This window comes from Rhipicephalus microplus, chromosome 8, assembly GCF_043290135.1.
Source record: "Rhipicephalus microplus isolate Deutch F79 chromosome 8, USDA_Rmic, whole genome shotgun sequence".
Classification (NCBI taxonomy): Eukaryota; Metazoa; Arthropoda; class Arachnida; order Ixodida; family Ixodidae; genus Rhipicephalus; species Rhipicephalus microplus.
This window is the reverse complement of record NC_134707.1, coordinates 77,315,955-77,388,043: the sequence shown is the minus strand read 5'-3', so window position 1 is coordinate 77,388,043 and position 72,089 is coordinate 77,315,955. Positions and strand designations below refer to the sequence as shown.

General features: G+C 46.6%; 1 protein-coding gene across 1 annotated transcript; it reads left to right on the top strand.

Annotated features, from left to right (window-relative positions):
- The first annotated feature begins 30,463 nt into the window (after positions 1–30,463).
- Positions 30,464–65,428, top strand: LOC142768288 (uncharacterized). The gene is made up of 13 exons (XM_075870247.1): positions 30,464–30,501; positions 31,425–31,749; positions 32,235–32,441; positions 32,500–32,664; positions 34,620–34,806; positions 36,113–36,249; positions 37,016–37,136; positions 37,549–37,713; positions 42,447–42,593; positions 51,488–51,609; positions 52,705–52,955; positions 55,314–55,551; positions 65,324–65,428. The coding sequence occupies exons 1-13, from the start codon at positions 30,464–30,466 to the stop codon at positions 65,426–65,428; spliced, it is 2,208 nt and encodes a 735-aa protein (XP_075726362.1).
- Positions 65,429–72,089: the final 6,661 nt, after the last annotated feature.

Here is a 72,089-nt window from a genome sequence, read left to right as displayed (position 1 = left end):
TTAGAAAAGACAGAGAATTTTATTGCTTCTTGGATGGATGCTCTTCTAAAAAATATAAGCAGACACGAGGTGTACCTCAGGGCTCAGTATTATCTCCGGTGTTATTCAACATATTACTAAGTTCCATTCCAACTCATCAGGATATCCAAATTTACGTATATGCAGATGATATTGCTTTCTTCGAAACAAACAGTGATCTGCACTGATTGTATCAGGCATTACAGAATTACATGAACATGCTAAAAGGATGGCTTGAAAATATCCATATGTCATTGAATGTCAAAAAAAGTGCGCTTCTGCCATTCTCTTTTAAGGATCATGTCAACATTTCCCTGATGTATCGTACCGAGCTCATTCCCGAGGTCGATTTCCTGAAATACCTAGGCATCGTATATAATAGGACGCTAAATTGGAAAAGCCATATAGAGAAGGTTGGCTGTAAAGCGTCACGTGCCTAGGGGTGGTTACGCAAATTGGGAAACAGAAAAATAGGATTGCGTAGGAGCACATTGATAATGATTTACAAGATGTATTTGTGGCCTATTATAGAATTCGGGTGTGTATTATTTTCAGGCAGCGCGGCTTACAAGATGAGACAATTATTATTATTAGAAAGAGAAGCTTTGCGCTTGTGTCTTGGACTCCCCAAGTTTGTGGCAAATAATGTTTTGTATGTGGAAGCGCGCCTTCCACCTTTGTTAACTCGGTTTAGAATACTTACAGTTCAAACTTTCTTAAAAATATACAATTCGCGTGTGCGACAAGCTTCATACGTTTTTATTCAAGAACTAACCACATTCTTTGGAACACAATGCTCTAGACTACACTCCCCTCAGATTAGGTTTGTCCAAGCGTTGCTAGAGCCTCTCAATGTAAATATTTATCAGATTTGCATAACGAAGACACCTAATTCCAAACTTGAAATTAAATTTGATGATATGTTCCCCTCTAATGCGAAACAACTGCCCCTTCAGTATTTAAATATTCGGTTAAAAGATTACTCGACTCATCTGTCCATAGACAACATTATTGCGACGGATGCATCCGCTTTGAACGAAAAGGCTGGAATAGGCATCTTCTGTACTTTTCTCGACTGGTCTTTCTCAGTTCGATTACCAGATTACACGCCTATATTCATCGCTGAATTATTTGCTATAATTCTAGCGCTTCGTAAACTTCCTGCAAGCGAATCAGAAGCGGTCATACTTACCGATTCTCTCTCAGTATGCACTGCACTATATACAGCAAAAAATTTGACATTATTCAGTATAATTAGAAGTTTATTACCAGAAAACCCGAAAAAATTTCACTTGCTATGGATACCTGGCCACTGCGGGATTTATCCAAATGAGATGGCAGACTCGTTAGCCAAAGCATATTAAGCGGACCACTCTTACCTATTTTACCTGATTTCGCCTACGTAATAGCACTCAGATATAGAAAGGCTTGTTTGCACAAAAAAATAGAAAAATTAACATTGGATAAAGTTAGAGACTTCGTACATCTAAGATAATGCTGGAACAAACAGTGGTGTGTATCTCGGCAGTTAGAAATTACAATCACCAGATTACGATGCAGAATTTCGCATCTGAATCACTATATACCTACATAAAGCTGGACTAACAGCATCTCCGTTGTGTCTCTTTTGCAAGGAATCGGAATCAATAGATCATTTCTTTTTATCCTGTCAACGTTATGTTTATCAAAGGAAAAGATACCTGGTCGAACCAATTGAGAAGCTAGGTTCAGAAATAAACGTGGAACTAATTTTATCCTTCGGAGAGATTACATTAGGTTATAGCCATAGGAAGGTTTTCTCTGCTGTGTGCGAGTACATAAGGGCAACAAAGAGATTACCCTGTTAGCCTATTGTTATTATTTACGGCTACGAGACTACCTGAGTGCCTGACTTAGCACACTTGATGATCCTGCCGCCCGGTTCTTGGCCAATCCCCCTTTGTGGGCGAGTGCCAGCCAAGCTGAAGGTTCATCATCATCATCATCATCAGTGGTCGCGAGTTGGTCGCTGTCGTTCCAATCCCTGGAGAGATTGGCCCACGCGCTCGAATCCCGTGAGCAAGGACACTGGGACTCTGGCGAAGCAGGACACGTAACGCTTGCCCGTGCTCAACCTTCTGGGGTGTTCTTGGCTGAGGATTGAGTGGTTTTAACTTTCTGTCTTAGAGTCCGATTCTATAGTTTATCTGTTTCTGAGTCGAACCACCCCGCAGGGGCGCCTGTGAAAGCAGGCGTTTGGTGTGTAGCGACACCACGGACCCGAGCTAACGGGGGAGTTTCTACTCCCTCCCACGCCTAGCCATGCGTGGCTTTGCCGTGTCCGGGGAAAAGGGGATCCTGGGGGTTGAGCCGACCCTGGGTGATTGGACCTTTAAGGCCCCCTGGCAGAGGCAACACACCTCTTTGGCCCCGGCTTCACGTAGACGGCACCCCTGGGCTGACCCACCCAGGGGAAATCGGCAGTCGCCTTTTCCTATCTCTCTCTCCCTACATCTTCGTCTTTATCCCTTACTGTTTATCTGTCCTGTCTTCTACTCTCTTCCATTTACTTCCAAACTTCCTGGCGGCTAGGGTTAACCCTGTGCAAATAGCCTACCTTGGTCTAGGCGCATTGGGTTATAGTGGCGTTGCACGGCTGGCGTCTGCAGGTTTCAGCATCCGCAAACTTGTAGCGTCCCCTCGTTGGGCTCCGTGGTGGGTGGCCGCCAACGCTGCTGAACAAAAATAAGACAGGCATGCACAGAGCATTCCTCTTACTATCTGATCGTACCGGCTTAAAGCGGGTACGCACCGATGATATAAACTTTTTTAACCAGCCCAAAGAAACATATCCTCACTATCATGTTATCCACTGTGAAAAACTGAAAAGCAAGCCAGAACCGTCTCTCCTTTCCTGGTTTCTAGGTGTCTTACCGAAACTCTTGGCAGAGGATACAAGGTAACCAAAATGGCTAGTGGAGACCTTCTCCTCGAAATCCGTGACAAAGAACAATTTGAAAAGCTAGACCGTCTTTCAGATTTCGGTGGCATACCAATAACCATAACACCACATAGATCGATGAACACAACTCGCGGAGTGGTATCTGACATGGACTTTCTTGACTTGAGTGAGACTGAACTTTTGGAGGGGTGGAAGAGCCAAAATGTCACTAATGTGCAGAGAATCATTATTAGAAGAGATAATAAGGAAACACCGATGAAACACCTAATACTCACATTTGCATCCAGTAAACTACCGGAATCTATTCAAACAGGGTACACAAAGACATCTATCAGGCCGTACATACCAAACCCTCGTCGTTGCTTCCAATGCCAGAGGTATGGCCATGGCTCTAAAACCTGTCGTGGTCGCCAGACTTGTGCGCAATGCAGAGTCCTAGGCCACGTGTCTGAGAACTGCAAACAACCGCCACACTTTGTAAACTGCGAAGGAAACCATGCCGCATACTCACGCTCCTGCACATACTGGAAAAAAGAAAAAGAAATAATTACGTTGAAGGTGAAGGAGAACATTACATTTAAGGAAGCACGGCGAAGAGTCGCTCCATTCTATGGAGCTACATACGCTGATGCGGCGCGTCAGGGGGCACCGCCGCACCAGCCCTCGCCACTCCTTCGGCCCGCACATACCGAGCCGGAGGTTGTGGCACCTGCCCCCAAGGCGGTTGTAGCTCAGGCTACACCGCCTACTCCCAAACAGAGACCGGAGACTCCAGAGTCCTCAGGTCTCAAGGCCTCACCTCACCAGGCGAGGCCCGAAATTCGAACTAGCAGCCCGCACGTGCGGGCATCCAGTGCCTCCGAGGAGGCAATGGATACGTCGGTACCCGTGGTGCCGAAAGAGCGGCGTGGCTCCTTGGAGCGCGTCAAGAAAACAAAAAAGCCGATAACAGGGCCTGGTGACGGCCCTGTTAAGTGAACTCAAACTACCTGTCTAAACAGCCACTCGCTTTTCGTACACACAGCACTATTTTACATTCACCATGAACACTCAAATTATACAATGGAACGTCAGGGGCCTTCTCAGAAACTTTGACGACGTCCAAGAGCTCTTACACGAACACTCTCCAAAAGTGCTGTGTGTACAAGAAACACACCTTAACTCAAAACACACAAACTTTCTTCGTAAATACGTTATTTTCCGAAAGGACCGTGTTGATGCTATGACATCATCCGGAGGTGTTGCCATCATAGTGAATCAAGGAATTGCATGCACACACTTACAACTCCAAACATCCCTTGAGGCAGTGGCTGTTCGAGCAGTTCTTTTTGACAAACTGATCACAATCTGCACTATCTACATCCCTCCTAGCTATCAGCTGCAAAAACGTGATTTACACTCTTTAATTGATGAACTTCCGGAGCCCTATGTTCTCCTTGGAGACTTTAATGCGCATAGCAGGCTATGGGGTGACTCTCGGTATGACGCGCGAGGTCGACTGATTGAACAGTTCCTTCTCTCCTCGAGCGCGTGTCTCCTAAATCGAAAAGAACCAACCTATTATAATCTCGCCAATAACACCTACTCCTCCATAGACCTAAGCATAGTATCTCCATCTCTCGTGCCTCTACTCCAGTGGAAAGTCGTCAGTAATCTGTACGGAAGTGACCACTTCCCCATAGTTTTGAGCACAAATACAGTAACTGAGTGTCCATCACGTGTTCCCAAGTGGCTCATAAACAGGGCCGACTGGAAACACTTTTATACCATCGCTCGTCTAGGTTGGAATGACATAAGTACTTTGAACATTGATGTTGCTGTCAACTACTTCAGAGCATTTTTGATTGATGCTGCAACAAAATGCATCCCACAAACAAATGGACACCCTGAAAAACGGCGTGTGCCATGGTGGAACTCTGTATGCCGAAACGCGCGCAAACAGCAAAACAGAGCTTGGAGGCTGCTTCGGAACTCACCGACAGCCGAAAATCTTGACACCTTCAAGGTTGGTCGCTGTCGTTCCAAAGTCTCAAGGCAGGAGAACGCGTCGGCAGGCCAGAAGAAAAAGCTGGCAGAAGTTTTTGTCAGGGATCAATTCATACACACAGGAAGCTAAAGTATGAAACATGGTCGGTAGGATAGCAGGAAAACAAGTACACACACTTCCACTCGTAAACACTCAGGGTGATACCTTGGAAGATCAGGCAAACTTCCTCGGTGCACACTTCGAACAGGCGTCCAGCTCATCCCACTATACTGATTCTTTCCAAAAATACAGAACAAGAATAGAAAAGCAGAAACTCGAACACAACTGCACTAGATACGAGGCATATAATCAACCGTTCAGTCTAGCTGAGCTGCGAATGTCTCTAAACTCCTGCAGTACTTCTGCCCCAGGTTCTGACCGTGTCGTTTATGAAATGTTAAAAAACCTACCGATCGAAACACGAAAAACCTTACTTTGTTTGTACAATGCTATCTGGTTTTCTGGCACTATCCCTAACTCCTGGAAAGAAGCTATTATAATTCCCATTTTGAAAGAGGGCAAGGACCCTTTTTTACCTTCGAGTTATAGGCCTATTGCACTCACAAGCTGCTTGTGAAAAATCTTCGAAAAAATGATAAACTGCAGACTTGTACATTTTCTTGAAACAAACAATTTGCTCGACTCATTTCAATGCGGGTTTCGAGAAAGTAGATCCACCACAGACCACCTTGTTCGTATCGAGGCACAGATCAGGGACGCCTTCGTCCATAAAATATTTTCTCTCTGTATTCCTCGATATCGAAAAGGCTTATGATACTACATGGCGTTTCGGAATTCTAAGAGACCTGTCCCACCTTGGCGTGCGCGGAAGAATGTTCCACATAATCGAAAGTTACCTGTCAAACCGGACATTCCGTGTTCGAGTGGGCACGGCTCTTTCCCAAACATTCGTCCAGGAAACAGGCGTGCCACAAGGTGGTGTACTTAGCTGCACACTTTTTCTCATCAAGGTGAATTCCTTGCACTTGTCCATCCCTCGCAATATGTTTTATTGTACATATGTCGACGACGTTCAGCTTGGCTTTAGATCTTGCAACCTGGTAATGTGTGAGCGACAGGTTCAGTTAGGTTTACACAAGGTCTCCAAATGGGCAGAGGAAAACGGATTCCGACTGAACCCACTAAAGAGCACGTGTGTCTTGTTCTCCCGAAAGAGAGGCATGCACTCAGAACCTAACATTGAATGGAACGGTCAACGTCTGTCTGTCAATCTGGAGCATAAATTCTTAGGATTAATCTTGGACAACAAGTTGACCTTCGTACCGCACATCAAGTATCTAAAAACAAAATGTTTAAAAGCCATGAATGTTTTAAAAGTGTTGTCACGTACTACGTGGGGTAGTGACAGGCAATGTCTCATGAATCTGTATCGAAGCCTCATTCGCACCCGCTTAGATTATGGGGCCATTGTTTATCAGTCTGCAACACAAAGTGCTTTGAAGATGCTGGACCCCGTGCACCATTTAGGCATCCGCCTTTCTACGGGTGCTTTTCGCACCAGCCCCGTAGAAAGCCTTTATGTTGAGTCAAATGAGTGGTCGCTTCATCTGCAGAGAACTTACATGTCCTTTGTTTATTTCCTTAAGGTGAAAGCAGATAAAAAGCACCCCTAGGGCATACTCCACTATTATTGATTTGTCGAGCTCCATTCTGTTTCAAAACAGGCCTTCGATGAGGCAGCCCTTCTCAGTTCGCCTAAAAAGTCTAGCTGAGGAAACTGGAGTCTCACTTGAACATAATTTAATGGCTCCTGTAGCATATCTGCCACCGTGGCAATGGCAGACTATAGACTGTGATGTGTCCTTTCTTGAAGTTACAAAACATGCGCCTATTGCCCATATCCGAACATACTTCCTGGAACTTCAACACAAATACACACGTCCTGAGTTCTTTACAGATGCTTCCAAGTCTAACTCCTCTGTGTCCTACGCTGCTGTCGGCCCATCCTTTTCGGATGCTGGCCCTGTACATCCAGGCACAAGTATCTTCACAGCGGAAGCCTACGCGATACTTGTGGCGGCTAAACACACCAAGCAATTACAAATACAAAAAGCAGTAATTTATACAGACTCCCTCAGTGTAGTAACGGCCCTGCACACTCTTAAAAAACACGAAAACCCAGTCCTTGTCTCACTTTACTCCATTTTATGCACACTATACACACTCAAACAACAGTGTTGTAGTGTGCTGGGTGCCAGGGCACCGTGAGATTCAAGGCAACGTGAGGGCGGATCAGCTCGCTGCATCCGTCCATGAGAGCACCGCCATTACATCCATATCAATCCCGGCCGTTGATCTTAAGCCGTCTCTCAAACGAAACCTCAGAGTATACTGGCAGAGCAAGTGGGATACACACACACAAAACAAACTACACGTTATTAAGCCACACCTTGGTCATTGGCTGCCCGTATCGAAATCGCGTCATACAGAGGTAATACTAACGAGACTCAGGATAGGACACACATACACGACACACACACACCTTTTGTCCGGTGGCGATCCACCATTGTGTGACAGATGTGGTGAAGTATTGACAGTCCTTCACATTTTAATTGAGTGCAAACAATTGGACACTGTAAGAAAACAACACTTTCCATTACCCTACCGACAACATATACCTTTACACCCTGCAATGTTCGTCGGTAGGGAACCGCTTTTTAGTCAGAAATCATTGTTAGCTTTTTTTGAAGAAATTCATAGTTTTCACATCATATACCCGGGCATCCCGTAGCATGACCTCTCCAGAGAGGTTTTTGCTGCGGTGGTTACACAAGAAAGCACTTGCCTCACGGCCCTTGGACGCAAGGGTATGAACGAGTGAGGCACTTGTGCTAATGCCATACATATCCACCATCGTCTTTTATTATCACCAACTTTTGTCATTTATTCACACCGCACACACCTTTCACGACATGGTCATGATTTTATTACTTATATGTTTTTACCCGCCTTACCGTGAGGAATTTTATGGCCCTTATACAGCCGCTTATCACAATCATTGTCCATGTTTTTAGTAAGATGAACTGGCGCTCTTTGGCCGTGAAACGGCCCTTGCGCCATAAAACATCAAACATCATCATAATCATCTGAGTCTAACCATATCTCTAGTGCTCATGTGGACTACTTCTCCTGGCCAGGCGCGATCTGCCTGGTCAGCGTCCCTGCCGTCTAATGAATTACCGCTAGACTCCTTTTTCCGCAGTGGTATTGACAGCATTCCCGTAGCACTGGTACCTACAAATGGAGGCTTCATCAGACTTACAAACCCTCAGGTGGTTCAAAAGGAACTTAAGACAACCTCAAACCATTTCCAGACCATCACAGATGTGCGCCCATTTGGGCGAGGAGGTATCGTGTGTAGGTCGCCGGATCAGACCTGCGTGCAGGATCTTCTCAAATGCACCTCCTTTGCTACTACCCTGGTGAGTGCTTTTATTCCACCTTACCTTGCATGTACCAAAGGTCTTGTACGGGGAGTCGACTCCAAGCTGAGTCCAGCTGAGACCCTAGACAGGCTCTCTGGAGCAGGCGTAATTTCAAATTACTGGTGTAATCGCCTAGTCGACAACCAGAGGGTACCAACCGAATCTGTTCTCGCGACATTTGTGGGCACAAAATGCCCGTCAGAAATAAAATTATGGCCACTGATCTTCAGAGTAGAACCCCTCGCTTCTCGTCCGATTCAGTGCAAGAACTGCTGGAGATTTGGCCACAGTGCGGGAGGATGTAAATCTAACGTTCATTGTAGCACCTGCGGAGAGAGTCATCCTTCAAGCAATTGTACTGCAACAGTGGAAAAGTGTTGTCTCTGTGGGGGCAGTCACTGCGCCGACAACTCTGACTGTTCCGCTCGTTCCCGGGAGGCTCAAGTCCTAGAAGTTAGTGACCGCCGCCGCTGTTCTCGAAGGGAAGCCATTGACATAGTTAGAGACAGGGCTTTTGGATACTCTGGTATTACAGCGCGCTGCACTTCCAGTATGGACTCAATTCTATCGCAGGCTATTGAAACTGCTGTGGAAAAGGCAGTGAGTAAGGCAATGGATAAACTCATATCTAACCTTTCCGACTGTTTAGTGCAAATTCTTTCAAGCCAGATTGGACAAACAGTACAGACTAGTACAGAACCTGCATTATTACACATTACCAGCGACGCCGCACAGCTACGCAGTGTAGTGATGGACGAACTTTCTGCATCTGCAGGCAAGGATAAGCAGCCAGGAACACAGGTGCACTTGGACCGACATTCGCCTCGGCCGAGCACAAGTACTGATACAGATATGGAACTCAATATACGAACTAATAAACGTACCAGATCCCCTATCTTCACTGATCTCAAGTCCAAATCTAAGCGCAATGAATCGGCTATTTCGCGTGAAGATGCTAACAAAGGCGCGACATGCGCCTCTGCGGTGCGCTCAACACCATAGGTCAGTTGAGGGTACTACAGTGGAACTGCCGTTCTATATTCTCAGCCTCAACCGACTTACATTACTTTTGCAATAATTTTAATCTTGATATTATAATTCTCCAAGAAACTTGGCTTACACCAGATAAAAATTTCCATCTTGCAGGTTTTCGTTCTTTTGGATTAGATCGCCCATCACGTGGTGGTGGTTTAATGATCCTTGTATCAGGTAAATTATGCCATATGGCGAAAATTTCTTTCAGAATGTTGGACTTAGATTGTGAAATATTAGCATTAGACTTGTGTCTCCCCGGATATCACCCTTTTTCAATTGTAAATTGTTACTTCCCCTCCGGTGTGCAAAGTACGCGTTATCTTGACAGCGTTTTGGTAGCATGTAGAAAGAAAATTGTACTCACAGGAGACTTTAATTCACATCATTTGTCTTGGGGTATAAGGACCGATTCTTGTGGTAGGCGACTATGGGAATGGACTATTGATCACAACCTCTCCTGTCTGAATAAAGGTCATGTAACATTTGTCCGAGTTCAAACTAGCTCAGTATTGGATTTAACGTTTTGCTCCAATGCAATCAAGGTTTTGTCATGGGCTGTTCTGGATTCGGCAACTAACAGCAACCATCTTCCATTAGTTTTTGACATTAATTGTCCAACAATAACTTTAGATCAGCCAAAACTTACATACATCAACCATAGAAAATTTCAAAACTGCCTCCGTTCTGCCATTTCCAAGCTTGGAAATGCCAGTACTAAGGAGATTGCATCTACGATTGGTTTAATGCTGGAGGGATCTAGAAAAAAATCCGAATTTTCTATTCCATCCAATAAACGATCCTCCTCTCCGCTTAAAAAAAACTTCTTCTTAATCAGAGCCCAACAAACTGGAAAAACTATCAATTCCTTGCTGGCGTATTTAAGCATACAGTGAACCGCGCGAAAGAAGAATACGACAGTAGACATTTTAATTATCTTTCTAAATAAAAAAATAAGCGTGCTTTGTTCGCTTATCTTCGGACAAGAAAAGTACTATTAGCACCTTTAACGTTGCAGTCATGTGTCTGGACGCCGGTAGAAATGAACACCTCTCTAAAAGACATAGCGCATGGTTTAGAACGCCGCTTCACTGCGATTTTTTTGGCTATTCAGTCCGTTCTGGTAAACTTGCGTGAATTTCCAGAAGTTTCTTTAGCTGAATTGAATCAGACAGTATTATTCTTACCGAGGACGGCTCCTGGAACAGATGGGATTACGAACTCTATGTTGAAATGTTTACTCCAGGAATCGCCTAATCTTTTGCTAGAACTAGTGAATTATTCTTTAGGAAATGCATGGATACCGCCAGGATGGAAACTTGCCAAAATTGTATTGTTGCTAAAAAATGAAAATGCTGCATACACGTTGGATAACATAAGGCCGATCGCACTGACATCAAACTTAGTGAAATTCGTTGAGAGAATCATCAATATACGAATTAATGATCTTATTACCGTGAGGTCAATTCTAAGTCCCTGTCAAATTGGGTTCAGGGCTGGTTGTTCAATTTGGGATGCCCACGTTGACTTAGAAAGTAGGCTTCAATTAGCTCAGCTACATAAAAAATATGCTGCTTTAGTTACCTCAGACATCGCTAAAGCATATGATACCGTGGAGCACTGTATTTTGATAGATCGATTACAATACCTTGATTTTCCACCATACATAGTAGTGTGGGTTCACAATTTCCTCGCAGACAGGAAATTTTATTGTTTTAAAGATGGGTTTTCATCATCTACTCATACCCAAACAAGGGGAGTACCGCAAGGCTCGGTGCTTTTCCCGGTGCTATTTAATTTACTAATGATCACCATTCCACGTAAACAGGATATAACAACTTATGTTTATGCAGACGATATCGCATTTTTTGCAATGGCAGATAACATTAAGACCTTATACGAACGGCTGCAGACTTACCTTATTATATTGGAGAGCTGGCTCGATGGCAACAGCTTTTTACTTAATCCGAGTAAATGTGCCCTCCTTGTTTTCCCGCAGCAATACCTTGTGGACATCTCTCTGTCTTACCATCATGAGGATATACCACAGGTGGAATCTGTTAAATACCTTGGAGTAATTTATCACACATTGCTTAACTGGCGACCTCATATCAAATATATCGCCGGAAAAGGTGTGCGGGCTATTGGCATATTACCTAGGCTAAGCAACTACCGCACAGGTATGAGAAGAGACACATTAATTATCATATATCGCATGTATGTTCGTCCCATTTTGAAATTTGGTTGTGTACTTTTCTCTGGAGTTCCAGCTTACAAGTTTCGGCCTCTAATTCTTCTGGAAAGAGAAGCTTTGCGCTTATGCCTTGGCCTTTCCAAAACAGTTGCCAACAATGTGTTGTATCTCGAATCGAGGGTCCCTCCGCTTTCTTGTAGAATTCGCCTTCTGACTGTTCAGACATTCTTAAGAATTTATGAATCACCATTACGACATTCAGAAACAGCTTTTATTTCCACCCCGGAATCATTTTTTGCTGCTAGATGGCCGCGATTTCACACGCCACAAATTATATTTGTGCAAAATTTACTGGAGCCTCTAAACGTACGTATATGCGACATCATGCCGAGTTGTTATAATTCAGCCTCGGTGGAAATACAATTCGACGACATTTTTCCTAATAATGCCAAATTACTTCCCCATAATATTTTGGATGGTTTACTACAAGATCACCTGCGCCGTATTACAACGAACGTTATTATTGCTACAGACGCATCGCAATACGACGAAACGTCAGTGGTTGGTATTTTCAGCCGGATTGTAAATTGGATTTATTCCCTTCGACTACCCGATTTCATACCCGTTTTCGTGGCTGAGTTTCTGGCAGTAGTGCTCGCCTTACGCAAATTAGATACAGTGATTCCATCACCTGTCATAATAACAGATTCCCTATCTCTCTGTGCAGCACTTTCTGTTGGTGCTGATAATCACGTAACAAGGGCGTTCCGTGCACTAGTACCTGTGCATTTGAGAAAAGTACGATTAGTTTGGGTGCCTGGACATAAAGATTTGTTTTTGAATGAAATAGCCGATTCCTTAGCTAAGTCGTCAATCAGCGAACCAATTCTACCGCTCTGTCCATCAAACGCTTATGTGACTGCTGCTCAATTCCGCAGACGTACGCTTATGCAAGTCTTTAAAGGTTCAGCACTAACAAACTCTACAGAATATCGCCATTTATTATATCTCTGGCGAAGAAACTTTTGCCGCACTCGAAAACAAGAAGTAGCTTTCACAAGGCTGCGTTGCCGGGTACCAAATCTAAATTTCTATAAACACAGGTCCGCTCAGGCACCTTCGCCACTGTGCGCATGCTGTGATGAACTGGAAACAATAGACCATTTCTTTTTGACCTGCAGGCGGTTCAACACATTACGAAAAACCCTATTAGAAATACCTTTGCGTGGTATTGGTATAGAATTATCTCGGCCTGTCATTTTGTCATTTGGAGCTTCCATTTCTGGTTTCTCTAATGTGACAGTATGCACGGCCGTCCGGGACTATATTGATGAAACTAATAGGTTGACTAATTAAGCAGTTTCATTATCTTAACATGTCCACATATTATATACGTATAAAATCAGATTATTGCTCTATTCTAAGAATAAATTTGCTTATGTAAATATTTGTATGCATTACATTAAGCACCACACTTGCCTATAGGCTATCGGTAATCTTTCTGTTATACCTCCATCATTCTAAATATGAACAGTAAATTTGAAAGCCACTCGATTCTTGGCCAATCCCCCTCAGTGGGTATGCGCCACTAACAATAGGAGAACAACAACAACAACAACCAATCCCTGGCACATCTGCTTTTTGCGGCCCTAAGCCCGCCAACCAGTGGAAGCCAGCTAGCTGCCTTCTAGCGACGACTGATCACACATGTGTGGGTGAGTGCTTATCTGTATACCGCTCACTGCTTTGGATTTTTGCCGTAGCTGCAGCTCTTAATGAACGCCACACTAACTTACTGAGGAGCAGCGCATAAATTAGGCCTAGAGAGTGTTCTATTTCGTGATACGGCCAGTCGAAGGTGTAGAAGAACGAAAGCATTGCGATGGAAGTTTGGGCTTCATCTGCAGCACTTCTATAATCGGTGCAATAGTAAAATGTCAATTACGAGTGAGTGAAGTCGCAGTCACAAGACTACGTTGTAAGACTCCCTATAAAAAGATTATTTACACAGAGGTTGTGTAACTGCTTACCCCCCCCCCCCTTTCCAACTTTTCTTTTTCGTTTTACAGCGAAAGCTGTTATAAGATCAGAACATGGTTCATGTGCGAGCCGTAGTTGTGCGATGCCACCACCGGTGTGATGCACGTGATAAACTCGGTAAACAAAAAGTTGGCAGATCTCACGTACTATGGAAATCGATGATATGCGAAGCACGCATGAAGAAGGTTGATATGGCACTTTAAAGTCAGCACAACGTTACGAGGCGGACGAATAAATTATGCCGTACATGAATTACATGTCGTGATTATCATGTTTGCATGGGTCATTTACATTCGGCCTCTATTCACGTCACGTGATGCCAAATTTAGTATCACGTGACGTGTATGCGGAGCTAGCAAAATGGCCATGAGCAGGCTATGAGCGTAGCATGTAGTCATGTTTCAAATCACACGCATATCATGATTATCATGTTTGGACGTGTCATTTACCTTCGTCGTCTATTCACGCCACCTGATTCCAAATTTAGTATATGTGGATCTTGCGAAAAGGCTGCGATCGCGCTATGAGCATAGCATGTAGTCATGTTTTACATGACTTGCATATCAGGATTATCAAGTTTCAACGGGTCATTTACCTTCGTCGTCCATTACGTCATATAATACCGAATTTCGTATATGCGGAGCTAGCGAAACATCCGTGAGCACGCTATGAGTGTAAGATTTCGTCATGTTTCATGTGACACGCATGTCATGATTATCATGTTTGCACTTGTCATTTACCTTCGTCATATATGCACGTCCTTTAATACCAAATTTGGCATATGTGAAGCTAGCGAAACAACCGCGAGTGCACTATGAACGTGGCGTGTAGTCATGACTAGTCATAACATGAAAATCCTGACATGCATATTATGAGTTTCGCGTTAGGGTCTGTCACTTATGTTCGTCATGCAGTCCTGTCATACCATACCAGTTTTGCAAAATGTCATGTGAACGAAACCACCGCAAAAGCAGCTAGACCGTGAAATGTAAAACATCACATTCATAACATGTCATGATTTTCATGTTTAGAATAGACAAATATGTACCTCATCTATCTATCTATCTATCTATCTATCTATCTATCTATCTATCTATCTATCTATCTATCTATCTATCTATCTATCTATCTATCTATCTATCTATCTATCTATCTATCTATCTATCTATCTATCTATCTATCTATCTATCTATCTATCTATCTATCTATCTATCTATCTATCTATCTATCTATCTATCTATCTATCTATCTATCTATCTATCTATCTATCTATCTATCTATCTATCTATCTATCTATCTATCTGTCTATCTATCTATCTATCTATCTATCTATCTATCTATCTATCTATCTATCTATCTATCTACGAGTTTTAACGCTCCTGGCCGTTCCGATAGTGGTATTGATAACAGATTTGGTGTGGCCCAACATGACAATATTACGAGCATAAGTGATTAGTCATAACATGAAAACTTTTCCAGTTTTTGAAACGGCAAAGGAACAACGAGGTGTCACATAATGCGAATCACTCAACGAGTGGGTCGTCAATTGCTGCAACCATTTGCAAAAGCTTGATCTTGTTCGCCTATTAACTGTGGCACATACTCACTGTGTGGGATTGTGGGGATTACAAAAACAGGCATAATTCTTCATCGTAGTCAACCACAGCGTGCTCTCTTCAATCTAATTGTTTTTTGGCGAATACCCAGAGGGCGTGTGAGCCATGTATTAAGGCCATAATCATCATCCTCATCTCTGGCCACCGCTTGCTGACGCGAAAGACGACGACAACGACCACATTTTCGAAGCGCTCGCGCTCGCGAGGAACAATCACTTTTTCGCTCAGTGCTCGCGAGTTGGTCGCTGTCGTTCCATTCCCTGGCACATCTGCTTCTTGCTGCCCTAACCCCGTGAACCTGTGGAAGCTAGCTCCATTTCAGAGACGACTGATCGCACACGACTGGGTGAGTGCTTATCTGTGTACCACTCACTGCTTTGGATTTTTGACCTAGCTGGACCTTTTAATGAATGCCCCACTAAATTACTGAGAAGCAGCGCATGTATTATGCTTAAGAGCATTCTATTTCGTGATGCATGCGGTCAATTGAAGGTGTAGAAAAACGAAAGCATCGTGATAGAAGTTTGGGCTTCATCTCGAGCACTCCAATAATTAGTGGAACAGTAAAATGTCAATTACGAGCTAGTGAAGTCGCACTCACAAGACTACGTTGTCAGACTTGGTTGGTTGGTAACATATTTATTTGTAGTTCGGCGGAGCTTTCGTCAACCGGGGTTTCCCGCGTGGGGACGTCAAGACGTGGCCTGCTGGAAGGCCCAGAGTTGGTCGCTGAGGCTGGGGCTGCACAGGGCAGCGGTCTACCACGGCGGAAGGGCTCCAGATTTCGCTCCTTGCGGATTTTCGGCACAATCCGAGAGCATGTGATTTAATGAGGCAACCTCAATATGGCATACTTTGCATATATTTGCAAGTTATATGTCGGGGTATAGTTTGTAAAACAGTGAGGTGTTGGGATAGGTATGTGTCTGTAGCTTTCATAGGGCCGCCGCCTCCATCGTGCTCAGCTTCTCGCTGGTTGGAGGAACGGTTCGGCAGGCCAGTTAGGTAGAAGGCCTTCGTAATTTCGTTATAGGTCATCAAACGGTCTTCGGTGTTTTCCCATAGAAGATGATCGCCGGCGCGGTTGAGTTCGCGCGCCTTAACGTGTGCCCTTTCGTTCACGTTGCGGCGTGTCTCCGATACCTCTCCCACGTGAGCCGGGAACTACAGGAGTCTGGTTCGAAGCTCTACCTCCTGATGGAATTTACTACTGGGCAGGACTTTGGCCGCTCCTTGCGAAATCCATCCTTTGGCGAAGTGTTAGACCACTTGTCTCGAGTCGCAGAGGACAGCATGTCAGATTCGTGATTCCCTATCTAAATTTTTATTTACAGAGAGCTTGTCTTGCTTTTACACAGAGCTGGTCCAGAGTTTCGAATGTATGAGTGTGCTAACGCCTCGGATAAGAATCTTGAAACCTGTCAAGCTGCTCGGGAATCGTGGAGGTTAAAGTTCTTTTTTTCTCTCGCAATGACTGAGGATATCGTGATACGTGGTCATGATTCCATTGCGATCTTGTATGGCTTACGAGTCACGAACGTATTCTGTATTTTAGCCCCGTGGGTTCCTCACCAACGTCCACGCGTTGCACATCGGCAGTGTTTTCATCCGCATTCCGGCAAGTTAGCTTTCCCTCGACGCGTGGTCATTATGTTTGGACAGGAGGTTGGATCTTCGTCCATTGCCAAGACTTTGTCGTTACTGCGCTGGAGTCCAAGTCTCGCTTTGGCGTCGAGCATGTGTGCAGCCTCGATGAAGAAGTCTCTCTCGGCGAAGTTACGGACTGCCGTCTTGGTGACGCTGGCGACTACCGTGTGCTGGGTTCCGCCTTAAAGTATCACCAGAGTTAGGCCGCGCTCACACTGAGCATTCCGGCCGCCGAAAGTGCTTCGAATCCGGTTCGGCGGCGGCGAGATCCGCCGAAATTGCCCTCTCCGCGCCGATCGCTCTCGGACCGATTTTTGCGGCGTCTGCTGCCGAATCGGTCACCACGGACCAATAGGAGCGCTAGCCAAGGAATTTTGAAAAATGGCGGCCAAGCCCTACTCACTTGTTATGCTGCAGTGCACGTAACTGAATCTTGAAACCAACGGGAGTTTAACCTACTCTGTGCCTACTTCGCCTCCGTATTTCGTGAAATAGGTGACCGAGCTTGCTGTTGGCGTGACCGAGCTTGTTGCGGTCTTGCAGAGCAAAACAAACGCACCAACGCCGCGGGCGTCGGTGGTTTTTCTGCTTTTCGTGCATTACAAGACAGCCACTTGCCAGCAAAGTAAGCAGTACTGTCTTTTCCTGCTTCTTGCGTACGAGAATCATCGAAGTATGCACCACTGGATAGCGTAGTAGCGTTTGCGAGCCGCGACAACAACCGGGTGACAGCGCATCCATCCCGCGTTGGCCCCGTAGTAGATGGCATATTCGGCGGCGCGGGGCGCGTCCAGTGCGAACGACGCTGTGTTTCGGCGGCAGGGGAATTTCGGTCGCTGTAGAAAGCGGATGTTTCAGTGTGAAGTAGGCTTTATAGCTATGTATTTCGCCGATTCACTCGATCGCAAATCCCGTGCCTATAGGATTCGCTATTTCGTGTCGGTCACCGCCGTGGTGAACGCGGGCGCCGACTGTCAATGTTGTCGTTGCCGTCGCTCCCGCTGGTTATGCTATTTTTCTCGGTCAGGCCGAGGGTACCTGGCATTGCCAATGGAGAGGACATCTTCCTCCTGCTTTGCATCTACGCTTTTAAGCCTAAAATGACTGAAGTGGCCGCTATTTCGCAAAGCAGCTGGGTGCCTCTGCTTGAGCATAGAGAGTGGATCACTACGTGACAGATTGCCTTTGTGCCCACAGTGAGCCTTGACAAGAAATACCGTTGCAGGTTGGCCCAAAATGCCTCGGGCATCGCCCAACGTCGGTGAACTGCCGGGCGGTATGCCGCCCACGCGTAGGCCACCTTTGCTGCCTACGCCCACGTTGCCGAAAACTACGCAACGCGAGCAACCGGCGAACAGCAAGGAGCTATCGGTGAGGATTCTGTGCCTGGATTCCGGCCAGGGTCCGCCGTCGGCGCTCCAGCTGCGACGGCTGCTGGGCTGCTCCGTAGTGGTGGACCACGTGGCTCCAGCAGATCGGTGCAAGGTTGCTGTATACGAGAACCCGGTTTCCGAGGTGCATGTCAACTTACAGCCTGAACGGCTGCCAAAGGACGCATTCATGCAGATCGTTGTCAAATGGTGAGCACAGATCAGATGCATATGGCAAATTTAGGATTACCTTCTTATTTGCGATTGATGCTAATATTTTTCGTCGCAATGTTTATGGTATAGTTATGCATATGGTCACATGTGAAGTCGGCGCTCAGGCTTGCTAGAATATTTCTTGGAGGAAGGTCAGGACTTTTCTATGGATAATTCGAAATGGTTAGAATGTTTGCGGAACGAATATCCAAGTCTTTAATATCTAATAACAAAAAAAAAACTGGATATCGAACGGATTAAAAAATGTATGCATTCGGGTCTGGTTGGACGCGTTCTATTGCGCTGTGGTTACATTCAAGCTCGCAAGTCCATTTCGCACGCGTTTTCCTTCTAGGAGTACTCATACTGACAACCGGGGAAAGAGTACGTATCATTGCAGGCGTTTCGGAAGAGAAACTTTAGTCAGGTTAGAGGAGAACTTCATATACTTGCTCAAGCGCAAGGTTCACTGGGAAAACGAGCAAAAATACACAGTAGCGTGCAAACGTACTACGCTCGTCTGTGCGTGTTTTACACAGTGACGCACTCGCCGAAATCAAGTGTAGTGAGCGTCCAACTACAAGCCATTTCATGAAACTCTTGAATACAACAGCACAAGAGACATTGAAAGAGTGATGCTGGGCATGAGTGAAAAATCTTGTCGAGACGATTTGCATGCAATTGTGAACACGTCACATGTGATTGCAAACAGCGTTTTACACGTTCCCCCACAAGCAGAACGCAAGCGCGTTCCCCATTCCGTCTCAATTTTGGAACGGGTTCCCGTTACAAGTTTCTGCAAAGCGGAAAGGAACGCGTCACAGTTACATCTCGAAATTGCGCCACCACAAGTTCGCGTCGCCCACACAATCGCCCGCACGAAGCGTGAATGGGTCCACTCGGCGAAATTCTCGCCTCTTCTTGGTACCGTTCGAGGTCTTTCTGGCACAGCGTATAGCGGTGTAGCCTTCCATGTGGGGCTGGTATTGTTCACGACACTCCTCGGAGTAAATTTTTCGTCACGCGCTGCCTCGATCACGCTTTTGCCCCGCCGCGGTGGTCTAGTGGCTAAGGTACTCGGCTGCTGACCCGCAGGTCGCGAGATCAAATCCCGGCTAGGGCGGCTGCGTTTCCAATGGAGGGGGAACTGTTGTAGGCCCGTGTGCTCAGATTTGGGTGCACGTTAAAGAACCCCAGGTGGCCGAAATTTCCGGAGCCCTCCACTACGGCGTCTCTCATCATAATATGGTGGGTTTGGGACGTTAAGCCCCACATATGATCGATCGAGCTTGCAAACACGGCTGCTTCTGCACTCCCTGGCTGCCTCTGACAAAAAAAAAAAAGGCTGCCTACCCATAGTGCATAGTGTCACCGCCGTTCATGCAAGCTCTCTATGCTCACAGAAAAAAAAAAAGCCACCCGCGTCTTCTTACGGGGGGAACTGGAGTAGATACGTCGCCTAGTGGGGGGGGGGGGGGGGGTATATCACGTGAATGGTGTGTAATTGGGTATGGTTTGGGAATGCCTAATGGTTATTTCAGATGTATTACCACGCACTTTGCGGCGAAGTGGCAACACAGAGGAATGCAGTGTGTGTATTGAGGGCCAACTTCAAAAATAATTTTTAATAAACCAAAAGATGATTTGATGAGACTCATCTTCATTACTTAGTGATAAAGTTGTCTGCTAAAAGCCGCATTATGAAGACCGAATAAGAACAAAAATTTGGTCAAATACGGGTGAAATCGCGTATTTATTTGTTATTTCACTTTCTTTTTTTTTCGCAGGAAGATTTGAAGTTTGTTTCAACCCTTTGAACAATCTGTTACAAAAATGCACTTTCCTGAAAACCACACTAATGTATGAGATTACTTAAAGAAAATATTTTTGCTGTTTATGTAAATGCAGAGCTGAAAGCTAAGCAGAATAATTTAAGAATGGCTAAGTAGCGCAACTATACAAAACCTCTGCACTACCTCAAGCGTCGTTCTGAAGCTGAATGCGCAAAAATATATTTTATATACACTTTCTATTACGCACATTTAGCAAATGCGAGTTTACATTGAGGTGGCACCATGGCCTTGAAAAACCTGCGATGAGCGAGTGCCATGCTGAGGACACTTCGCATGAAATGACCCAAATTTGTTATTGTTATTATTATTATTATTATTATTATTGGTGGACTTATGAGTGAATTAAATCCTCCTCCCTAAGATGTCCGGGCTTCAGTGCAGCGTTTGAAGTATTTGCATAAAGTTACCTGCCGGTGGTTTGAAGCAGTGGAACAAAATATATTGCCCAAGAAATGTGCCCGATGCCGACCTCTCTCGTCGCCCCAGCGTGAGGTTCGTATTGTTACAGGGTCAGTGACTTCCGTACAAAATGCATTTACAGAGGAAAAAAAAACCACAGGCAAGAATCACAATGGCTGATTGGCACACTCGCGCGCTTTTCAGCTGATTGTGTCCTTCCTCTTCCTTTACTTCATCTCCGTAACAGGACGCCCGGGCGTTGGAGTGCCGTCTCGGCGTGAGTTCGGAGAAGTGCGACGGAAGTAGGGTTTCATGCGCGAAACATGGACAATGTCAGCAAGTGACGAACTTGGTGACGTATTGGAGTTCGACGGCGCTATCTCGTAGTTGACGTCGCTAACTTGACGTAAGACTAAATAAATAGGGTACTGCGTATCGGGACAAATGTTTTTCGGAGAGACCTTCATGGTGACACGGTGACCAGAGGAGAACGCGGTCACCTGGGCGCCTCTCAGATGATTGTGTCCGTCCTCTTCCTTTACTTCATTTCCGTAACAAGATTGAGACTTGCAGTTGACCAGCATCAGATTCATTGCGCCATAAGCGGGATGTTTTGTATTATATGTGGTTGCACTTATGTCGTTCTGCTGTTGCTGCCGTAATGTCCTAGCGTCGAAAGGGAATGCTGATGCCTTGAAAGCTTCTCGCACACTCGTGCATCAACTGCAGAGACGCTCCTATACTTGTTGTGTCAAATATACGCGTACATGAATGCTCAAGACAGTTACTTGTGCGAAAGAAAAGGACTGCCACGCCTATATGCAATGTTGCATTAACCATGTTTTCATTCAACCAGTGCTGAAACCTCGTAGTTAGTAGCTATCAGGCTAATTACTAGAAGTACAAATGTCCATGCAGAAATAAACGGTTGTCTTCTAATGAAAGAAATGCATTGCCTAGTGAACGCATGCGAGTGATGCATGTTGTTACCCGCAGGTGTGATTGGGAATTAGTTCAGCATGTCCTCGGCAGTGGCGTGGGTCGCAGCTGTCGTCCTCCCGAATGGTGGTTCGAATCAGATGAGCTAGAAGAAAGATGCAGCCCGTACGACGCCCTGGTTGCCATGGAGCATAAAGACGTACCGGTGGAAGCTTTCGCGCTGGGCTGCCTCTTGGGCTATAATACTTTTGTAGCTCATTTCGACAGTGCACGAACAGTTCTCCCGGGCGCCAAGACCTCTTCATCCAAAAAATTTAAATTTGGACCAGCTGTATTAACAAAGTCCTGCAAGGGGAAGAAACTTCAGCTATTCCCGAGGTCTGGGTGCGGGTTCTCTGATGGAGATCCACCCACTCCTTGCTGCAGAATGTCACGTGAAGCAGAGAGGTCAAAGAGAGAGTCGGCACTTGAGGAGAAATCACCTGCAAACGTGACTACCGAAGAACCGTGTTCTTCCGCACCTCCTGCGCAGCCAACAAAAAAGGAATCCACTGAGGGGTTGCCGGTCCCCAAGCCCACAGTTCGCGAATCTCAAGTGCAACAACCCGACTCTTGGGCAACCCAAGCGGACACGACCGCTGTGCGTTTCGAACCCTCGTCTCTTCTTCGGGAAGTTCCATCCTCGCAAGCTTCCACGTCTCCACCGCAGCCCAGCAATGGGACGGGACAACGAAGGCCATCCGCTTGGCAGGGCTGGCGGACTCCGGTGGTGGTTCCCGTCCGGGAGCCACCACCTGAACCGTTTAGACCGGGCCCTCAGCCTGCCGTTATTCAGCTTCCGACGCCGAAGAAAGAGCCCAAGGGTGAATGGACCGCACTGATGACGCCCAGAGAGACGGCCGAGGATAGCAGCGGCAGCACTTCGAGTGCAGCGTCAGACCCAGCCGCACTTTCTCCTGGCTTCTAGCAGTCGCCTTCTAGCAGCGGATCAGAGCCGCCGTCTGATGCCTCACCGCCTCAAAACACTTCGGGCACTCATTTATTTCCGCCACACAAGTCGTCGACGTCTGCTCGTCCAAGTGAAGGTTTCAATGTAAACAAAACCTAAGCGAATGACGCACTCATTAAGGAGGCAGAGTACGTTGCCTTGCTCTTGGAATCTGTATGTCGAGCAGTGTCCCCTGTGTAAAGCAATCGCTTTCACACTAATATTATTTATAATACCCCACGCAGTGGGTAGCAGCGAAATCCACCAGTATAACCTCATTTAGTGGATATAACCTCCTTAACCGAGTACTAATAAATAATAATCAACGACAGTCGACTATTAAACGGACGGTGAACTGCCCACAACATCACTTGAGTGGACTCCACTGATGAATAGATTGTACGTCGCGTTGACTCGAAGCAACTCTGTTTTTTTTCCCTTGAGGTGGATTTCTATTTTTATTTCGTCATTCAAAGTCACGAAAATGATCTGTGGCACCTCTTGTGGCAAACCATGAACGACTCGATGTACGAGACCTCGTGACCTCTGTACGCAGTCAACGACATTGTTTTGTTAGTATTGAAATATTGCTGCTTTTATTATATTAAAAGATGCTGACCGCTGGCTGCTGACAAGCAGGTCGCGGGATCGAATCCCGGCAGCAGCTGGCTGCATTTCCGATGGAGGTTGAAAAGTTATTGGCCCATGTGCTCAGTTTTAGGTGCACGTTAAAGAACCCCAGGAGGTCAATATTTCCGGAGCCCTCCACTACGGCGTATCTCACAATAAAAATAAGAATGTACATAAAATGTACATATAGGCCTGCGTTATAGTATGCATAGAAGTGACGCTGTCGTCACGTGACGTAATGATGTCATGCTCATCAGCGCGTCTTGAGCGAAATTTAAGCGTGCTCATGCAAGCGTGCACGCACTTTCTCGGTCGCTAAGGTTTTGGAGCGACGTAGTTTTTCTACGTACACTTCATCTCAGAAATGCGTGCACTGCTACTCAGCTCGGCCGTTCATGTGCGTAGTTGGCTTTCCTGAGTTGGCTTGGCTCGTGTATCGAACGAGCAATGAAGCCTGGACAGACCATTTATGAGAAGGCAGAGGCATCGTCGGGCACCGATGCACCCAGAGCTAATATAGGGAAGGTGCATGATGCCTCATCATCTCATTTTAAAACCTTGTTATTGGAAATATATGTAAGGTTAAAATACAAAAAGTTAAGCATAGTTACAGGATCTCCGATGAAAGCATAACGACGACAGCGTCTACAAATTGCGAGAAAGGCTGGCGACAACGCTATTAATTCTCGGCGTTGATGAAGGGACGATGCATGTGTGTTTAGGGCCTTTCAGGCAGAAAAATACTGCTTTTAAAATGAGTACGTGCTTTTGCTATTAACTACCTCAACTTCAAACACTACAACTAGTGAGCTTTTTGTCGTACTGTAAAAAAATGGGTCGAAAAAAAAATCTTTCTTCTATGGACACCCGACTTCTTTCATGGACCAGTCGGTCATGTAGGGAGTCATTACGCATTGTAGCCAATATATGTGCTCTCAATGTTCATGTGCTTACAATGCTGGTCACCCAAATGAAAGTTCACTTCGAGCACTGTATTAGTGCTCTTAACCTGTACTTTGTGGACAAGCAGGGCTCCATCTACACTCTGTACCGACTGGAGGTACGATACTCTACCATCTGTCGTATCGTCCTTTGCAAGAAGTCGTCGACGGCTACCACGGCATATCTGCACCTTTTACACCCGCCACTGCTCTACAAATTGTGCGCCGGCAAGGACGCCCCAAGCCACTGTCACCGCGAGGGCAACTACATACCAAAGGTCAGTGTTAGGGACGAAGTGCACTCTTCCGGAGAGTACATTCGACAACGAAAGTTTGCAAACCACTCGAGCGCGTGGCCAATAGCCTCTTCGCGACATTTGGCTACGTAAGCGGCGTGACCGACAGCAGCGCTACGCTGGAGACGTATTTATCATTTAGTCCCCGACTGTTTTCTCTCGGGGAAAATAGTCGCATAACTTACCAGTCGTCATTCTCACAACATGACATGTACCCAACAGCACACTGTTCGACGTCCTCTGCTTCGATTCAGCTGTCGCCTCGCCATGAAGTTCTAGTGGCTAAGGTACTCGGCTGCTGACCCGCAGGTCGTGAGATCAAATCCCGGTGGCGGTGGCTGCATTTACGATGGTGGTGGAAACGTTGTAGGCCCGTGTGCCCAGATTTGGGTGCTCGTTAAAGAACGCCAGGTGGTAAAAATTCCGGAGCCCTCCACTGTGGCGTCTGTCATGATCATATATGGTTTTGGGACGTTAAACCCCACACGTAAGTTGATTCAGCTGTCAAGAAGCATGGTCAAATCACATAGGTCGCGAAACTCAAAACAAAAAGTGTCGAAAATGTATTGCCGGAGGCATCAACGCCCACCATCGATTGAAGCGCGACTATAGGTGAGGAGGGGCCACGTAACCGAAATTGAAAATTAATTGATTTTTGGAATTGTGGTAGTTGTGAAAGCTAACTATGATTTTTATTTTACGGCTTATATGATACCTGTATAATTGATTGCATCAATTTTTGGCCGAGTGTCATACCAAAGGGGGCGTATCCGGGCAATATGCAATCAGATTGGTGCATTGCCGGGTCAGTGAGGCATCGCCCAGTTTTGGATGGCGATTTCGTGCGTGCCTTGCATAGATTATTTGCCCATGTGCCGGGAACTGGCGTGACACTTTTGCACTGAATTAGCTCATAGAATGTGTAGATAGCCGCTCCTGTGACTGTAGACTGCCATAGCGAACGCGCGGCAGGCATGCCTGTACCTTTGGTGACTGTGAATGCGACAAGCTAAGCAACGAGACCGTGTGATTTACGGTTGCCAAGACGATATTCTCAAGGTTGCTGTCTCGATGCAGGGGTTTTCAACGATTGGGCAACGTGAGTTTTGGATCTTTTGTTCCATGGTGGTCGTGATCTGTTGTGTCCTAATTTCAATTGCGAAGTTTTCGGTGTATGTTGCAAGTACACCATTCTAATAAAAAAAAATCCTCCCCAATACTTTATGTTAATCTTCTTTTTCTCTCGCGCACGCTATTATTGAGCCATAGGCGCAATGAAGTCGCGTAATTATAACGGCAGGTAAGATATCAGCAATTGAAAAATTAACTTTCGATTTCGTGCCTAGTAGGGCAAATGCACGACATTGCTAGCACTTCCTGTTTTGACGTCATATTTTATTTTTTGTTAGCTGTTAGTGGTCCTCTCTATACGTAGATGGCGATGGTGGCAACGACCTGATAACGACTGGATAGATGGGCTTCTATGGAAGCTACGCTACCACTTTACATATACCTTGGTAGCAGTGCGACGGTCATGCCGCAGCTATGGGCTTCGCGTGAGAACAACTAACTGATAATGTTCGTTGTTCTCACGAAATCGACACATCAACAAAATTGACACATCAGTGAACGAAATTGACACATCAGTGAACAAAATGAAGACCTTTATCAGCCGTTGCTTCGCGGTCATTGGTAGATGGCGCAGACAGACAGTTTGGCATAGAGTTGGAGCATATACAGTATTTGGCGTGTGCTCGCGTGGTCCAGGAAGTTTGTGTTTGATTGTACATATAAGTTACATAAAGCATTCGCTTTGATGCGCCTTCATATCTCTTTTGATAGAACGTCTTCCTAAAGTGAAATACGGATGACACGATATCGCAATGAGATTTACAATGTGTGTAGAATTGTGTGTACGTTGTGCGATTGCTCGCAATAAGCGCGTTGATCCCGGCCGTGAGAACACATAAAATGCAGCATTTCTATATAATGTACTTTATCAGTGCTGTTTGTACTATATATATATATATATATATATATATATATATATATATATATATATATATATATATATATATATAGATAACGTTTCATTGCAATCTTAGTTTTAGCTACGCAAGTTGGTTGATGCGCATCCGGCATGGATTACATGATGTGAGGCTAATACTGGTCATGCCGACTAAATAACTGGCTAACCAGGAAAGCACAGTCATATTATTTGACGTATGGTAAGCTGGAACTGCTAAGCGGACTATGCTAACGCCGTTGACAGTGTTAGATGACGGATAGAGACCACTGCTGGGGTCTCAGTCTGCCGTCATAAACTGACATCTATAAATAAATCAATCAACTTTCATTTATCACTGATAGTAATCGGGGTAACGAAAAAAAAAAACCGAAACAGGGCGGCTTCAGAAATATCCAGCGCTGTAAAAGCAGCGAAATGAGCCCCAGTTCAAGGTGTATGATTTTACCTGAAATAAACCTTATCATACCTGAACTTACTTTGAAATATAGCGAAAAGTAAGATAGACGTGAAAGTATATGCTCTTTGTCCATCATTGTACACTGTAACATACACTTATGGGGCTGATAAAACATTCAAATTGCTGGACACCCTGCGTGTACAGCTGTTGATTCCTAATGCGCTGTGCTTGCCTATTTTTTCCTTTTAATTGGAAGATTTAAGGCAGCTTCGACGCAGCGCTGCCGAGTCTGATGGTAGTGCCCAGCCATATTTCTCCGGCTTTCCTCCTCTCTCGTTTTGTCCTTTCCAGTTTTTTCTCATTTCTATATATTCCTTCCTCTCTCTTTATCTATGTCTTTGTTTCTTGTTATTTATATTTTGTTCATATTTTCTCTTTCTTTGTTTCTCTATTTCGCGTTTGCTGCCTCTTCTATTGTTATCCCTGGTCTTGCCTGCGTTACGCCAAGTGCATTTTTCTTTAAGCGCGCTTAGTATGCGACAAAAAGGAGCGCCATGCCAAGCGGCGGCAGCATACTGCAACACAGGACAGCATGTGACAGCTGGGCCCTCCAAAATCACTTGTAATATTTAAGTGCACTAGGAATGTGGCGTCTCCATGCAGGAGTTTATTCGCAATGCTTCTGGTTGTTGATTCTTAATAGGCGCATCCCGTATCACAATTTTTCGGACTGGTTATCATTCAAAGCTTAGTTTGCACTGCACTGTCTGCGCCTTGCGTTGTTGTCTCGTCCTCCGAACTATACTTCACAAGTCTCCGGCTTGATAGCAATGTCCTTATTGCACAGTTTGACCTGTCCGACACCACGCCATGGGACCGGGCGGTCGAATTTGGAGAAGGCACGTTCAAGTGCGTTTCCGACGTGCTGGGGAAGAGCCGCGTCCTACGGCTGGCTCTCGAAGGACCCCGCCACTTCTTCTACGCGGCCGTCTGGGAGCTGCACGCTCTCGACTTGAAGGCGGTGCCCAGGCCCAGCGTGCCGGACTACGGGATCACCTACGCTCTGCTCAGCGTCTGGTCAGAAAGCTTCCAGGTGTGCATAAGAGTGATCACGGACCTAACGTGAGCGCACCCTGTCGACGCTACTGTAGAGCAGTAGATGAATCTACCAATGCAGCGCCATGGTGTGATCCAAGATAAGCGGGCCAAGTGCTCATTATTGTATTTGTCCTAACGCTGCCCTACATAACTCACTACGAAACCCTAACCAAACCAGCCCATCTTTCCGCTATTCTGCAGTGCAAAGCTAATCTTCATTTTCGTGCATATACGTATAGTAGTTGTGTGTCCACGGCCCGCAGTTTGTCGTGATGATTGTTATTCGTACGAATCCCGTTTTTTTTGTGAGCATATAAAGGGGGATCAGTTTATTGCGTGTACACTACGTCAATGCCTAGGGACGATGCGTGCCGCTTTATTGAACGGCATTCAACTCTATAGAACAACCTGCACAACCTGTGCGAAATCGAAACTTTATTATTAAGATCGGGGCGAGTACGCTGGTTCGCGCGCACGCATTTGTTTCGATGCTGCAAATGTCAGCCCCGTTCTCCAATTACCGCAAAAGTAACCCTTCCTTCTCCACAGGTTGCAGACGAGCTCGCGCTGGATCCCGACGGTGCCCGAGAAGTCCAGCGCAAGTTGACACAGCGCGCTCAGGAATGTCCCCGTGCGTTGGAAGAAGTGCTTTTCGAGTTATACTTCTCCATTAGCCGGCGAAAGGTAAGCGGCTACGTTTTGCTCATTAGAAGCAGTCACAGTAAGGTGATAAATTGTACAACTTGGCGATGTTCAAGGCTTTCTCACGGTAGAAGCTGCAAAAAAACACAAAAAACATGCCCAAATGGATATCCTGCTGGACGCTGCATGCACTGCATTCCATCGACTTTGACTCTCAACCGATTATTTGCTCTGTTATTTTGTGCTTGTATACTTCGCCTACGCAACCTCCATGTTTACAAGGCGTGATATACAAAGGCTTCGAGGCTGGGCACAGCTTGTGTTACTATAGGTTTAACCGTGGTTTCAGAAATCTGTGATGCTACCCGGAAGCGCGCACTACACCCAAATTATACAGGCCATGGGTTGCCCATGATTCAGCGTACGTAAAAATAGGTGACCCGCCATCGCACACCGACAGGCATTCGGCAGTTCGCGATGTTCCCAGCCCCGACCATGATTTCGTTCGTTCGAGCCACAGCTGAGAGAAGACGTTCGCGACGCGTGAACGCGCTATACGGAAGTGGCTCTTTTTTTGTATTTCGTGGGCTTTCTTTTGCAGCTTGGAAAAATAGCATACGTGAGACTGCCTTTATGACGAATCATGTAATGTGGGTTTCTGAGCACGCTCTGAAACTTCGCAAATCACATTTGTCGCTATAGTCAGTATTTAGAAAATAAATGAACTAATTGTAACTAAGAAATTGGAAAATTCTGCTGTGCGCAAGGTGGCTGTCCGCAATGTTCAGCCGATTCGCAAGAATGGAAACACAAAAAAACCCTTGCCTTACACAAGCAATAATTACATAATGTAGGTAAATGAGCCGACTAGTTCGAGTAGAAAGTTCGTTCTCCTTAACACTGCTGTTGACACACTGTCCTGTTGAGTGAATGTAAACTCGGCAGCATCGGAGTGTAATTTCAAACGCTGCACCAGCCAAAAAAAGCCACCTATTATAAACGTGGTTCTTTGTGCACTTGGAAAAACAAAACGCCTAAACATGATTCTAAATTTTCGGTAATGTACCGTCGATCAGCTGCACTATCAGCTGGCTTAGCATTGCGATGCTAGTTACAGAGTTACAGCACAAATAGAATACAAAGCGTTGAACTGGGGATCATTAACATAAGTGTTCTCGATATATTCGACGAATTATGAACCTGCAAATGGGGTGCTTTGAGCGAGGAAATGTTTCATGTGAACTCAATCTGAAGCGTGTTCAGTAGACGCTGTCAACGCAGACGTCTTTTGGCTAAAACGCTTACGGTATTGAATTACCCGCCGCTGAGATCTAGTGGTCTTTGTACTTGATTGCTGACGCAAAGAATCCGGTACAACATTTCAGTGGAGGTGGTGTGCTCCAGGCCTGTGTTCCTAATTTTAAGACAGTGATTTGGGTGCATGTCACAGGGGTCCTGCGAACATTCTCGAAGCTTGAAGTAGCCATGAAACGGATTGAATAAGTGAGCTCATTGTCTGACGAATTCAGTGGAGTTTGAATATTGGCGGCACGCTGGAATGGCATTCTCTCTTCTGTAGTCCCGACGAAAGCACTGGAAGCTGAGCAGGGAGGGACGGCACGGGGAAAGAAAAACGCCACACGTACCTCGTGACCCTTTTGAGCCCCTTTTCTTTTTTTTTTCGAGTGCATGGCTTTTTCCGGCAATCATGTGTGCATTCGTGAACAAGGCGTGGTCTCCCGCAGCGTGAGCCGTAACGACCGAGCGCGCCATGTTGAAATCCGCTAATGGCTGACACAATGACTGACGTGTGATGTTGAGCTTGTTCCGTCATTTCTCGCGAAAAGAGAAAGCAATTTTTAGCCGACTTTGAGATTTTATTGTGAATTTCAGGCCACGTGCTGGGCTATATTTGGCTCACCTGACTCGGTTGTTTCCCGCTGAGCGGTTGTCACGCGCGATCGCCGACACCAGCGTAGCTCTCACTGATTCTTTTTCATTCCTCCTTATCCTATTCCCTTGTGAGGCATACTGCCGAGGTGCCGCACTTAACTGCAGACAGTTGTGGGGCTCGCTTTTCTATTTCCTCTTGTAATAAAACCACTTTACCGCCACGTGTTTTCAAGGACCTTGACATCCGATCGGCCCCACCCTTGTGGTCTAGTGGCTAAGGTACTCGGCTGCTGACCCGCAGGTCGCGGGTTCTAATTTTCGATGAAGGCGAAATTTTCGCAGGCCCGCGTGCTCAGATTTGGGTGCACGTTAAAGAACGCCAGGTGGTCGAAATTTCCGGAGCCCTTCACTATGGCGTCTCTTATAGTCACACGGTGGTTTTGGGACGTTAAACCCCACATATTATATCGATTTCCGACCGGCAGCGTTTTCCGAGCACGCTCAAAAAGTGTTTTGGGGCCCTTCCAAAGAACCACAGGTGGTCGAAATTTCTGGAGCCCTCCGCTATAGCGTTTGCTACACCAACAAATATTATTATATGAAAGTATTGTAAATCTGAGAACCTTCAGGGGAATTTTTATTTTCTGACATTTTTTTAGTTGTTTGGGGCTTATAAATGTATAAAATAAGCAACCATTACCTTGTGAGGATGGGATAGTCTGTAAAGAAGGCTAAAAAACGGAAGGCTCTTGTGCTTTTTTCCTTCCGGTTTCCAGAAAGCCAACCGTTCACCACCTTGCGCAGGTGTTCGAGTTCAGAAGCGAACTGGATAGCCTGTACACCCGATACCTGAGTCACCGGCGGTGCCAGGACGGCTTCACTGGCTCGGTGATTGCCCAGGAGTTCCCCGACAACATGGTGAAAGTGCGCAAGGTGATTCTGACGCCCAGACGCGTGTACTTGCCTCCGCAGCTGGTCTGCAAGAGCCGGCAGCTGCAGCACTTCGACACCGAGTTCGCGCTGCGTGTTGTGGTGCGTGACGACGACTGCAAGCTCGTGTCTTTCTCGCTCGGGGTGTGCAAGGACGACTTTGTAAACGTGGTACGTGTCCTAGAAGTAATGCACACACCACGCTGCGCCTTTCCTCAGAACCTGTGAGATCTCAAGGGGGGGAATTTCGTTCATAATTCGTCGTTTGCCGAAAGCGTTGCCTCGTGATGGGCGTTCTCCTTCGAATGCGCCATTTATCATTCACTGCAGTACACCAATAATTGATAATAGCTAAGCCACCTGAATTACTTTAACTTGATGATCCGAATTGTAAGCGTAGAAAGTTCACAACCAATCGAGACTCGCGAAAAATCCCCTTTGACTAGAGCGAAACGTGAAGTAATGGTCCTCGACTTTAGCACGTCGAAGACATATTAGACATAAGCGCTTAAATACCCGTGATGAAGATGTTGTAAGGCCCTCGATAAAATAAACATTGTTTAAGTATTTTTCGTGCTGATAAAACAGAATTTCGTGGCTTATAAGAAGCAGTACCAGGAGCATTACTCTTCTGATTGCCCGTGGGTAATCTCCAGGTCATCAAGCCGCCCCTAACGCACGGCTTGAAGATTGGTGGGCGGCACTTCGTGTTCCTGGGATGCTCGACCAGTCAGCTGCGAAGCCACGGTGTCTGGTTCTACGCCCGAGACACGGAGGGCCGCTCTGCCGACTCGATACGCATGGGTGTCGGTGATCTGTCGGCCATCCACAGCATTCCCAAGTTCATGGCACGGCTTGGGCAGGTAGGCGGGGACGTTGCAGCCACGGGACGAAGTACTCATGACACTTTGAAACCCGCAGGCTTTCTCCCAGTCGCTGGGGTACCTTACTGTGCCAAGCCAGTTCACGAGCATTGAGCCGGACATCAAGAAAATGATAGCGACCCGCAGATCTAGAGAGACCTTGCAGCGCGAATACGTGTTTAGCGATGGCATAGGGCGCATCTCGCACGTCCTGCTGCGCAAGGTACGGCACTGGTCCGGTGTCCTATTGTGAACCGTCCATTGTACGGCACCGGATGTGCGCGGGGGTGGATGGTAAAAAGTGTCAGAAATCCTTCAATGTTTTAGCACGTAAACGCCTGTACCGCTGTGTGCCGTGAAAAGCTGGTCACCAGATTCGACAATGCGTGTGTGTCACCTGGTCATGTATAGGAATAATGCGTGACGTGCACTAAAATGTGCACACAGAAAATAGGGCTGTCTCCGGACTCTTACTGCATAGGCAGGTAGCGTCGCAACTCGAATCGACTGCGTCAGATATGGTGATACGAATTTGCCATCAGGATATTATTTGGTGTGTAAATAACCCTGTAGGTGGGGCTTGTTGACGCGAACGTGACGCTCATTGATCTGCAGGGTTCTACGTCTCAACAATATATGATATGATCATGAGAGATGCTGTATGGGAGGGTTCCGGAAATTTCGATTATCTGCTGTTCTTTAACGTACACCGACATGGCACGGTACACGGGCCTCTATCATTTCACCTTCACTGAAGTGCGACCGTCGCGGCCGGGGTAGAAACCGCTACTTTCGGGTTAGCAGCTGAGCACCCTTGCGCCTGACCCAAACGTGACGTTTCAATATTTAGTATGTTCCTACTGAAACTTTAAAGCTTTAAAGGGACACTGAAGAAAAACAAATGACTCGGTTTACATTGACAAACTGTACTTTGATGTTCCGCTATCATAAGTTCATTATTAGCGGTGAAAATAAAGTGGCAGTTTTGTTTGTGAACTTCGCGGCAAAATCTCCGAATGTGTCGCCAGAAGTCCCTAAATGTATTTTTGGTATTGTCGTGGCATTGGCTCGATAGAATCCCCTGAAACTTCACATGCGAAGTAAATGGCACCACCTAATCCCAATGTATTCCATTCATTGGAGGTTACGACCAAGTATAGACATCTTCATAATTTCCTACCTCACACAGCTGGTGTTCGTGGCGGGAATCTTCAGGTGACGTCGCCACATACATAGTTTAATAAGTTTTTTTGCCTTCTAAGTGTTGTGGGGCAGTAAAAATAGCGTTTTCGGGAGTATGAATGTGTACTTTACTGATGCACGAAAAATCATTATGCTTTTTAGTGTCTTTTTAAGAGAAGTCGCTTCTGAAAATCGCCCCGGTTTCATACCAAGACTTCGGACAGGTCAGTCACTTGGCATAATTACATGCTAACCGGAGACAAATTTTACCAATATGCTACAGCTACATGCTATATTGAACATACACATATTCGACTAAGACGTGTAATACGACGCTCGCCTGCGTCATCTCAGCTTTTTTCTTCCACAGTGAAATTTCCCACAGATCGCGCTCACCTTCCAAAACAAAGAATGACCCCCCTCTTCTTATTCCTTAATAGAAGCTAAATATTATACTTACGTTGAAAAAAAAGAAGTAAATCATTGTTCGGGCATGTCGGTATTACACGCGTGCTTTGAGCTGTTTTTTAAGCATTTTTCAAGTAGCGCTTGGCATAAATACCATTGGAACGTTCAAGTGGCTTACCACTTAACATTCAAGTTGAAGTTTATTTGCAGTTTTCACAAAACATGAAACATGCATTGTCATGGTGTCATAGCAAAAGGCGTGGTAATACACATAAGAACTAGGCTCATGGCACCACCAGCATAACAGGTGACAGCGGACAACTGCAAGAAATGAAAACACATAACACATGTTGGCCTAATCACATGTGTAAACAATAACTGACAACTCTAATAATGATGGTACCAGTTCAGTACATCATTACATCAATACACCGCATATGTAGATAGATACTCTTTCATATTTGCAGACACATTTTTTTTGACAATACAAAAAAAAGAATAAGTGATCCTGTAAAATGGTGAATACCTGTGAAGTACCATCTGCACAGCAGGTCGCCATAAATTCACGTGCTTTCACTCGACTCGCAGTTGCACCGTGCTCTTGAACTTGAGGAAGGCGAGGAACCCTGCGCCGTGCAGATTCGTTACGGCGGTTGCAAGGGCATGCTGCTTCTGGATCCGACGCTGGCCGGACGAAGGATCATCTTTCGTCAGAGCATGTGCAAGTTCTCCTCGGAGCACGAAGATCTCTACGTGCTCAAGACCAGCAAGCCGCGTGAGTTGCCCGGGCGCTGGCTTTTTCATGGCCGAGAAGTTCGGTCGAGGGCCCTCAGCCAGTTGCCAGCAGAACATCGTTGGAAGACTGTTTATTAATCGGAATGCTGTGGCGCAGTCGTAGCGTGCACATTTATCGTGTACTTCTATCAGTCTAAGGTGATACGTTTCTAGTGTTCGGCTCGGCAGTATATGCAGTGGAGTTCAGCATATCTGTTTAACGGCGATCAATAGGTGTTCGAAATCTATTCTAAAGAAAACACCTTGTAGCAGAACCGCTCCACTTGTACACCGTATGAACGCACCTAATTCGACAGTTTGCGTTGAACTTTTGAAACGATCATACTCGTTCGCTGCTATTTCTTTCAGTTTGCATGTCATGGTTCTTAAAGGAAGGAGGCTTTGCCACGGTTACCCAACTGTTTGCGGTGAGAAGCAGAAGCTGCTTGTACACTGGGCCTGTACATGTGTCAAAATGTATTGTGAGAACATGTTCAGTGCAAAATGAAGCCTAGATGTCCCGGCTGTAAAGTTCACCCGCCGCCGGTGACCGCCATACTGACATGGTGTGTCTGACATCCAGTGCTGTGCGGAACGGAGCAGCCATCTTTAAAATTCAGCTGCTATGAATGATTCAATGCGAATGCCGAGTTGAAGGAAGAAGAAAAAACTTAATGTGCAGCTGACCACTGAAGAAAACTGTCCGCCGGTATGTAGATGTTGGCAAAGCAAGCAGCGCGTGAGAGTGTCAGTCAGTGGACAGGCTGCTCAGGTCATTGCAAAAACATTGAATTAATGAGATAAGTGCTGGACCGAATGGGCTGTTGTTTTGCGAACTTGTTGGTGAACGTTTATATAGTAGACAACAGGGTAAAAGAATGGGTTGCATGGCCCGTTTACGTGTGCATAAAAGGGTTAATAAAATGCTAACCTCGCTGTCTTCGAGTAATACTTCAATGAATCCTACGAAATAATTGCCTGTAGGGGTTGAAAACGGTCGCCTTCTCCTTGCAGATTTTGTTTCAGCCTGCTGGCTTTACCAGTCAATAAACATTGAACAAATTATTAATGCGTAGACTACGCTGACGTCAGTGCCAATATATGTCGTGTCTAACATTTCTTAGGTAAAGAAGTTGCATTAATTTTTATGTGGGCTACGTTGCAATCCCCAAATGCTGCGAGTATCCTGTAACAAAACAATACGCATACTATATATAGCGATGCTAATGCGCTGGAATGACTCGCAACGTAAATAAAATGGTAGGCCTTTGCGTCACAGATACCGAGGTCGGAACGTACTCTCGCAGGTGTACTGTACCTGAACAGGCCCATGATCACCATCCTTAAACAGAGCGGCATCAGGGCGAAGGTGTTCCTCATGCTACAAAACCACATCCTCGACTCCTTCATCGACAGTATGCTCGACCCGCACGAAGCCGCTCAGGTCTTTGCTCTTTTTTGCATATGAAGTGACACACGCACACGCATATGCACGCGCGCACGCACGCACACACACACGCACACGCACGCACGCACGCACACACACGCACACACACACACACGCGCGCACGCACACACCGCGCACGCACACACACGCGCACGCACACGCACACGCACACGCACGCACGCACGCAAGATGCACACACACACGCGCACGCACACGCACACGCACACGCACATGCACGCACGCACGCAAGATACACACGTGCACAGACGCGCACACGCACACGCACATGGACGCACGCACGCAAGATGCACACGTGCACAGACGCGCACACGCACACAGACACTGCCGTTAGACCATGTCTACATATATACTAATGGCTGAAACCGACGATGGACACGATTACGAACTGTGATATATTCTCAATACTGTCTTTCTGCATTGTGTACGCCATTTAAACTGTAGTCTGCTGTTTGCACTCTGTGTATCGGTATACCCAGACTGCGTGCGCGTAATGTTGAGCAAGCAGATGTGCTAAGTAGCAATTATGGTCAGTCACTTAGCATGAACTCTGAATGAGCAAGTCAGGACTATCTGCGCAAACATACTTCACAAAGCATTCCTATTAACCTTCCGTCGCTTCATGACATTTTATGACACTTTTCCCAATAAATTATGTAGCACAAGCATGGTTACAATCGTTAGAAATTGTCTTATATAGAATAGTCACCATTTCATCATGTCTGATGCATTGAAACCTGCGCAGGTCCTATGCACGTATTCTGCAATGCTACTTCCATACAAGGAACTTGCTGGTGTTGGCGTTGACCTCACCGTGGAGCCATTCTTTCGAGCGTTAGTCCGTGCTGTCAACAGGGAGGCTCTGAGTAAGTACAATGTTCTCAGCCATATAATATGTACAGTGTTGTCTGCAATATGTCGCAGATTCTGTTCCCACCCAATGCAAGTTATTTTTTGCACAAACCTTTCTTTCTTCACATTTGCATCACAATTACTTCGAATAATATCCCCTAAACTTTCTTATGTATTACTGTTTGTCAGTTCTCATTAATATTGACTTGTATAAGTTGTTCGTTTTCGGGCGTGTGTCTTGTCGCGATATCTGCTTAACGAGCTGTCTTACCGTTCCCTCCTTCTTTCACGGCCACTTGCCACTAGTCTCCCTCGTGTATTTGACTGTGATTGTTGGCGACATTACGTTGCACGCTTTGTTCTACGTCCGGTTTTGTTCAACGTCCAAGTGTCCGTGGTGCCAGTGACGCGCTGTCCTTTTCGCAGAGGAACTGAAGACGAAGGCTCGCATCTTGGTTCCGCCTGCCTTCGGTCGCACCATGTTCGGCGTGCTGGACGAAACGGGCACACTCGAGTACGGCCAGGTGTTTGTACAGTACTCGAACGATATGCTGCGATACAAGGTCCATGATCCTGCGACGATCTTGGAAGGTATAGTGTGACCCTTCAATTTGAGTACTTTAGGTTTTCCAGTGGGTCAGAAGAGATTGGTTTGTCTTCTGCACTTTCTCTGGGAGCGTCTTACACCGTATTCTTTCATATCTGCTCATGCTTGTAATCGAGAGGGTCACGGGAGGAGGTGTTTCGCATTCCCAGGCAAATAATTGAGGCAAACGGATGCTTTATGGATTGTAAAGGTCATCTTCCTCTTTTATTTCTTATTCTCCAAAGCCTGAACGCACGTACTTCGCCAGATCACCCTAAATAATGACGTACAGAAGCCTTCTTTGATCATGCCGTAATACGAGTACGCATTCGCAGGAGCTTCTTAGAGGAGAACATGCGTTTGTATTTGCGTTTGTTGAACGTATGTATGCAGACCGCTCACGTGTCGAGTGATACAAGAAATTATGACTTATCTGTCTGGTGTAAATGTTGAATATTTCTTAATGAAAGTGACATAAAAATGTTTATTCCATGGTTTCTTATCACGGACTACAATATAATAATTATGCATGGCGTAGTTGACTGCCCCTGATAACTTCGAATGCTTAGGGGTTTTCAACGTGCACTCACATTGCGTAGCATTCAGACTTCAGGCATAAGGCCTCTATAGAACTCTATAGGTTTTTATAGAGATGCCGGGATGGACGCCGATTTGTTGCAGTTCAGCAGCTTGGTACCGTTACAGCTTTCCCATCAGGGCGGATCTATTGAAGATCTTTTAGTGCGTTAGAAACCAAGACATGATGGGTTGCATGATTACTTTTTGTGGGAATTCGGCATGCGTTTGTATGTCTGTTTTTGTGCGTTTTATGACATTTTTTTGCGTAAATAATGGCTGCCCACTGGCCAAGCATTAGGATTTAGCCAGCAAGTTTGATGCCAGTATCGCGGTGCCGCGGCTGTAGCTCTTCAACAGCTTCCACCCTATAATAGTTAAAAACATAAAAAACGAAACGTGCATGCACATTGCCTTAAATTACCGTTTGGGTCAGTGCCTTGGGTCTTCCAACTCGATGAGCTTTGCGTTGCCTCTCAAAAACACTATACCTTCCCAATGCAGAGACGGCATAAAACATGATTCTTTCGCACCACAAAAAAGAACGATTCCTTTGATAAGAATCGTTCTGAAGACGTGCAGAAAATGTGTGAATTGTGTTGAATTCACACTAGGGTTAGGCGAAATAGGTAAAAAAAAGGGGGGGGTGACTGTGATAAGGTAGGTCTTCAACGGAGTTTATCGCACAGAAACAGTGTTTTTTGTGTTTGTGTGCAGCGAATATACGGACCCTCTGAAAAGAAATATGCATGCCGCCATTTTATAGCTATTAGCAGTGCACGTGCATCGAGAAAAATATTGTGGTTCTTTCTGGCACAGCTTGATAGTAGTGATTTGATTAATATGTGGGGTTTAACGTCCCAAATTAACCATATGATTATTAGAGACGCCGTAGTGGAGGGCTCCGGAAATTTTGACCACCTGCGGCTCTTTAACGTGCACCCAAATCTGAGCAAATGGGCCCAAAACATTTCAGCTTCCATCGGAAGTGCAGCCGCCGCAGCCGGGATTCGATCTCGCGACCTGCGGGTCAGCGGCCGAGTACCTTAGCCACTAGCCCATCGCGGCGGGGCTTGATAGAAGCAGTGCTTCAAAAGGACTGATGTACTTTTCTGAAACAAAAAACCTCATGAACAAGGTGGCGTTTTTGATCATTATTTTGCTGAAGCGCCATATAAATGCTTCGAAGTTCATTAGTCCAACTAGCTTGGCAACCTTCTTTGACGATGAAGTTGGGGTTATCAGTAATGCATATTTTTTCACGCGAAAATTCACAAAAAGGTCACAGGTTCGGTTCCTGTTCACGGCAAGTCATTTTTTCACCCACTTTTTTTTCTTCACACTTGCATCAGAATTTGACTCCCCCTATACTTTCCGTGGCATTGTCTGTTAGACCTCATTAGTGTTGTGTGAAACACGGAAAAACAAGCCCTCAACTATACACTTTTTACTACATTCACGAGGGTCTTGTACTGGCAGACTGGATGCCTTCAGATTGTATACGAGGGACTATTGATCAGCTACCGGCTCGTAGTAAGTTCACGCGCTACGTGACGCCAAACAGGCTCATAAAGTGTGTGCCTCATTTGCCGGTATGCCTCCAGGTGGCGCTGACTGTCACTCCCACGTTCAATTCTCTCTCTCTCTCTCTCTCTCACACACACACACACACACACACACACACACACACACACACACACACACACACACACACACACACACACACACACACACACACACACACACATATATATATATATATATATATATATATATATATATATATATATATACACAGTTTCGACCGGTAAAATCTCGACCGGTAAGTCTCTTCTCTTCCTAATTACGTTTGGCCCATTGGAAAAACCTTTTTATGGAGTAGCTTTTACAAAGGCGTACTCCTTTCGCATAGCAATGGCGGATAGCTCCCGATGTGATTGTGCGACACTGACGAGACAATAGAACATCTACTGTGTTTATGTGAACGTTTTGCGAGCAAACGAAACTTGCTACGCGAAACGTTAAAGACACTAGACAGTAGACCTTTTCCCGAAGAGAAGATCCTTGGGTTATGGCTCTACGCGTCGCAGGCCAGCAAAGCGACGTGGGCATTGCTAAGTTTTCTAAAGACAACTGGACTACGCGACCACTTATAAGCGTGCAATGAACAAGGTCACATCTACACACACGTTTCCCTTCACTTCTCTCTCTCTTCTCCTTTAATCCCCTCACCCCTTCCCCAGTGAAGGGTGGCAAACGGGACGTGCGTCTGGTTGACCTCCCTTCCTTTCCTTTCTACCCTTCCTTTTTTTCCTCTCCTTTCTCTCTCTTTATATATATATTTATTTATTTATAAAGCTTATAGGCAAAAGAAAAACATCTGTTGGCGCACAAGGTTATAAGTATGAAAGCAGATGCGCTTATGTTTCATAAATATTTCTTCATTTTCGTGATGCTAAGGTAAATCTGTTATTGACGTTGCATAAGGTCAGCGCAGATTTTTTTGTGATTCGTGTGTTCGTTGACGATGTGATCGCGGCTCAAAGCTTCCACGTCTTGAGCCGAAAGGCCATTCGAATTCATTCCTTATTACGTACCGTTCCCACAAGCTCCACCAAGTGGAGGTAACGATGATTGTTTTGCCGAAAGATTGGCTGGCATTGGAAAATGAAATGCGGAGTAGGCAGTAAGTTTGATGCCAGTATCGGGGGAAGCAGCTGAAGCTTTTCAACAGCTTCCACCTTGTTAGAGTTATACGAGAGCGCGCAGACATTGGTTGAAGTGAGTACGATGAGACTGAGTGCTGCAGCTGCTATAGATACGGTCATATCATCTTTGCTGTTCTAAAGGCACGGTTGCTGCCTAAATTTGAGACGACATTGCTGAGCGCCGGATCAGTTGGCTCGCTCATGCCTCAATTATACCCCAAGTAAGGTCGAAAATAGAGCACGTCTCCCACAACCTCGGAAGCCATGGTCACCGACCTCACGAGTGCGGCACGATTGTGGATAAAGACCACGCCTTTCCGAAAGTCCGTGGCCATTTCAGTTGTCCGCGAACGTCGGTTTCACTCACTTGCGTCGTACATTTGTGGTCCTTCGTGTATTGTCTTATTTAACCGAGTAAAGTTTACAGATACCCTTTCGATATGATATTGAATAAAATAGATGTTCTTGGAACCAAAGAAGCATCCTCTCAACATGATATTGAATATCATAGATCTTCTTAGGACCTGAGAAGCATTCGCGGTTCCAAATTAGCAGGGAACGAAATAACTAGCTTTACAAGACAAATAAAAACATTGTCGAAAAATTGCATTTTGTCCCCCCCCCCCCCCCGTGAAAGACACGTTACTAACGGGTCTCTGGCTGTCTTGCGGCAACTCGGTGCCTAGCTTCGTGCACAGACACGAGTAAGTGCGTTGTGCTTTCCACTAGCGCATCTCTTGCTGGTCGAATGAGGACGCATCAGGGACACTCGCGTACTAATGTGGCTGTTGTGGTGAAGTGCTAGGCATAATGCGACACGAAAGAAGGCGAGACATGCCAACTAGCCCTCCTTATCACTCTTTTGGAGCAGTTGGTACCGTGTCAACAATGCTGTCGTGCATTTAAGCTGCCCTGCGGAAGCAACTAGGTCTGAAATACTAATGCGCCGTGAATGAAAATGCATACGTGTTTTAAACTGCATCGTTACGACACTGTGAGAGCTAGAAGCGCACACCAATCTCGCGTTCGTGCCGCTAATGCAGATATCTGTGGCGCAGTGACAATCCTGATTCTGTTTCCGTAGACGGAGAAGCCTGTCGTTCGATTCCGCGATGGGTTATATGTGGTGCTTTACGAGCCAAAGCCACGAAATGTTTGAGGCTCGCCGTGGTGGAGGCTTCCCGAAATTTGAACGATCTGTTATTCTTTTCTCTGACATCGCACAATACACGCGTATTTGGCACGCAGCACCTGCCGAAATGTTATCGCCCCGGGCAGGATCCAATCTGCAATTGCCTTAGTGGCAGCAACCGAGCCCAGCAACCACTTTACCAACGGAATGGAACAGGATTCAATAATCGAATACTTATTCCACGTTCTTTCCAAAGTCATTCTTTGCCATCTTTTGGAACGCTATATTACTATCACAACGGTCACTGGCGATATGCTTGCAGGTGACGTCCTTGTGACGAAGAATTCGTGTATGCATCCCGGTGACATCCGCAAGCTGACCGCTGTGAACGTGCCCCAGCTGCACCACGTGCGTGATTGCATTGTCTTTCCGGCCAAGGGAGACAGACCGCATCCAGATGAGATGGCGGGTAAGCACGCCTTGCTTTTCCATATGCACGCTTCCCTGCATCGCGCTTTCGCCCAGGTATTGTCGAGTACAACAAACGACCAGCTCCAGCCAGCTTACTGTCTGGCAGTGTTTTGTAAAGGTGGGGTCACCAGTCATCTGGCTCACAGTGTCAGCCTGAAGACACAATATGCGCACCCATGGGTCCTTTGAAGAGGAAATGCCACCGACTCCTAAAGCTGTATCGAACTGTAGTGGTGGCAGCTGTCGAAACGCAAGCTGCATGTGGCAATACATATTTACACAGTGAAAGCCTTGCTTCTCTCAAATTACCGGTGTGAGTCTGCGCTCTCACATAATCGTCATACGTACACAGGGCGTTACGTATAGACTTTTGAGGACGTTAAGTTGCATTTTCTTAATGCGAATGTCCGAAGACGAGCGTAATGTGGTTGTAGATTGTAGAGGTCAAATTGCGGAGGAAGTCGGGATGATGAACAATACTTGTTAGGATATTGGCTTCCGGTCTACAGGTACTCGCAACGAGTGCGGGTTTGCTAACGCATTTTAGTCACCAAAAATATCGATTTTCTCCGCTTGTTATTGAGGCTTGGTGTCGCATCCGTTAGGAAACCCTCTATTTTACGAGTACGAATAAATACCCGTTTCTGCGCATGGTTTGTTGAATGGCTTTCTGTGAGCCGCGTTTGGATACTGAGTAGCTGTCTGTTCGAGGCATGTCCCCCTAGGATTCAATGGCGATACTGTTTCTTCGTTAAAAACATTAATATTTATTTTTCACTTGACCATCGTGCGCAAAGCAGGTACATTAGTCGGCAGGGGAAAAAACAAACTTTTGTTGTAAGTAGCGCCTGTGTGTGTATGCCTATTCCTATGGTCCGTGTCTTTTGTGCGCTCAACCCGTCCAAGTATGACCAAACCACAAGCCCGGATCCATACCCTCGATTGGGTTGCGCCCGACGCTAGAAGGAATGACATTACGTTCTCGCTACATCTGTCGAAAAAAGAAAGTTGATATTTAACGTAGTGAGCCCGGGTAGGTAAACAGCTTTTGAGATAGTTTACGCGGGTGAGGCAGTATGCAAATATGATTTGATTACCTGATGGGTGAAGGAAGATACAGCCGGGGTGTGTCTTCCTGGATGCTATGTTCTGAAACGGTCCAAGAGAGTGATAATACTGATTCTCCGAAATGGCGTACACGTAGTTTTGTGACGCCTAAAAAAAGCCTCAGTAACCGGTGGGTTTACATTTGTCCGTATTGTAGCACATGGTCAATGAACAAAGAACGTGCATTCGTAAACTTATAATACCCTTCCAATGCATGGGTATCAGCTCTGAAAGTTTCACCAGTTTCGACTGAATGGCGCAATAAAGAAGCATCTTTCTTGGAAACCTTTAAAATATGAACTCCTTATCAGGGCAGAAGGGCATCTTCGTAATCATTGGTGTGCAAAAAATATTTGTAAAACGTTTTAGTATCTATCAGTAACGCAACACATCATGTCGGTGAACATTCACAGGAAATTAGGCAGCCACTGCCAATGATATGGTCGCCATTGAAGGCCATGTTGTGCGTTAGCTGCTTCTGTATACTTCTGCATTAATTGCATGGGGCAGATTACCTCAGGTGGTTTCAATTTAACAGGAACGTGTTTTATGCCGCGGTCTACCGTGCCTGCACTGACGTACATATGTCAGGGAAGTGACGTTGAAAAATATACCAAGAGACTGCAAATAAAAAAAAAACAGTAGGCAAGTAACACCCACACGGAATCGAACTAGCAACCTCTCGTTCCTCAGAGCGTGACACGAACCACACGCAGAGAGTCTACATTGCCTGAGATGCAAGCCATTAATGTACACCATATACTGTTTGGCTATAGTGTCTAAAATATACTGGCACGATAATTTCACAGTCCTCAGAACTTCCAAAATTAAATGCGTTTTTGATATCAGTGGCAGGATGGCTTGACAGCCTCGCGTTGGGCGCACTCTGTTGTCGCATCCACGAAGCGCCGTCTCTCCAACGCGCACGCTTATCAGACTCGTAATTCAGGAGAGGACGAAAATCACTTCGCACGCTGCCACGGCCGCGTTTACAAAAGGAGCGCGCTGCTGACCAATGACGCAGAAAGAATTGTGGCAGTTATTTGCGCCTGCTTTGTGTGCGCTTGTGTCGTGCGTCCTTCTGTTTGTACACCGTGGCTTAAGTGTCGAGATGTTAGAGAAGTTAGTCCGCGCTCCTCCTGTGTGTGCTAATTTCGTGCGCGCTTTCTGCTCGAGGTGTGCGCTGCAAGTTTCGAGTTGGTTGCCGTTCCTAACGGGAATTTATATATATATATATATATTGTAAGAATACTGTTAGACGCTACGCCGGGGTGATGCAACCGTTTATTGGGCCGAACAGCAGCGAAACAGCAGCCAGCGGTTTCAGCAGCAGCTGCAGCAGCACGAGCCTCTGCCACAACAAACGTCTTCTTCGTCGTTTCTAGCAAGCTTGTATTTTTGTCACTACATTGACTTCTCGGTCTGGTGCAAAAGGAGCCATTCTGGCGACCTATGGCACTGACACGACTGGTGGGTCGTAGTGAAGTTTTAGACGGTCGACGTGCACAGTTTCACGCCCGCCGCGCCGTTGATCTGTAGGTGGCTGAATAGGTTCAACCGTTTAGTTGACTGGTGATGTGTGGCGCAAGATCCTGTATGGGCCGTCATACTTGGGTGTGAACTTTGAGCAAAGGCCTGGGGCAGACGATGGCACGCGGAGCTACACGATTGTTCCAGGCGCGTATGACGATGGAGATGAGCGTTGGTCATGGGAGTCCTTCTGGCGAGCCTGATCGTGCGTAGTAGGCACACGTGCGAGCTGCCGATATTCTTCGGCATATGTGGCAGCTTCGGCCAAAGTCGTCGATTCTGAAGGGTCTTGGTGGTACAGAAGGATAGTGTTCAAAAAAGATAAAGGTTCCCGACCATAAAGAAGAAAGAACGGGGTGAATCCAGTTGTAGATTGAATTGCGCTGTTGTAAGCGTACGTAACGAATAGCAGTACGCGGTCCAGTTCGTATGGTCATCGGAAACATACATAGAGAGCATGTCACCCAGCGTGCGATTAAATCGCTTGGTCATCCCGTTGGTTTGGGGGTGATATGCGGTGGTTGTTCGATGCAAGATGTTGCATTCGCGTAGGAGGGCTTCTACAGCTTCCGACAAGAAAGAACGCCCACGGTCACTAGGAAGCTCACTGGGCGCACCATCCTGGTGGACGAGGTTTTGAAGAATGAACAAGCCGCCTTTACGCACAGTGGCCTCGGGAAGCGCCGAAGTTTCGGCGTAACGCGTAAGGTGGTCCACGGCTACGATGACCGAGTGGTTTCTATTTGGTGTGTATGGTAGGGGACCGTACAAGTCGATTCCGATGCGGCCGAAAGGCCGAGAAGGACACGGCAGTGGCTGGAGTGGTCCTGTGGCTGTGCGAGGGGAGCTCTTCTAGCGTTGGCACAAGGTACATGAACGGACGTACTGCCTAACAAAGCGGTACATTCCGCACCAGTAATATCAAATTCGTATAGGTGAGCATACGTCTTCACTACAGCTGCGTGGGCGCATTGTGGATCCGCGTGGAAGGAGGCACAGACGTCAGAACGTAAGTGGCGAGGTATCACCAGCAACCATTTGCGGCCATCAGATAGGTAGTTTTGCCGGTACAGAAGACCGTCACGGATGGTGAAATGGCGAGCAGTTCGTCGAAGTAAACGGTTGTCGGTACTTGCAGACGTCTGAGACAGGTACTCTAAGAAATATGCTATCCATGGATACGGGTGTTGCTCAGAGGACATGTTGACATGTTCAAGTGAAGAACACTTGTAGCGGGAAACAGACGCTGTAACATAATCGTGGGGAAGTGGTGAGCGAGAAAGAGCGTCGGCGTCCGAATGCTTGCGGCCTGACCGATAAATTACACGAATGTCATAATCTTGGAGACGTAGAGCCCAGTGAGCTAGGCGACCAGATGGGTCTTTTAATGAAGACAACTAACACAATGCGTGGTGATCAGTGACGACGTCAAATGGGCGGCCATATACGTAAGGTCGGAATTTTGTGATTGCCGAAACAATGGCAAGGCATTCTTTCTCGGTGACTGAATAGTTCTTTTCCGGTTTAGTAAAAGTGCGACTAGCGTAAGATACAACATACTCATCGAAGCCAAATTTACGCTGAGCAAGAATAGCGCAGAGGCCTACTCCACTAGCGTCCGTATAGATTTCGGTTGGAGCGTCTGGATCAAAGTGCCGTAAGATAGGTGGTGATGTCAGAAGATGCCGTAACGAGGCGAATGCTTCATCGCATGCTGGGGACCACGCCAAGATATCTTGGTTGTCGGCAAGTAGCTGCGTCAGGGGTGCGATTATGGTGGCGAAATTGCGCACGAAACGGCGAAAGTATGAGCAGAGGCCGATGAAGCTGCGGAGTTCTTTTATTGTAGCTGGCCTGGGAAAGTCGGCGACAGCGCTAAGCTTGGCTAGATAAGGACGAATACCATGCTTGCTAACAACATGCCCTAATATGGTGAGCTGGCGGGCAGCGAAGTGGCATTTCTTCAAATTCAGCTGCAGTCCATCGTCCGAAAGACAAGTCAGGACGCTTGCGAGACGGCTGAGGTGGGAGTCGAAGTCCTTCGAGAAAACGACGAGGTCATCCAAATAGCACAGGCATGTGTTTCATTTAAAACCTCTAAGGATGATGTCCATGAGACGCTTGAAGGGGGCAGGCGCATTACAGAGGCCGAATGGCATCACGTTAAATTCATACAATCCATCAGGCGTTACAAACGCAGTCTTGGGGCGGTCGGCTTTATTCATAGAAACCTGCCAGTAGCCCGATCGAAGGTCTATAGAAGAAAACTCTGCTCCTTGTAGGCAATCGAGGGTGTCATCAATTCTTGGCAGCGGATAAACAACTTTTCTCGTGATCTTATTAAGACGCCTGTAATCAACGCAAAACCTGAGGCTACCATCCTTATTTTTTACCAGTACAACCGGAGAGGCCCAAGGGCTGTTTGAAGGTTGTAATACGCCACGTCGAAGCATATCGTTCACCTGATCACCAATGGCACGGTGTTCAGAGTGAGAAACTCGATATGGGCGCTGGTGCAAAGGTGCATGGCTACCGGTGTCGATTTGGTGAACGATTGCAGATGTGTGACCCAAAGAAGGTTGGCTATGGTCAAATGACATCTTGAAGCGATCTAGCAGAGCCAGGAGTTGGGTGCGTTGAGCAGCGGGAAGTTGAGGGTCAATCGATGGGAAAAAAGCCTCCGGAGATAAAGTGGGAGTGGTATCAGAGGTAATAGTGTTTAAGTGAGATAATGGCAAGTTGTCGGGTAGGTGACTGGATGAAACAGAATCAATTTCCTCAAGGTGACCGAGGACTTCGCCACGGAATAATATGGCTGGGGAAGGAAGCGAGTTCGTTATATAAATGGAGCTACGGGAGTTTTCTACGGTGACAACTGCGCACGGGAGAAGGAAGCTTTTGCGAGAGCCAAAGGCGTCGGAGGGGTAAAAGAGGGCGGTGACAGAGGGCGCGTCGTCGCAGAAGAGTGGCACAAGAACACAGGATAGAGGAGGGATGTGAGTGTCCGCAGCCACGGTGACTCAGGAACATAGTGGCTTGAAAGGTCTTTCAGACGTCGGTGTTTCACACAGGGGCAGTTCAGACATCGTCGACAACTCTAGTTCGGCACACGCACAGTGAACGACGGCATGATCAGCGCAGAAGAAGTCCCAGCCTAAGATGATATCATGCGAACATGGGAAAAAGACAACGAATTCGACTACATACAAAATATTTTGGATGACCAGTCGAGCTGTGCACGCCGCAGAAGGTTGGATGTGATGCGCAGTGGCCTGGCGGAGAGAGACATCGTAAAGTGGCAGTGTAAGCTTCTTCAACTTGCGGCACAGTTCACCACTTAGCACAGACACGGCAGCACCGGTATCAACGAGCGCTTGCACCGGTACACCATCAATATGCACAGTTATTTCATTAGCAGGTAGAAACGGAGGCCTTGAAAGTTTCGATATATGCGCAGCTCTTGCCTGGGGAACTGCGATGGTCAGTTTTCCGTTTGGGTGGGGGCTGATCGAGGAAGCATAGGAGAAATCGAACGGCGCCGTGGTGAGGGCGACCGATCCCTGTCAAAGCCGCAACGACGTGGCGGCGACTGTTCCGACGTGGGGTGGAACGAAGACTACTGTGGTGGCTCTGGACGATAGCCGTAAGTCGCCTCATCAGCAGTTGGGTTATTATCCCGACGGCGGCAGTAGCGTGCTACATGACCGTGAAGATGGCAGAAGTAGCAAATCGGCCTGTTGTCCGGAGTGCACCAAGGGTTAGTGATGGTAGCGCGGCGTGGCGAACAGGAGGTGGGTGGGGACGGACAGCGGGACTTGCAGCGTAGATGGAACGGGGCTGTCAAGCAAGATCCTTGGCGTTTGGTAGCGACGGCGGCGATCGTCTGGCGGCCTCAGCGTGAGAGGGGCGGAGATAGGCGAAGGATGGTATGTAGAAGACAGGGCACCAGAAACTTGCTCTTCGATTGTCTTGCGGAGCGTTGGGGTCAGTGTGTGCGCACTGGCCGGAGTGTGCGGCAAAAGAGACAATTGGCGCGCCACTTCTTCTCGGCCGAACTGCTCAATGCATTAAGGTGCTTTGTTTTGACAAAACAGCGCCAATAATTAACGAAGATGTAGAGCTCGTGTCGAGGTTTGGACGTCGAGTAGAAATGCGCTCTCTCCGCAGGTCGTTGAAACTCTGACAGTGTTGAATAAGCTGGGCAATGATTTGCAGGTTTTTTGCAACGAGCATGTGGAAGGCGTCGTCCTCGATACCTTTCACGATGTGCCGTATTTTGTCAGTGTCAGACATGTGGGAATCGATACGACGGCAGAGGTCCAGAATATGCTCAATATACGAAGTAAAGGTCTCGCCAGAGCGCTGTGCGTGGCAGCGCAAGCGCTGTTCGGCGCGGAGCTTGCGAACAGCGGGTCGGTCAAAGACTTCTGCAAAGCGATGATTGATTGATAAGTGGGGTTCAACGTCCCAAAACCACCATATGATTATGAGAGACGCCGTAGTGGAGGGCTCTGGAAATGTCAACTGCCTGGGGTTCTTTAACGTCCACCCAAATATGAGTACACGGGCCTACAACATTTCCGCCTCCATCGGAAATGCAGCCACCGCAGCCGGAATTCGAACCCGCTACGTGCGGGTTAGCAGCCGAGTACCTTAGCCACTAGACCACCGCGGCGGGGCGACTTCTGCAAAGCGCGTCTTGAAGGTTGACCAAGAAGGTATTTCCGTTTTGTGGTTGTTAAACCACAGTTCTGCCACAACCGCCAGATAGAAATGAAGGTAAACGATCTTGTCGGTGTCATCCCACTTATTGTGGGCACTTAGCGCTTCATACTGACACAGCCAGTCTACGGCGTCTTGCTCGTCGGTTGCGCTGAAAATTACTGGATCTCGCTGTCATGGCATTCCGGAACAGGTGACGGATGGGATTATGACTGCTTGGTGGCTGGATCATGTCGTCAGGCATTGGCGAAGCGGGGGGTTGAGTCCGGGAACGGAGTTCCAGTTTGAGACAACCAGCACTCTCCGCCAAATGTAAGAATACTGTTAGACGCCACACCGGGGTGATGCAACCGTTTAATGGGCCGAACAGCAGCGAGACAGCAGCCAGCGGTTTCAGCAGCAGCTGCAGCAGCACGAGCCTCTGCCACAACAAACGTCTAAGGGGATTTGCATTGTTTTTTTCCAACGGTCTCGAAGCATCGTGCACCTTTAATCTGAACGTTTATCGCACGTTCAAAAGGACCTACAGTAGCTTCAAGTCGCAGGCGTTCGAGCGACGTACAGTGCTCAACTCGGCTGTCTATAACGACGGAGTGTCGCACGCGGAACAGCACGAGTGACATCTGCAGTCGCAAATACGCCACATCTAAGCATGCACGACACCAATGATGTGCCTGCCCTGCGATTTCTACCCTTCTTTTTCTCCGCGACCGCGATGGCTGCTTTGGCCGTCGAATCACTGTCAACATTACAAAATCGAAATAAAACAAAAAAAGAAATATTCTCGCTTGGTGAAATCATATCGCAGCGACAACGATTGTACTTCGTCTTTCTTTCTTGTTTTTTGTTCGCGAAATCGCTCAGAGCGCTTTAGATGGCCAAAGTGGTTGTTGCATCCGCGGCGATAAACAGGGACCAGTATCGCGAGGCAGGTACATACATCACTGGCGTCGCGCATGCTCAGATGTGGCGTATTTGCACCTGCAGATGTCGCTCGTGCTGTTTCGCGCACGACGCTTCGTCTTTCTAAACAGCCAAGTTGAGCACTGTGCATCGCGATATATAAAAAGCTGAAAAGCGCCAGCAAAAGGCGTTGTCGTCGCGTTGCTGCCGATGAGCCGTTTCATCCGAGCTGAGTGCTTGAATAAACTTTGTGCGGACCATACAGCACTGGTTACTTGGAAAGACACTCAGAAAGGAGAAGGTTCGTGTGTAGCTCGTAAGAAAACTTTAAGGCAGTGCTTCATCGAGCTCCCTACGTTTTCATGCTTCAGTTAATGAAGAAAGACTGCATATTACCGTCATACCAGTCATTCAGCGTAGAGGTGTTTACTTGAGAACTTGCTTGACACAGAGAGTGGTCAATGCACTTATTTCCTGCAATCCTGCAGAACTCTGTGCAAAGTTGAATGTATCGTGCTTGTCTAAGTTGCCTAATATACGTAGAAATAATACCGCTTGTAAAGCTTACCTGTAAGGCATCGAGCCTTTTTTACAGTTTTGAACAAAGCACCTCTCTATTGACTGATGCAGGCTCTGACCTCGATGGCGACGAGTACTCTGTGCTGTGGTACGCTGATCTCATCTTCAGGACAAACTGCAGCCCGATGCACTACTACATCGATCCACCCCGTGAGCAGAAAACACCGATTGAGGCGAGTGGCTTTGTTTTCATTTAATGTTCACGTCGACATTTCTTTCAGTTACACGAGATGCAATAAATAGTTCACTCTGGTCGAACAGGAACCAATAAAAGATTAGCTGTGGATGTGTCTATACGTCCGTGAAGGTGATGGCTTTACAGCTCATCGTATGCCCCCTGCTAACACGCTGCAGGAGACATACAGAGCACGATATCGAGCTTTATATGCTCTGCATCTTGTAGGGAGGACAGAAAATAATCCAAAGACAAATACCTTTTTGTTTGCGTTCCTGGGACCTTGTGTCGAAGGTTGCACGAGTTGAGCACTTTTCCTGCTTCTAAATCACTCTTTCAGAGTGACGAGAAAGTGGCTTTGTATCTCGCTTTCACTACTCATTTTTACAGGCACTGTTTTCTTCTCGTCGCAAATTTCATCTTAAAACACGTGTAAATGGCGCATTAAGTCTATAAAGATTTCTCGCTTGTCAGCTAAACACCTTTATCTCCGCTTGTGCAGTAGAAAACACACAAATAAGAAAATCAGATTATAGCGCGCGATATACATGTGAGACAAAACTGACTGGGTGGGAGACCGCAAGGCAAAGCCAGGTAGGAGACAATTCACTACTGGCACCCTCGCCCAGTCGAGGCTTCATTTCTTATTCACGTAACTTGAATATTCTATGAATTCATAAATTGTGCTGAAATAAAAAAAAAGAATAGTTGGCATTTACCGTCCCAAAAATCACCATATGATTATGAGACACGTTGTAGTCAAGGGCTCTGGAAGTTTTGAGCACCCGCGGTTCTTTTTAACCTGGGCCTAAATCTAAGCACAAGGGTCTCAAAAGATTTTCGCCTCCATTGAAAATGCGGCCGTCATGGCCAGGATTACGTTCCTGCGATCGGCAGATCAGTGCTAAAAAAAGCGAGGGGGAAGGAAACGCAAGAACATGTTACGCGCTCGTTCTTCGTATCGTCATAAGTAGTCATGAACGATTTCACTGCGGAAAGTTGTGACACTCGTTACCCGAACATTTGTCTAAAATGATGCGTGAACTGTGATTGGTCTGGAGCATGCTCGATGAAAAAAAAGATTGTCCTACAGGTGCAAGACATGATTGACTTCTTCTGCCAGTACATCAAGGGGGACAAGATCGACCTCATAGCGAATGCGCACCTCGCGTGGGCGGACTCGCTGGACGCCGGCATCGATTCGCGCCGCTGCCGCGATCTGGCACGCAAGTGCTCGGTCAACCTGGACTTCACAAAGTGCAGCGACTTGAAAGGGGTGCAAGACTCCGAGAAGCCATTCATGTACCCGGACTTCATGGAGAAGCAGGGCGCCACTGCAAGAAGGTAAGCACCTCGCGCTTTAAGTCTCATCGTTCTCACACCACAAGAAAAAGTGAGTCGCCTTAAAGGTCTTTTACTCAAAGGCTCAACGCTCAAAGGCGCTCATATAAGGATGGATTAAGATTCGTGAACGATTGGGTGGTTCTTTTCGTCATGTCATATGGGAGTGTTCTTGAGGTGACATTTTAACGCGTCTCATTGCAAGTGTTTTCCACCACTGTTAACATCGATGGGGGATATTCTAAGGAACTGATACTGGTTAATCAAAAAGTGCTTACTCTTTAGCTGTGGGTACTGGTTAACTAGAAATGCACCCCGGAATTATTGTGAAGTTTGCTTCAGTAGTATATCTGGTCACTAACTGTTGATTTCACGAAAATCAAATAATGTGGCAGCTTGATCTGAACGCGCCTGATAAGGTAGCCTTACCATGGTTTCGGGCTGAAAAAGCGCACTGTAAATGGCCATGGCATTAGACTGTCTTGATTGATTTGTGGGGTTTACGTCCCAAATCCACATTAGACTGTCTTAAAGGGACACCACAAGCAACTTTCAAGTCGACGTTGATTGTTGAAATGGCGGCCCAGAAACCTCGTAGGGTTACTTTTGTGCCAAGGAAAAGCTTATTTTGAAATAAATCATGATTTAGAGGTCCGCAACGGGTCAGCGCACTGCAAATAACCTGCCTACAGTGGATCGTTTCACGTCACAGCGGCCATGCACAACGTTGCCCAGCAGAGCGAAAGTAACGGGATACACAGCAGCTGCAATGACCAATGAAAGATTGCCTTTAATGGCCTCCGAGATGGTAGACTTGCATAGTTGAACAGGGCCACGCTAGATGACATGACCTGTCCAGTTTAACCAAGTGAAAACTGAACTTTTCAGCAACTCGCGCCGTTCTCTACAGTATAACGTCCGGCGGTTCTTTTTTTGATGAATCAGAGATAAAAAAAAGCAGCTAGTTTGATTGCCAGTGGATTACTAGGTAGTACCTTTCACGTAATTGGGATCGTTTTGCGAATGTCCTTCGCGTAGCGCATGAATTCTCGTGCATTTGCCTTAATATCTTGATAAATAGGGCACTTCTTTTGATTATTTTCGTCGTTTTAGACGTTGTCATACATTCAGATTTCACTTTCACGTAAATTGGTATTCGACTTTAGTGTATCTTTAATCCACCCGCTCCTTATAGGAAGCGGACACCCGAGAATACACCAATTGCTCCCATTTCCTTACGTCACAGTTCACAAGTGTGAACGTAGACGACTGTGAACTACTTTAAAGTATAAATAATTTGCGGTTTGTCTAACCAGGTTGAGCTGAGCACCGAGTACCTGGACGTTGTAGAGAACAGGTTACCTGATCCGCGGTTGCTGCTGGAAGGACGAGGAGGTTTCTTGAAAGAAGCCAGGACTTCCTACCGAAGGTGATACTCAGAAAATGTTTGCGTAGCGTTTCGCTGCGGTGATAGTGCCGCCGTTTATTATGCCTATGAAAAAAAAACGCGCCATGGTTATTGAGAAAAATACATAATACATACAAGTGCACTCCCTATGCTTCTTGGTCCCGAATGACCGGGAACACTGCGGTGCTTGCCGCATATTTCACGACGGAAACGAAAAAAAAAATAATTGAAAGCACAAAATTTTTACGTGGACCGTTTCGGTGCTCGAATCACCAACGCTCTTTTTTTATTAATGACCTTTCACGCTGATTTGACTCTCCGATGATTACACGCAAAATAGGAATTATCGGAGCGTCAACCATAATTCACGAGGACCCCTTCACTTATGGACAATTTATTTTGCTGATTGGAGGTTTTTGCGAGCAGGTCACCGTCTTGCTGTCCCTGACTCACCGGTGTAAAACGGAGTCAAATCACCAACGCGTTTTCCGAGAGCCCATTTGCGGGCGTATTTGTGAACGATCTTCTGCGTACCAGTATTAGTCATAGAAAGCCAAAGTCCATACTGGTACCCAGTGTGGACTCAGTATTCCGAACTGAGCCCACCTCATACGTGTGCTTGCCTACTTATCTATGTAAAACAAACAACGGCTAATCACAAAACAATGCTAATGTACTTGAAACTACAGCACAGTTCGTCTGCAGCTGATTATCGAAGGCGCATGGAAGGACGACCACCTTTCTCTTTATTTACCGCCTGTTTTGGGTGATATAAACCAATACACATGATTTCCGCACTCCACCCAATTTTCTCTCGTGTCTCGCATTGTTTAATTTTCTGTCGTCCTTAAGCTTTCTCTTGTTGCGCGTTTGCTGTCCTGGAAGAGTATGGTGTAGTCAAAGGCATATCACGTGCGGTGGCAGTGTTGTCGGCAGCGCCTCCGTGCATGCAGGTACGCGATGAAGATTCGGGCGCTGCTGAAGTCGTACCGCATCGACAGCGAGAGCGAAGCCCTCTCCGGTGCGGTGTCCAAGTTCAGCATGTTCGTGCAAGAGAAGAGCGACCCCACGGACGTGTGTATGGTTCTCGAGAGCCAAGTGGAACACTTGATTCGCAAGACGCGCGAAGAATTCTTCTTTCACACCGTCAGCCAACTGCAGGAGAACTTGAAGGCCTCGGCGTGGTACCATGTTTGCCCACTTCATCAATATATTCGTAATGATGATAAGAGCAGGTATTGTTGTACTCCCACCGACTCACGTTGTGCCCTGTGGCCATAATTTTATAAACAAGAATGACGTATCCACGTAAGCGCATTAACTATATAGATTGAGATTTGTATCGCAGAAAATTCGGTGTCGTCGCGGGCGATAAATCTATCACACATAGTTTCTAAAAGCGACGTTTACGAGGTACTGATTTGGATTTTTTTCACTTGTTTATTCTTTAATGAAACGCGAAGTCCCCAAGAGCGTAGAAAATGTGCGGATAAACTAAGGTTCATTGCATAAAAAGCATGTATTGAAAAACAGGTATCGGTTCCTACTGTACCCCACAGTAACTGCATCATGTACCGTATCCTGAGCGTCTGGTCACGTAAGAAAAACTTGGCAATAGGCTAGTGGGTAAACTGAAATAAAGTTTTCTTGCGGAAACCAACCAAAGAAAATGAACACAATGAAAAAAGATGAACAACAATAAAATACCTCTTCGCAGTATTCAGTTCCCTTTCTAAGCTTGCACAAGACAAATAGTGTTAGCAGATGACACAAGATTGTCGTCTGCTAAGAGAAAGAGATTGTGAGAACAAACACACGAACAGAGCTCGTTTTATGAAATGTTAAACTGGTTTAATTTAAAAGATTCCGTTGAGCTGCGGCCGGACTTACAACGGCCAGACTGGCCGGTGTAATAATGACTGACTAGCATAACCCATGCTGTCTATTGAAAGACGGGGCAGGGTCTTATCACTTCGAGGCTTGCAGGGGTTATACCACTGCTAGGCAACGCAAGCATTTTGAGGACTAACAAAGACAAGGTGGCACGAGAACTGGCTGAAGATATACGTGCAGAAAGCTCGTGATCTTGGTGTCAGTGTTCTCTCTACAACTCTTTATCAAAATGAGTATGGTTTTTTGAACAATAGGTTTTGATCAAGCGATATTTTTCAGAGATGGTTATTTTGCTTTCTGTGGTGTTGTTTGTATGCTTGAGGAATCTCAAGCTAAGCTTTTAGAAGAATAAAATTTGGTCGCGAGTGTGTGCTTTTGCGTGTGTTAGGTGCCTTCCTCGTTCCTGCCTAAACGTTGATTGACATGTGGGGTATAACGTCCCAAGACCACCATATAGTTACGCTATCTAAACGTTTGCACCATCCGTTCAAGTTTAGTTATGTACTATTCCCTCAGTTTCATAATTGTCAGAGCTGCCCCTGTATACAGAAGACATTTAGAACGGGACCGATTCGGCTGCGAAAACTATGGTCAGTGCCCTAATAAAGGGGCCATAAGTACAATTTTTCTCATACGATGTATTGTGGGGTACTCCTTCACAAACGCGATGACGATGCTTTAGCGAGTTTAGTCATGCCACTCGTAAATTAACTTTCTATAAGCACGTGAGCAGCTCGGTAGTCGTGAAACACTGGCGCAGTCATGACTCTCGTGCCTCGACTTTACAAGCTGCTTTGTGTGTGAACGTCCTCATTTCGGCGCGCGCACTTTTGGCTGCGCGTGCAATCGAGATATTTCCGCTTTGTTTAGCTTGGCCTTGAAATGGAAATATTTGAAGCTGCTGAAATTTTCGTTGAAGATGGAGATTCCGCTGCATGACGTCACATAGACAATGAAAAAATGGCAGTTGCTGGCGGGCCCAGTAGGCCCTGTAACTTTTTTTCGGAAATCTAAAAAAAATTAGCGACTATTTCAAGGCCCCTTTAAACATCCTCCAACTGTTCACTGCCTTTATTGTGCCTATTTTGTATTATTTGCCGAATAGATTCCGCAAATGTGGTTCTAAGCCCAGTGGTTTCACTAGGTTTAGGCCGGGCGCTCATACTGAGCCCGAAGTCTAACCAGTCCTCTTGGTGAAACTAGGTACAGCCGGTGTTTGCAGGTTTGGGCCGAGCCCTAGGTTTGCCTGCTGAGCTTCTGAGCACACGTCAGTGCTTGCATAGTTATATAGAGGAAACAGCAATTATTTCCTGCATAGTGTAACGAAGCGCACCTCCGACGACGTTACGAAGGGCGCCTCGAAATCTCACCGCTGCAACCACTGTTTCGAACGACGGCGACGCCAACACGGTCCCGAAGGTGCTACTGCTTCGAGTTCCACCGGGGAGGTCACCAGCCGTTTGGTAGCGTAGGTTTCTCAGCTCGCGACTGCTTCCGCGCAGAGCTGATAGACGGGCGGATGAGACGACGGTGAGTTAAACAAGGTTTATGTACAGCATATATACAGAGGCGTTACAAATTCGGCACTGGGGCCGACAGAGACGCGAAGAGCTTCTCTCTAACCCATAGCTCTACTCTCAAATGGGTCTGCTGCTCGCGACGCACCGCAGGGCTTCTTTTATATGCACTGGGTCCAACCCAAATGTCCAACCAGAAGCGCCGCTGGTCGTGAGGTTAGAATCTTCCAATAGGGTCGCCGCTGGGCCGCGTCATTCTTTCTCATCGAATCTGGGGAGGCTGCGCTGCAGGTGGCTGCACCCTAAGGACGAGTGACGTCGCGAGGCATTGCGTCAGACCAACTAGACAGGAAGACACCGGTTGTTTACTGGACGGGCTCGCGGGCTGAGGTGATTCACTGCACGTGCGCGCCAGAAAGGCGCCGTCGCGTGATGACGCCGTTGAGTTGTTGATCGCGTCAGGCGGGCTCACGTGCTGGCCTTGACACAGATTTCCTTTTTCCGAGGCATGGACGTCCGCTGTGGACTCCCAGGCATAACAGCACCCCCACCGCCAGAAAATGCGCCGGAAAGACGAGCTGCTTCCACGTGGCTCGGATGTCAGGCGCCCTCATTCGCCAGGTCCCTGCAGGTTCGCCTCCAGGGCCATGGGGAGAATACAGCTCCATACTCCGTTCCGGGAACACATCCTATTCTTGAGGACGAATCCCAGCTCCACTGGCTTGTCGCCACAACTTGCCGACAGGCTTCGCTCGTCTCTTCTGACCATCTTTGGTTTCAGCACTTGTCGATGGTTCTGCAACTTGTCAAGAACTGATCGACAACAGACAACACACGACACAAGCAAGTGCCCTCGGTCACCCGACAGAACACCAGACAAAGTATAGTACAACATATACCTAGGTACGTGTCTATCGGAATTTGGTTCTCTTTACTTCAAGAGGCACATGTGGGACACAAGACTTAAAATGAGAGCTCAATTTTTTTACGTACAACAACGTAACGAATTAGAATACAACATAAAGTTGGCTCCTTCAGCTCACTCTGGACGAGAGCGCTCAGCTCAGGTCGTGATGAGGTCAAAATTTTGCCCCGAATCACTAGCGAGAAACCGAAAGGTTGAGAAGGTACTAGCTAGAACGCACTGCTCAACGCACCTGCATTAGCGTTTATTTTCCCTTTTTTTAGTGAACATCAAAGTTGTGCAATCGGAGTATCATGCTCCATCTCAGTAACCAGCCACTTTTAGGCGACGATACCTATGCGGTACCAAGAGCGGCTCGTACTTGCGACGTTGCAGAGGGGAACAACGATACGGCTTGCTAGAGATTGGCTCCTCACAAGTTAGCTTGACATCGTGTTCGATCACCGTCGTGTTTCCGGGACGGTCCGAACACACGTCTCCAATCTCGGAAACAATCTTTCTCGGGTCCTCCTTTTGGACTTCACTTAACCTAGGCTCTAGGTTCAACTGCTCCAAGATTACCTCCGGTCCCCTTTTGATTGCATCACTAGAACTCAAAATTTCTGCTCCCTCTTCCTCTGAAGCATTCAAAAGCAGATTTACGACTGCTTTCAAGTTACTGCGGTAAATTTTGTTCGGCCGCCTTCCTAATTTCACTTCATAATTCGTATCGGAAAGCTTAGATATTACTTTGGCGGGCCCTTCCCAATGAATCTCAGGCTTGTTCTTTTTGGACGGCCGCAGCAGCATTACCTGACTATCAACTTCAAAAGCGCGCTTTTTCGCCGATTTGTCGTTATACTCCTTCGACAACACTTGTGCAGCTTTCATGTGGCTTTCCCCTAGCGCTTTAATCGAGAGGTCCGCACGCTGCTCTCGAATGGGCGTTTCTCGATCAACCCTCGACAGCTCACTCCAACTTTCCGCTACAGGCGAGAGCGTTGCAGCTCTCTCGCTCTGACTCAATGGCGCCATGTCGTCTCCCCCTGCCACGGAAACCGCGCCGGTCGCTTCGGCGACGGGCCGCTCGAGTGACCGCTCAAACGACGCACACGGAGAATTTCGTGTTTGAGGTTCCGTCGACTCGCCGCCACGATCTGCTGCTTTTGAACTTGTTTCACCACACAGAACAAGATCAAGCCCCTGCGAAAGCTTCCGCGCTTGCGATCACGTGAGGCCCACGTACGCTAGGTTGGGGAAGAACGATTTACCCTGCTCTTTGAGAAGCTGCTTTGAGTTGTTGGAGAAAAGATAAGGAAAACGATCGGGAAGCACGGCAGACACAGCCGCTTTGGTGCGAAGCTTACCGAACGGGCCTTCAATGACAACCGTAGCTATTGGTAAGCAAGCACTCTGCTCCTCCGCGACTTGCCTGATCCACGCGCGTTCTCCTGTAAAGACATCCGGAGACACCAATGAAGGATGGACAACGTCCATGGTTGCCGCTGAGTCTCTGAGTGCTCGGCACGTTTTCCCATTCACCCTAATTTCTTGGAGATACGGCTCCAACAACCGCATGTTCTTTTCTGATTCTCGGATTGTTGCAAAAGCAAACTTTTGCTTACAGTTTATCGCGATGTGCCCTTCCTTTTTGCAGTTGTAGCAGATTAGCGGCTTCCGTTTGTTTTCCGATTCTAGGATAGTTGCAAGCTTTTGCTGACAGTATATTGCGATGTGCCCTTCCTTTCCGCAGTTGTAGCAGATTCGCGGCTTCTGTTTGTTTTCCGATTCTCGGATAGTTGCAAACTGTTGCTTACAGTTTATCGCGACGTGCCCTTCCTTTTTGTTTTCATCCTTTTCTAGGCGCACTGCCCTGCTATGCAACTTTCGGCGAGTATAATACTCCTCAGCTAACTCTGCTGCCTTGTTTAGCTGTACTTCACCAAGTTTGTCCTGCAGCCAAAGCTTGACATCCTCCTCGATGCAGTGGTAGAATTGCTCTAATGCAACGCATTCCACCACTTTATCGCGGTCGTCATAAACACTTTCGCCCTTGAGCCATTCAATTAAATCGGCTTTAAGACGAAACGCGAAGTCACCATGTGACTCATTCCCCTTTTTAGCATACCGGAACCTTTGCCTGAAAGCCTCGAGTGACAACTTATAACGTCTCAAGAGCACTTCCTTAACCTCGTCATAGCTCTCAAACGCTTCCCTCGACAAGCAAGTTATCGCGTCGGACACTTCTCCGGGAAGAAGAGCTAACAGGTTCTGCGCCCAAAGAGACCGCTCCAAAGCATTTCGCTCACAGACGTGTTCAAACTTGACGAGATATTCGCCATGTCCTCGCCTACTACGAACGGCGGCAGTTGGTCCTGAATTCTATAACCGCTGACCTGAACTGTTGGAGAAGCTACGCTAGGCGCCTGCGAACACTGTAGTGTTGCCAATTCTATTCGTTTCAACTCGAAGCGCTCCTGTCTCTCGGCTTCTTCGCGGCGTTCTCGCCTTTCAGCTTCTTCACGTTCGCAAGCTTCTCGCCTTTCAGCTTCTTCGCGAGCTTCTCGCCTTTCAGCCTCTTCGCGGCGTGCTTTGATATCCTCCCAGGCCTCATCGACTTCCTCAGCCGAAACTCCTTCATCTCTCATGATCTCAAGGATCGCTTGCTTTCGTTTCGCACGGCCCAAAGTAATGCCGAGTTCCTCACAAATTTCGATGAGTTCCTTCACTTTAAGGTTCTCCATCGTTAACACTAGCCTCTTGCTGTTTGCCCCTGTTAACAATTCACTTGCCGTACCCACTATAAGTCAACTAGCAAGACGCGCAAGCAATTTTTCACACTCCCGTGTTTACCCCCTCCGCATTAACTTTGGTTTCAAAGCGGTTCGACTTGGCTTGAAACGATCAAAGCTCCCTCTAATGCTTCACACAGCCCTTCTCTAAACTACTATAACCTGAGCTAGAGTAGTCTGGTGAACTGAGGGGAAAACATCAGGCACTCACCGCATCCATGTCGCTGACGCCGGCCGATCCCGCAGCTGCCAACCACTGTTACGAAACGCACCCTCGACGACGTTACGAAGGGCGCCTCGAAATCTCACCGCTGCAACCACTGTTTCGAACGACGGCGACGCCAACACGGTCCCGAAGGCGCCACTGCTTCGAATTCCACCAGGAAGGTCACCAGCCGTTTGGTAGCGTAGGTTTCTCAGTTCGCAACTGCTTCCGCGCAGAGGTGATAGATGAGCGGACGAGATGACGGTGAGTTAAACAAGGTTTATGTACAGCATATATACACAGGCGTTACAAATTCGGCACTGGGGCCGACAGAGACGCGAAGAGCTTCTCTCTAACACATAGCTCTACTCTCAATTGGGTCGGCTGCTCGCGACGCGCCGCAGGGCTTCTTTTATATGCACCAGGTCCAACCCAAGTGTCCTGTCCAGAAGTGCCGCTGGTCGTGAGGTTAGAATCCTCCAATAGGGTTGCCGCTGGGCCGCGTCATTCTTTCTCATCGAATCTGGAGAGGCTGCGCTGCAGGTGGCTGCACCCAAGGACGAGTGACGTCGCCAGGCACGTGTCAGACCCGCTAGACAGGAAGACGCTGGTTGTTTACTCGACGGGCTCGCGGGCTGAGGTGACTCATTGCACGTGCGCGCCAGAAAGGCGCCGTCGCGTGATGACGCCGTTGAGTTGTTGATCGCGTCAGGCGGGCTCGCGCGTTGGCCTTGACACAGATTTCCTTTTTCCGAGACATGGACGTTCGCTGTGGACTCGCAGGCATAACAATAGACCAGAGAAGAAAAAGCTTTCAATTTCTTTCAGTGAAGTAAATAAACTCATTGTTTAGTAATTTAAAGAACCAGTTTTTTTCGAGAATTTGCATTTTTTTTACAAAAAGAAACCACTTGTTGATAGGATGGCTTTGCGAAAACCTATTTCAATTTTGTCATTTTCGTTTATTGAAGCACATAGGCGTTTATTCTAGGCATTCAATTTAAAAATAAGAAAATGGGTCGTGAGCGTTGTGCGGTATTGGGCGTTTTGAGATTCAAGGCATGAATGCCGTCATAATATTTTTATAGGGTCACGCCAATGTGTGAGTATTGCGCAGTCAAACAAATGAAATGTGAACATAAAATAACCTATGGCTGACCTCTAACATAACAGTCACCTGTCATGCGTGACTACTATCATGGTCCCTCAATACTTTTTACTGGTCATGAAACTCCCGCGAAAGTTTCATATAGGGACAAAAGTGGCCATAAGAGGCGCCACTGTATACAGGCATTGATCTGGGCATTGATCTGCCACGCTTGGTAGGACAGGTGCGCGTTCGCAGAAGCGTTTGCCGTCAAATACACTTCTTCAGATATTTTCCTTCTCCGTGTTCTCGCTAACAAACCATAGCAGTGATTAGTATTGTCAATATTGTACATGACGCGCGTTGTCGAATTGCCCAAGTTATTTATTGCTGGCAATGTTTTGATGAGAGTATCTGTCAAGTGACGGATGTGTTCGTGACATTTTTTACATTTCTCGATTTCTGTATAGTCGCTTTCGGGCTTAAACCGAACACTTTCTTTTCGTTGTCCACTTAGATATCTCTTTCAAATTTTCAGCTTTTTATGTGCGAACTATTTCTGCCTAACTGAGATAAATTTGTGTGCAACAACAACTTTGCAACAACGCTGCGCCTTGCAAGGAAAGGTGGGCGAAATTCTCGGCGTATTTTTTTGCTGCAACTACTGGCAATTGTCAAGAATTCCGAACTGCCATGAGCACAGGTACATAGCGTTTAGTTAAATCTGCGTGGATGAAACTGTGGATGAAAAGTTGGGAGATAGAGTGAATGCCACAAAAAAGCACTGAAAAAAAATTTATGCCCCTGGTTTTCTCTCTCCTCTGGCAGGACAGGATGGGCGACCACCAGCACGAAACAGTTTGTTTTGTTCGCGCGTAAAAAAGTGCAGACGGCACTTAATAAAAAAGTGCACAACTTCTGCCGTGGTGCTCACAAAATGTGTTCCACAGCCAACACTGGCCGAGGAAGTGCAGTCGTTCAGCAAGATGTTTTCAACAATGTTCATGTAGACATTGGCACAGGCTATATTGTCTATTGTGTGCGTTTCAACATGTTCCTCCCCAATTTGCAAGAGGCGCAATAGTTTCTCCGATGGCACTTGGAAAAATCCTCTCGTCTTAAACGCAGTCAATGCAGTTGGCTCTCGGGAGTTGCTTCTAAGGGTTCGGAGGCAGTCCTTGCAGCTTATTTTAGCAAACTTCTTTGCAACATAGCCGCCAAGGTAATCCAAAATGCTGTCCCTCGTCGACTCCGGATGAATCATATCTTGCATGCATTCAACAGGCTCCGGCAGTATACCATCAAAAAGATTTGCCAAGGTATCAATTTGAAACGTAAATATTTTTTCATACCACAATGGCAAGAGAAATTTGAAAAGTGAAAAAGCAGAATAGAAGCTCGTTGTATATCATATGACCAGACGTGCATGTCATTAGCATCAAAGGGCTAGACAACATTCAGCACATTTCCATACGATGGAGAGACACCCTACGAGCAGCGTTGGTGTGCTATTAAAATGTTTACCTGATTAACAGTAGGTTCTTTATGTTGAAAGAGATCCTGCATTTTTAAAAGAAGACGTGAACCATCCCCTTCAACTGAGGCTCGCTGTGGCGGACGGATCAAGTTGTTGACCGAGAGCAACCGGTAAATGAACAAAAATTGCTGAACCGTTGGCTGTCCCCCTGCTCCAGCAACATGCCTTGCTAAGCCAAAAAACCTCTGAAAGAGAGAAAAGTGCAAAGAAAATGTCTTCAACTAGCGAAAAGGTTTAAATTTACCTCGAGGTGGTCTTGTCCAAAGTTTCCAACTAAAACATAGCGAAAGCCACATTTCAGCAGCTTTTCGACAAGCGTCACTGTTCTGTGCAAAGTCATTCTCAGAGCATTGCACGTTGGCTTGCTCAGAAAGAAGAGTTGGTAAACTCTGGTTGTAAGTGTGCCACTTGTCAAGCCACTCGATGTTCTCCTTCAGTGTCTGAAAAACAATTTGATTTAATTGGAACTTCAAAGGAAGCGACCATAACTTTGAAATATTAGGGCTTACAGCAATGTGTTCTGCTTTATTATAGTGCACATCTTGTGGCCTCTTGGAATTTAAGCAGTCGAATAGAATATTCGTTTGTCTCGCAAAATCCGAGGTTGCTTTGGAGCCATGGAGTTTCACTTATTCTTCTCTACTGCGATAGAAGTCCATTGCTGAAGCGGTGCTTTCACTGCAGAGCTGAAAGATTTTAGAGACGTTATATGGCAGAGTGCTGTATTTTCATGAAGGAACAGCACTTTTTGATACATAATAATAATTAATGACACATGCTAGAGCAGACTTGCCTGGACAGCAAGTTTCACACTCAGTTTTTGGAAAACGTGTTGCCTGATGTGTGCTTTCGTAAGCTTTGGCACAGCCTGAAGTCCAGTTTGCTGCTCCTCGTAGTCTAGCAGAGCTTCAAAGTGGAAATGCTGTACTCATTTGTCACCAGGCAACTGTTACATTAAGAAAAAGTCTGTGAGACAAAATAGCCAGAGCACTGTGATGACTTATCTTGAACTGTGTTTTACCCACCAGGAATTTTCCAGCTTTCAGAAGGTTATTCCTGATGCACTTGAAGATGTGAGGTGGGTCAATTATGACCTCAATGACTTCGGAGGAGTCACATGGATGCTCAAATGACGTTGATACACTGGCGATATCGCCGCTGACACCTAAAAGGAAGACATTTCTATTATTAAGATCACGTACTAGATACCATGAGGATAATAATTGAACCCAAAGAGTTCAATGCTGATCGGTTCGAAGTAGTGTTATCGCAAGTGACTTCATCAACAACGGCACCGGCATTCGACAGAAGTACAATGCAATGCAGGAGCAGTTTAGCAATAGCGGAGCCTGGTGCAGCCCCTGACGTGCAAAACGTTCCGACAGTCTGCGACCAGCCACCGAGGAATGGTCGGAAAAGGAACACTAACACATGGTCACCATCCTTCACTTGGTCAGTAGGCTTCGTGTTCTCTGCTAAGTCAACCTTTCCAAGCAGTGTCATATCCGATTCCCTTACATGAAGGCTCCTTCTCACGCTCATCTCGTCAAACATCAGGACCGCTGAAGAAAAATAAATGTTATTTCAGCTGTTTACCAAAGTCCAGAAAAATCAAATGCAAAAAAATAAAAATTGATACCTCGGCGTTCTCTCTCTGGAATAATTCCCAATTTGTCTTTGAGGATGGCAAATATATTTTCATCAAACCCAAAGGCGGCCTTCAGATTTTTTAGGTACGAGTAGAGTGTGCGAGGGTGTGGTAGAGGCAGAAAATTATTCTCGTGAAGAAATGTATAAACTGCTGTCAATTTGATTTTCAGCAGTAAACAGTCGTAAAGCCATTCTTTTTTATACCTGCAATAAATGCAGATTTTTGTGTTCACGATTCAGCGACAGCACCAGCTAACAGCACTATCAAAGTAAAACAAAATATTTCATTTTGGTCCACGGCATCACTTTTCAGTTTCTCTCATTATTCAGGAAGAAAACGCGCACACTCCGAAAACCGCACTTCACATAAAACTCCAAACACACTTCACAAACGGGATCTTACCGTGCTGCTTTCGTGGACTTCATATTTGCCTTCATGATGCACTGGTCTATAATCAGCTTCTCGCGGTCTGACAGCTTGTGAATATCTCCGTACATTCCACCTTTTTTTATTGGCGTGCGCCTCCGCTTTTGAAAGTTTCCGCTGGGATGATTGAAGCTATTGCTTCACGCTGCGAAGTTGCGCCTTCACTCTCTGCAGCTCCGATGCTGAACAAACTGGGACCACTGTTTGACACTCTGCATCAGCGAAGCCTGGGCGATTCTCAGTTCTTACAACATCTGCAAAGACTGACAAAGAGCAAATTTCATAAGGGAAGGAGCCAATTTTGTTAGCGTATAGTGAGCCAGACTTACCATCGATTTCTTCGTCGGCTGCAGTGGAGACGTCCGCATTCGCAACTGTCACATCACAGTCTGGAGAAAGCTCTCGCGGCCTTTTTACAGGTGGGCGCTTTGTTAGTCCACGCGAACGCTGTTTTGGTTTGGAGAGGTAAGCAGGCAAACCTTCGAAAATTCTTGGCGCGGCGCCTTTCACCAGTCTTGGCCGATCTCGAGGCAGTGAAATGATGTTCCCATTCACTGTACACATGTCCGCACGTACGATGTCACTTGCATCGAAATGTTTTTCGCACACGCGAACATACTTCTAGTCGAACGAAAATCCGACAGTCTCCTGTCGCGGGATTGCACGTTTCCACCTGTCGCGTTGTTCTGCGTCGGCTGGTAAACAGAACAGGGAGACTTTTTCGACGTTGCCCTCGTATCCCGAGCGACAGTCCGGCACACAGCAGGTGTTGGGCATCGCGGTCACGACGAGGTGACCGCCGAAAGAGAAAAAAAAGGTGCAAGCAGCACAAACAACACCACTCCGCGCTCACACTCGGCTAATGGCAGCCAGCAGCAGGCGGCTTCCTCGTCCCCCTTGTAGCTACGCCAGCGCCGCGGCGCGGAAAATGCGGCCGGTATATGAAGCTTTCCCATCGAGTTACGTGGGAGTTTCATGACCAGTAAGTGTATTGAGGGCGCATGCTACTATCCATTTAGCTTACTGAATTGTCAACCAGCGTATAAATCTGTGTGGAAAACACAGCGCCGGCTCAGTGAGCGAAGGAAAAGCCATTAAGTAGCGTTAGGCTGCGATTTCACGTCAGCTGGAGAGATAAACCTAGCAGCAAGAATGTACGAAACGCATGCTCTGAGCAGCATGTACTGTCATTAAAGTGGCCCTGCAACATTTTTCCAACTACGCATGGCAGGGTTTCGCTAAAGAAGCGTAAGCGCTAGTTCACCAGTGCAAAATAAAAAAAAAATAGTATTCATCAGTAGGGGCGGAGTTAAAAGGATTTGTGGCACGCTGCGATTCCATTCTTTCTAGTCTCGTCCAAACGAAAGTACCGGAAGTTTTAAAAAACGAGGGGTGGCACGAAAAAAAAAAATGTCACGGCCATCTTGTCACCTTAAGCATTTTCTCTTTTTTTTGTTTGAATGCGTGGCTTTTAAGCGTAATCGCGTGTGCCACATGGACGTGCCATGGCTTCCCGCGCCGGCCCTAGTAGCAATCGAGCACGCCACGCTCAAATCAGCCAATGGCTCATACTTGGCCCGAGATGCAGTCATTTTTGAGCGTGTTGTGTCATTTGTCGGGAGAAAAGAAAGCAATTTTTCCAACACTTTGAGAATATATCATAAATGCCAGGCCGCGTGCTGCGCTGTCATATTTAGCTGGCAAGGTATTAAAATAGAGAAATGTAAGGAGGAGAGATGCGTGAGTGAAGATGAAAAAAAGCATTAAAAAAAAAGAAGGCATAGCATGCACAGAAAGAATGAAAGACGTGTAGAGGGGAAAAGAGGAAGAAAAGGAAAGAAGAAATAGGCGAAAAGTATAGAAATAAAACAAGGAATGAGCAAGCAAGGGAGAAATGGAGAGAGAGAGAGAAAAAAAGACGATGGAAGCTAGCAACAGCAAGAAAGAGATATAAATATAAGAGGTGAGGAAGAACAAAGAAGAGAGTGAGAAAGGAAGTGAGGGAGCAGAGGAGAGCTTATGGGTGGCGAGGAAGACACGGAGGATGGGAGAGAGTCAGGAATAGACATAGAGCATAGACAGAAAGCATAGACAGAATGAGAAAGAGAAAGTGAAAGAGAAAGAAATGGACATGCAGCAAGCCAGAAATGGAGAGAAAAATAAAACAAAGTAAAAGGTTGAAGGGCAAAAACAACGAGAAAGAGCATAAAAGAAAAGAAAATTAAAACACAGGAAAAATAGAAAAGGCAAGAAAAAGAAAGAATGAAAGACAGCCGCCTGGCTGCGCACTTTCTGCAGGTTTGGCACTACTTATGTAATGCTCCCTTATTTCCTGCCTTTTTTCTTTTTCTGTCTTTTTTCCCGCCCCGCCGCGGTGGTCTAGTGGCTAAGGTACTCGGCTGCTGACCCGCAGGTCGTGGGATCAAATCCCGGCTGCGGAGGCTCCATTTCCGATGGAGGCGGAAATGTTGTAGGGCCGTTTGCTCAGGTCTGGGTGCACGTTAAACGACCCCAGGTGGTCGAAATTTTCGGAGCCCTCCAGTACGGCATCTCTCATAATCATGTGGTGGTTTTGGGACGTCAAACCGCACAAATCAATCAATTTTTCTTTTCCCCACTTTCTGTGTCTGCTGTCAAGCGCCCTGTGTCGTCTGCCAAATAGGACACATGATGATCAGACGACGAACAGCTCAATATCAAGATGAGTATCGCTTACACATCATCTCCCCCTACGGGCAACCATGGTGGGATGCGAAAGCATCGCGGGGGGGGGGGCGGTGTATCGAATTTTTGTTTCTCTTATGTGAGCAATGAGACGTTCCTTGTGTCAAAGTGTTTCAATTACCACTTTTGAAGCAGGCATGAACGTTCGGCTTCCCGATCCTTTCTCTGCTCCGCGGTAGTGGCGGGGGCGCTGCAACTAGCGCCGACGTTGACGTTGTTCTCGGCGTTTCGCACACTGTTACAGAAAGAGAGAATGACAGAAGCGCAGCGAACGCGCACTTTCGCAGCCTCGCATCTTCGAAATTCACATGCCGGCGTTGCCGTTTGCGTTCAGGTTTTCAAACAGCCGAAGAGCCGGGAGATAAACAGGAGAGGAGAAACGAAGGGTAGGTGGTGCTCACGCTACGTCCTCCACCATGCCTCCTCTCACCTCCTTGCGCTCACCAGATGAGGGGGGGAGGGTTCGCGCAAGCACAGTGTGGGTGAGCCTGCGCTATTGCCTCGGAAATGAGAAGTTTTCGCATTTAAAAATCCTCCGCGCCCCAACAGTGGTGTATGATACTGAGGAAAACTAACCTACAAGGATTTCAAGTATCCGTGCCAGTCAATCCTGGTAGTGTGATTCGGGTATAATACCCTTGCACGTGATTGTCTATCGATGCTTGTGAAGGTTGTGCCACGCTCCTGCTTTTCTAGTACCGTCACCAAGTCTTTCTAGGCATCAAAATCCACATTGAAGGCACTTCCACAAACATTTCATACAGTCTTTCCAGGGAAACTTTTCCCTTGGGTTTATCTACTTGGCTACATTTACCTTGTGAGCCTTTCGCTTCCGCCTTAGCCGGGCTTCGTCGTTGTCGAAGAGCTACATTTATGGGATATAGAAATAGCAAGGTTCCGTGTATTCACTGCCTTTCCTTTCCATCCTTTCGGCTATTTCATAACGCTTGCTGCATTTGCTGCATTTGATTCCTCCGTTCATATGTAAGCAGCGAACTGAGAACTGCCTAAAATTATTTCGTTACCTTCAGTGTGTATACTATACCTTGTTGTCTGATGGACGGCCTTCTGAATTTATAACGGCTTCTCGCTGTTCGATCGGTGTAGTCTCTTTCCTCCCAAGCACCTATTCATGATGATGACCTCCTATTCATGATGATGATGATGATATTTGGTGTTTTTTGGCGCAAGGGCCATTTCACGGCCAAAGAGCTCAACATCATGGGACAAGATATGTGGACAATGATTGTGACTAGCGGTTCTATAAGGGCCTTAAAATTCCTCGCGCTAAGGTGAGTAAAAACATAGAAGTGATAAAATCATGACCATGCCGTGAAAAGGAATGATGATGATATGTGGCGCTTTATGGCGCAAGGGCCAATTGACGGCCAAAGAGCGCCATTTCAATGACTAGAGATGTGAACCATGATATGTTGCGGGGCTGTATAGGGGCCTGAAAATTCCTCGCTATAATGGGGGTAAAAACATAAGTATTAAAATTATGACAGTGGCGTGATATGGATAGTAAAAATTGGTGACAAAAGGTTTGGATAATAAAAACATGTGTAAAAATATTTTGCACTAGCACAAGTGCCTCATCAGCGCCCTTGTGTCCAAGGGCTGCGAGGCACGTGTTTTTCAATGTAGCCACAGCAGCAGCAACCTCCCTTGAGAAGTCGCGCTACGCATTGCCTGGGTATATGACATGATAAAAGCAAACATCTTTTAAAAAAGCCAGCACCGACTTATGAGTGAACAGTGGTTCCCTACCGACGAACATTGCAGGGTGTAAAGGTATATGTTGTCGGTACGGTAATGAAAAGTGTTGTTTTCTTAGAGTGTCTAGTTGTTTGCACTGGACTAAAATGTGAAGAACTGTTAGTGCTTCACCACATCTGTCACACAATGGTGGATCACACAATGGAGACAGTCAGCATCAGTGTGTTTGCGTCCTGACTTGTGAATGACTGTAACGTCAAATTCTTGCAGCCGAAGGCTCCAGCGTGCTAGACGACCGGAAGGGTCTTTGAGGTTGGCGAGCCAGCATAAAGAATGGTGGTCGCTAACTACCCTGAATGGTCGACCGTGTAAATAAGGGCGAAACTTTGTTATAGTCCAAACAACGGCTAAGCATTCCTTTTCTGTTGCAGAGTAGTTTTTCTCTGCAGATGATAGTGTTCGACTTGCATAGGCAATCACGCGCTCTACGCCATTATTCCATTGAACCAGTACAGCTCCAAGTCCGACGTTGCTGGCATCCGTGTGTAGCTCTGTGGCAGCGTTATCGTCAAAGTTACCGAGTACAGGTGGGGCTTGGAGTTGGTTTCGTAGCGCGTCAAAGGCGTGATGCTGATCATGACCCCAAACAAACGGTACGCCATCTTTCGTAAGTTCATTTAGCGGTTCAGCGATTTTAGAAAAGCCTTTGACGAAGCGTCTGTAGTATGCGCAGAGTCCCAGAAATCGGCGGAGGTCACGCTTGTTCGTTGGGACAGGAAATGCGGCAACAGCTTTCGTTTTCTCAGGGTCTGGATGTATACCGGCGTGGCTGACGACGTGACCAAGAAATTTCAGTTCCTCGAATGCAAAGTGGCATTTCTCAGGTTTGAGAGAAAGTCCAGCTGTTCGAATCGCCTGAAGAACTGCCTGTAAGCGCTGGACGTGCTGCTCAAACGTGTCCGAGAAGACGACCACATCGTCAAGGTAGACAAGACACGATTGCCATTTTAGCCCAGAAAGAACCGTGTCCATCATTCTTTGAAAAGTGGCTGGAGCCGAGCATAAGCCGAAGGGAAGGACCTTCAACTCGTAGAGTCCGTCAGGAGTAATGAAGGCGGTCTTTTCGCGGTCACGCTCATCAACAGATATTTGCCAATAGCCGCTGCGTAGATCCATGGAAGAAAAGTAACGAGCATTGCGAATGCGGTCCAGCGAGTCGTCTATTCGTGGTAAAGGATACACGTCTTTCTTCGTGATCTTATTTAACTTTCGGT

What these genes read in the sequence shown, in the direction of transcription:
- LOC142768288 (XM_075870247.1), top strand. Translation starts at nt 30,464, where the DNA reads ATGTGTGCATTCGTGAACAAGGCGTGGTCTCCCGCAGC. An exon ending in AGCAGAAAACACCGATTGAG is followed by an intron (nt 51,610 to 52,704) that starts GCGAGTGGCTTT and finishes ATTGTCCTACAG; the next exon opens with GTGCAAGACATGATTGACTT. An exon ending in AGGCCTCGGCGTGGTACCAT is followed by an intron (nt 55,552 to 65,323) that starts GTTTGCCCACTT and finishes TTTACCCACCAG; the next exon opens with GAATTTTCCAGCTTTCAGAA.